Source organism: Apium graveolens, chromosome 9 (assembly GCF_009905375.1).
Source record: "Apium graveolens cultivar Ventura chromosome 9, ASM990537v1, whole genome shotgun sequence".
In the NCBI taxonomy this organism is placed as follows: Eukaryota; Viridiplantae; Streptophyta; class Magnoliopsida; order Apiales; family Apiaceae; genus Apium; species Apium graveolens.
Window position 1 is genome coordinate 191,603,850 of NC_133655.1, and position 72,089 is coordinate 191,675,938.

The 72,089-nt window shown below is 34.5% G+C and overlaps 3 protein-coding genes across 3 annotated transcripts; 2 read left to right on the forward strand and 1 right to left on the reverse strand.

Moving 5' to 3' along the window:
• Positions 1-6,732: 6,732 nt before the first annotated feature.
• On the reverse strand, positions 6,733-7,527 carry LOC141685803 (uncharacterized). The gene has a single exon (XM_074490887.1). The coding sequence runs from the start codon at positions 7,525-7,527 to the stop codon at positions 6,733-6,735; it is 795 nt and encodes a 264-aa protein (XP_074346988.1).
• Positions 7,528-22,524: 14,997 nt separating this feature from the next.
• On the forward strand, positions 22,525-31,790 carry LOC141683705 (magnesium-chelatase subunit ChlD, chloroplastic). The gene is made up of 15 exons (XM_074488458.1): positions 22,525-22,801; positions 24,086-24,264; positions 24,784-24,865; positions 24,943-25,259; positions 25,441-25,564; positions 26,438-26,530; positions 26,966-27,061; positions 28,373-28,519; positions 28,693-28,905; positions 29,149-29,304; positions 29,855-29,962; positions 30,549-30,683; positions 30,839-31,000; positions 31,314-31,434; positions 31,523-31,790. Exons 1-15 carry the CDS (start codon positions 22,550-22,552, stop codon positions 31,606-31,608), a joined length of 2,271 nt encoding a protein of 756 aa, XP_074344559.1. The 5' UTR covers positions 22,525-22,549; the 3' UTR covers positions 31,609-31,790.
• Positions 31,791-49,701: 17,911 nt separating this feature from the next.
• Positions 49,702-50,019, forward strand: LOC141685804 (uncharacterized). The gene has a single exon (XM_074490888.1). It carries the CDS (start codon positions 49,702-49,704, stop codon positions 50,017-50,019), a length of 318 nt encoding a protein of 105 aa, XP_074346989.1.
• The last annotated feature ends 22,070 nt before the right edge of the window (positions 50,020-72,089 follow it).

Below are 72,089 nucleotides of genomic sequence, written 5' to 3' on the forward strand. Positions count from 1 at the left end.
TCACATATTTGGATGTAAATGTTTTGTTCTCAAAACTCATTTTGAACAGCTTACTAAATTTAATTTAAAAGTTGATGAATGTATTTTTGTTGGATATCCACTGTCAACAAAAGCTTTCAGAGTTTATAATCCGAGAACAAGGGTGCTCATGGAATCTATTCATATATCTTTTGATGATAAGAAGATTACAGGTCTAGAAGATGTAGATAACCATGAAGAATTGAGATTCAAAAATGAAGTACCATATGCTAAACAGTTAAAGCCTGATCATTTGATAAATCCTGAAACTGCAAATCCTAATATCACTTTAAACTCTAATGAGCCACATGTCAATGGCAATACTACAAATACTGAATCACATGTTGAGGAGGAGCAACATGATTCACATCAAGAGTCAAGTACAAGTGATTCTAATCAAGAAACATCAGTAGATAATTCATCAGACTCTGATTCCTCAAATACTGATGAAACAAATACTGATAATACTGGAAGCACAGATTCAGGGGGAGCTTTAGGAAATAATGATGGTACAAGACAAAGTGAAACTAGAGACTTCATGGATCAGTAGGGGAGTATCTACTTTAAGAAGTCAACTTCCTTCTGTAAGAAAATGGACAAAGTCACACACATCTGACTTAGTTATTGGAGATCCTGATAGTGGTGTAAAGACCAGAATAGCCACTCAAAATGAATATCTCTATCATTCTTTTCTATCTCAAACTGAATCCAAAATAGTGGAAGAAGCTCTTCAAGATGTTGATTGAATCATAGCAATGTAACATGAGCTCAATGAATTTGAAAGAAACAAAGTCAGGACATCGGTACCAAGACTAAAGAATATATCAATAGTTGGTACAAAGTGGGTGTTCAGAAACAAGACTGAGAGTGAGAGAATTATTACAAGAAATATGTCAAGGCTAGTTGCAAAGGGTTATTTACAGAAAGAAGGCATTGATTATGATGAGACTTTTGCTCCAGTTGCAAGACTTGAGGCAATCATAATTTTTCTAGTCTATGCTGCTCACATGAAATTCAAGGTGTTCCAAATGGATGTGAAGAGTGCATTTCAAAATGGTGGACTTGATGAGAAAGTTTATGTTGAACAGCCTCCAAGGTTCATTGATCCAAAATATCCAAATCATGTCTACAAATTGGATAAGGCACTCTATGGATTAAAGCAAGCTCCAAGAGCTTGGTATGAAACACTTGCTCAATTCTTATTGGAAAGTGGTTTCAAAATAGGTACAATTGATAAAACTCTATTTTATAAGTACCATGGTAAGGACTTCTTGTTATTTCAGATATATGTTGATGATATCATTTTTGGCTCAACTAATGATAAACTCTATGAGAGGTTTGCCAAGCTAATGTAGTCCAGATATCAAATGAGTATGATGGGAGGATTAAGTCATTTTATGGGATTACAAGTCAAGCAAACTGAAGAAGGAATCTTCATCAATCAAGCAAACTATACCAGAATTTTACTTAAAAGATTTAGAATGCAACATAATTCAACTGCAACAACTCACATGGCCACTGTAACCAAGTTAGATTTAAATATTGGTTCATCGTTATATATAACTAACTACCAAGGTATGATTGGCTCACTCCTATATTTGACTGCTAGTAGACCTGATATCATATATGATACTTTTCTGTGTGCAAGGTTCCAAGCTGATCCAAGGGAACCACATCTGTTAGCTGTGATTTTAAATATCTCAAAGACACCATGAATCTTGGATTGTGGTATCCCAGAGATTCAGATTTTAAGTTAATTGGATATTCAGATGCTGATTTTGCAGGATGCAAAATATAGGAAAAGCACTTCAGTAAGCTGCCAATTTCTTGGTGGTATACTGGTTTCTTGGTTTAGCAAGAAACAAAAGTCAATTTCCACTTCAACTGCAGAAGTTGAGTATATTGCTGCAAGAAGATATTGTGCTCAAATACTTTGGATGAAGAATCAATTACTGGATTATGGGATAGAGTTTTCTAAAAGTCCTATATATTATGATAATCAAAGTGTTATTACAATGACAGGAAATCTGGTACAATATTTTATGACAAAACACATCAGCATTATGTACCATTTCATAAGGGAACATGTGATGGAAGGTACAGTGAAGTTGAACTTTGTGCCTATAGATCAGAAACTAGTAGATATCTTCACCAACCCACTTTGTGAAGCCACATTTACAAGATTGATTAATGAATTTAAAATGATTTCAGGACAGTTCTCAAATACTGATGATTTTTAAATTTATTCAGAATATATTTAAAATAGTTTTTTAATTAATTTACTGAGATATAGTCTAGTGGGTGATTTTATGGAAATAATTAAAAAGTGCATGTGGTAGCGTGTGTTTAGGAAAAACGATTGAGTATCTACACAACATTATCTTGTGTAACTGTGCACGTATTTACTACACCTTATTATCTGTTCCATGATTGTTTTTATGTGCACTAATAACTTGCCACGTATCCCACTAAGTTTAATCAAAATCAATTTTTGATTTTAAATTATCACTTTATCTCTAATCAAACTCTTTTTATTTTCTTACTTCTTCATCTCTCTTAATTAAACTCTGATAACCTCATCAGTTTTGAAGCTTTTTCACACAGATAATCATGTTTGCACCAGCTACTTCTACAGCTTTTACTCATAATGGTTCCAAGTTTGTCATAAACAATTATGCTGCGATTCTAGATCACACTGGTATCAATCCTTATTATCACATCTTTCAGTATTTTCTAAGTGTGAGTGAGGTAGGGTATGCTCTAAAAAAACCCTATAGTTGTTTATGGGGAAAAATGCTAGCTCTGTGGAGGAATGAGGTTTATTATGATAGTGGTGAGAGTGGTACTCCAAGTATCACTTTTAAATTTGGTGAAGGAACCAAGGTTGTGATACCATAGACAATAAGAGAAGCTCTTCATCTTCCTACTCATCCATCTTAAACCGCCTTCATTGGTGATACTGGGATGAGGAGGTTCTTTACTGAGATTGTCTATGACAGGGATCTCAAGAACATGGGGCAATTGAAGAGGCCTGGGCTCAGAAAGGAATGGGATTTCTATTTTGACTACATCACCAAAGCCTTCAATAACAAGTGTACCAATTTTGTTGCACTCCCCATCATGACACGCAAATTGGGTACTCTTTAATTTATGATTTTAATTATGATTTTGGTAGAGTTGTTTTATGTTTTATGGGAGATAGGTTAAAAGCTGATTCTAATGTAGTATATTATGCTAGATTTGGTCAGCTTATCTTTAACCATTGTTTCCACAATACCCAAATCCCTGCTAATCAAATTATTTCAGTGTTTAAGCTTACTAAAAGGGCTTTCTCTGATTTAATTTCAAAAGATAAAGAGAGTTTTGCACTTGCACCTCTCAGGTTGCCAATTTCTGTCAGGATCTTGCTAATTGTAAGGCTTCCTGAGACTTATGCACAATAGAATGTGCAAAGAGCTAAGCTACAGGCTATGACAGTTGGGAACCCCTTTGTAGCTAGCCCAAGCTCTACATTACAAAAACTTCATCAAACACAATCCACCTCAGGTTTTTCCCAAACGGCACCTGTTATAAAAAGAAAGAAGTTAGCAAAGTCTGATGCTCCTCAAGAAAAACCACAGGATATTATTCTCCAGTCTGCTAGGCCTTATGGTCAGAGAGTTGTCTTGAAGTTTGCTCGGGACACTGGTGCCAATGCTATTACTGGAAAATCTTATATTATTCTTCTAAACCTTCAGAAATTGTTAAGAGAAAGCTTGTACTAGCTGAGTCAGAATCAGATGATGAGGACAATGCTACCTTATCATCCAAGTTCAAGAAATTAAATTCTGATTCTACTCAACTTTCAGTTGCACTACCAACTGAAGAGGGCACAGCAAACACTAATGCTGTAAATACTGATTCTCAAAGCCCTATACCAAGGAAAAGGAATTTGGTCAAAATTTATCTTGTTCAACAAAAGCTGAAACTTCAACCAGAAATAGCTGAGGAGAGATATGATGCATACACTTCACCCCAAAATCCAAGGATTCATAAGGATGACATAAATACCGATGCACCTGTTACAATTTCTGATTCTCCTGTGAAGCTAAAGTTTAGAGTAAGGGAAGTTACTCATGAGCAAGTTGAGAGGATAGCTAAGAGGGTGCAAAAACAAGGAAAGTTTCATGGATCAAGCATACAAGAACCTGCTTTTCAAATGGATGCAGCAGCTACTACACCTGATCCAGTCCCACAAGAACCTACACCTCAAAGTGGTGTAGCAGACATTGCATACATTGAACCTCTTGATACCAAGTTAATCCAAGAGTGGCATGATTGAGCCACAGCTAAACTCACAAGTGAGGTCCCCAAGGTCAAAGCTTTATGGAAGACTATTGAGTCTTATACTACAAGGAAGACAGCTTGGTAGCAACTTGGCTAAGCATCGGAGACAGACTCTGATTCTGAGGAGAGGAATACACAAGAACCTGGATTTCAAAGTAATCTAGCAGCTCCTACATCTCTAGCCACACAAGAACCACTACCTCAAAGTGATAGTGCAGGCTTGACTCCTGATGGAGTTATCTTGGCATTGGTGTAATACCCCGACTTTTAAGACAATAAATTACACTTAAATGTTAAACTAAAACTCCAAATTTTATTCATACTTAAAATAAGGTTCTAATTGTCCATAAAATTCTAAAATCCAAGTTAGAAATAAAATCATCTAAACTGGAAATAAGTCAAATCCTGGGAGAAGCAGCTCTAATACAAACATAATCACTAAAACATTATTACAATGCAAGCTCAAATCAAGTCCACATTTAAGATGTCCCAAAAGCTAAGCACCTGAAAATTTGTAAGTAATGAGCCAAAGAGCCCAGCAAGAAAACAATTCTACACTAGTGGATCAAGTATCATAATTTTATAAAACCAAAATCATTGTCCAAAAATCCATATGACATAAAACTTAATTTGATTCCACAGCTCGATAAGGCCACAAATACTTGGTGACACAGTATCAAAAGTTCATAATTTCTGTCAATAATGTGCCCCTTACTAAGATATCATAGAGTGTGCGCTCCCGAAGACATCATAAGTAGCACTCCCTAGTAAAGTATCAAAGGCTAGTTTCGGAACTATACACAATTACTAACTGGTTCATAAGTCAGAGCTCACTGGGAATTCTTATTTCTAAAAACAGGGTACTTGATCCATAAATTTTAAAAAATAAAAGCAGTGCAAAATATTTAAAAGATTTCAAATAAAAATAAAAGTGTGAAGAGTTAACTTACCTTATTTGAAAAATCACCAAATACACAATCCCCAGATTTATGCTAGGAGATAAGCATAAATTAAACAAAAAAGCAATCTTTATTATAAAACTACACAGAAGTTAAAATAAAAATATGTAACAGTCATGAAATTAACTCCCACAAATTAATAACATATATATGGCTAACAGAATATTAATTATACAATTACAGTTAGGTCATATAAACAACACAAAAAAACATACGTCCATAAACCTAAGTATATAATTCTTAACTAACACAAAGAATTACATTTAACTTAACAAATTTTATATATTTAGTTGACTACAATAATTAAATAATAAAAATTACAACCACAGTCTATTTTAAATTATGCTAAAAATAAAATACTCATTCTAAAAATAACAAACCCAAATAAAAGTGTATGTATTCTTTTGTCAAAATAAATATTAGCATAAATATATTTATTTATATAAAATCAAATAAAAAAGAAACTAAATATAATTATAAACCCTTTTTATACCAATAAATGATTTAAACAAGTATATAATTTACTCATTCTTTTGCATATATTCAAACTAATAACATTAATTTATTAGAACAACAGAATAAAACATTTAAGTATTAACAATTTAACTACTTATATAACTGATTTTGTGAGGCCGTAACACATTTACTGAATTTAACATCAATCACCTGTAACATATTTACACAATTTAACATAAATTACCAAACCTGTAACATGTTATGCAATTAAATGCAAAATTATGGCAAGTAACAATACATACTATATTATATATGTAAGTATACAAAACATATAGGTTGAAAAGAAAAAAAGAGAAGAGACACCTACTCAGACCTATATATACATGCATTACTATAATATCAATCAATACGTTAACATCAAGTAACTACACGAGAGAGATTTTTAAGAAGACAACAAACATATAAGAAAATATAATAGAATAAGAGGTACCTTGTTAAGAAGAAACTGTACAAAAATATAAGTGAAGCAAGTACCTATATTTATATACATAACAAGTTAAACATGTTCCTGGAATAATGGTACGTGACCACTATTTTAACTGATGTATATCTCCACTAACAGTAGTTTTGACTGAAGTCTTTTGTTATAAAAAATACTAATTAAATAAATATATTTATAAAGTAACATCACATATTTTAAAATATATAGTCATAAAAGTAATATATATTACAAAATTTTGGACACCATTAAAAGTTTTGTTTTTTTAGCTATTCATGTTATAAGATATTTATTTTATAACTAAAACAATTTAAATCACTTCAATATATATGTGTTTTAACCAAGAAATATGGGGTTATCACATTCTACCCTCCTTAAAAAAATTTGGTCCCCAAATTTAAACAAATCTTTTAAAAAATATTATATATAACATTTATATTCAAGCTCCGCACAAGGTAGAAATAATTGTGTACCTTAATTTGTGTTCGGATCTGTAAGAAGCTTAAACAAACGTCCATAGTTTGGTCCAAGTGCAGCTAGAGTTCCAATGTTCCTATTACCCTTGTCCTTTGAAGTCTCGCGTTTTGGACACTCTGCAATCTTATGCCCAGACTCCCTATAGCTAAAGCAGGCTCCAGTGTTCCAGCGACGATCCTTATGCAAGTGATTCCTTCCACATTTAGAACAAGAAAGCTTAGCTCCTGAATCGCGACGATTAAAATTTCCTCGATTATTGAACTTCGTCGATGATCCATTCTCGTTAAATCCACTTGTTGGCTCAGCTCTCTTCTTAGACTCAAAATCTTTCCTTCCGTCCTCTACCATTAAGCCTCTCTCCACTACTAAAGCTTTGTTCAACACCATTTGGTGAGTACTTAGTTCAAGTGCCGACACATGCCTCCTTATCTCACTTTGTAGCCCCTCTTCAAACCTACGTGCCCTACTAACCTCGTCTGCAACCAAAAATAGCGGATACTTGGCTAAACGGGCAAATTCCGATTCATATTCTGAGACAGTTTGCTTTTCTCCTTGCTCCAACCTTATAAAATCACGCTCCAACTTAACCCGAATCGTTCTAGGAAAGTACTTGTCCTGAAATAACTCCTTAAAAGTTTCCCAAGTGTATGTTTGGGTAGCTCTTTCCTCGTTACCTTCAACACGCCTTTTCTCCATAAGCCACCAATCATGGACACCCCCTTGGAGTTGGTAGCTTGCCAAACTGATTTTTTGTTCGTCTATACTCCCTAACAAATCAAAAATCTTCTCCATCTCTTACAACCACCTATCCACTTATGAAGGATTTATGGATCCTTCAAAATGGGAGGACTTAACTTCTTAAATTCAGATATCAAGATCCTAGGTCCACCTTGTTGGTTCCCCACTAATGTTGCCAATATTTCAGCCAATTGAGTGTTAGGGCGAAAACACGCGCTAAAGTTTCACGCAAGTATACGCGTTCGCAAAGATATAAATCAGATTTGTACCCACAGAGACTCTTTTAGTTAAGTTAAGATTATACACCTATGCAACAATGGTATGGCTATCGCTTAATGCTATGACAATAACAAGTTGAGATATTTATAACTAAGATTAAACTAACATGCAATTAACTAAGAGATTAAAAGTGATTGAATTAACTATATAAGACAAACATGTGATTCTAACTTCATTAAATACTTCATTCAAAGTCATTGTTCTTTACCTTAGCATGCAATGGTGATAAAAACTAATCAGATAACACGAAACTAGTAAACGCCAACTTTCTTTGTATGAATACCCTACTACCAGACATCCACAAAAGAGATAGAAGCTGAATAGACACCAATTATGTTGAGTCCCTATATGTTGACAACATAACGATTTAATGCGCAAGTTATCTATCGTGATTAAATAGGGCAAGTAAGATGGTTAAAATTACCTACGAATCATGCATAACAATTATACATGAACCCAGGTTAGCACGATAAGTTCTAAACCTCTATATTCACTTTCGCTTAAATAGAGATTAACACAGTATGTTATATGTTAGCTACACACATAAGACGAATAAGCACAACTAATACTAGGATATCAAACAATCACCACACACTTAGGTATCAAAACAATTAACTAAAAAAATCCATAAGTAAATCCATTAAAACCCCACGATAACGATTAGTTCATAACCGAACTCATCGTCACCATGGGTTCCAATGAAAGCATAGTAAATAAACTAAGTCTTTATAAACTGAATAATAATAACAAAGTACGTTAACAAGAGTATTACGTTCAAACAACAAAGAAAACGAGCATCCAACGTTACAACTTAAGCAAAGAATCACAAGTAAAAACAAGATCTTCTTCTCCTTCGTTGTATTGTGTGTTAGGAGGAAACGCACACACACATTCGAGATTCAATTATACCAATATAGAGTACGCACATAAACACACAACAATATATTTGACGTGGAAAACCCACGTCCCAACTTGTATTATTAATCAAAACAATTATCAATAATACATCAATATATAACACCTCAATGGTGTACCAAACTGATACTTGAGCCAACCAATGCTCAAGCATCTCCCGCACGATACCTAAGACGACTACATATCTTATGCATATGTCAAAGCAATAACATGACTATGTATATATAGCCATCACAAACTTAGCCAACAAGACATACCTAATTTGATTACAATAATAATTGTCTGCCCATACAATTATTACCCATTCCCATTATGATAATAATTGTCAACACATACAATTATTACTCAATCCCATTATGATAATAATTGTCAACAAATATAATTATTACCCAATCCAATTATGTCTTGTATCACCAAGCTCATACCACATATTGGGTTTAACCCCAACAATCCTCCCTTTCAACCTAATACTCCAGATTAGGTTGAATGGTAACCATTAAAACATCAACGTCTGTTCGCCGATGCCTCCCATCGAACAAGAATCCATTCATCTCGTTCTTCCAACTTTTAAGAATCACTGAGGCCCGTATAGTGACCTCCAATACCTCCAAACTATCCATATCCATCCACAAAATCACGTGCATCAACCACGAGTGCCTTCTTTCAGCATTAAGTCACCCGATCCTTGCTTTCATAATCCTTTGGCCTCTTTTGAAGAACATCACGAGTATCATCCAAAAAATTTCACCTGGTCGATCAACCATCAAACCATTAAAACTATTACAATGATCCCGTCCATCTTCCACCCCGAGTCCGAACGAATTGATCCACGGTGCAAGTCAACTGCCATACCGCACGTAACTTTGTCAGCAAATCCATCAACGTACTCCACCATACCAATTGAACCTCGAATGTTCCTCCAACCCAGTTCATCATGAACCTCGAACCTCGACTCTGATACCACTTGTTAGGAGGAAACACACACACACGCACATTCGAGATTCAATTCTACCAATACAGAGTACGCACACAAACACACAACAATATATTTGACGTGGAAAACCCACGTCCCAATTTATATTATTAATCAAAACAATTATCAATAATACATCAATACATAACACCTCAATGGTGTCCCAAACTGATACTTGAGCCAACCAATGCTCAAGCATCTCCCGCACGATACCTAAGACGACTACATCTCTATTGCATATGTCAAAACAATAACATGACTATGTATATATAGCCATCACAAACTTAGCCAACGAGACATACCTTATCTGATTACAATAATAATTGTCTGCCCATACAATTATTACCCATTCCCATTATGATAATAATTGTCAACGCATACAATTATTACTCAATCCCATTATGATAATACTTGTCAACAAATACAATTATTGCCCAATTCAATTATGTCTTGTATCACCAAGCTTATACCACATATTGGGTTTAACCCCAACATTGTGCTATTAGGTCTTCTTGCTGCTCTCTCCTTGCTCTTCTATCTGAAAAATGTCTTTTAAGAGTCTTTAAATACCAACCCAATTAGCTCAGGAGTCCAAAAAATCAGTCTTCTAACATAATCAGGATTTTGAAAAATCGACCTAGCGCGGCCGCTCTGAGTTTCCGCGCGGCCGCCCTGGGTTTCTGTTATATGAGTGTGGCCGCTCCCAAGAGTAGCGTGGCCGCCCTGAGCTTCTGGAAAAACTGGATTTTTCTGCTTTCTTGACCTTCTCGTGCTGGTTTCTTGTACGCAATCGACCGAGACTCCATCCTAACACCCTTTTAGCATAGAAACAATGTAAACTCCATTCCTTCTTTCGAATATGCCCTGAAATGCTAAACACTACAAAAACACATAAAAACACAAACAACTTGAGTACAAAACACCAATCCGAGCCTTTAGGAAGCGTTCTAAGTGGATATAAAATGCCATTTATCACACCCCCAAACTTGAATCGATGTTTTTCCTCAAGCATAAACAGACTCAAAGAACAAGAAATAAAAATGCATGAATGCAACTAACATGAATGCAATGATCCTCTCAGAATAACTAAACCATCAATGAGAAACATCTTAATGAATGCAATTATTCACACAAAGTTCAATGAAATCCCACAAATCAACTCACAAGCCAGAAACGTGTGTGTGTATAATTGCTTAACAGATATACTCTTGAAACTAGATCAATAATCATAACTCACATCTCGTGAAGACAATCACAAGGTTATTAACAGAATAAACGATAAACACAAAATGACTGACAACACTTCATTTATATCAGAGTTATACAATGATCCATTCTTTTATTGCTAACACATAACAAAACACATATATGCTTATTTGATTGTGCAATGAGTGAGGTCCACAAAAGACTTATGCAATAATACCCATGTAGCGAGCGTTAGGTTAGCGGATCCCATACTATAAAAGCCTTAGGTCACTAGGCACAAAGTCCCCTAGAACTTAATAACTCGAGTATTAAAGAGCCCACTCATGATTAATTATGCATAACACATATTTTTTTTACTTTTTTATTCTTTTCTTTCTATTTTTTTTTCATTTTTTTCTTTTTTTCAACAATTTTTGAACGAGTGTGTTTCGCTCCATCTCGCTCAACCCTAGACTACTCATAAAAATATGATCCGGCTACTAGCCATTTGACGCCTAAACACAACTTGCATTGATATCTAATCTTTTTTCCAATTTTAAAAATCCATATTATTTCATCACTAAGTGAATAACATAAATTCTAGACATAAACAAGTGATTAAACCTCGACAAACAAACAAGTCATGATCATGATCTATCACTCAAGCAACCTATAAGACTTAGTGAAAATTTTCTTTTTTTTAGCATGCAAATCAATTCGTTAGGACTTAACATTCCTCTATACGACATCACTACACTCGAAACAACATCACAAATTAATCGGAAAAGCAACCTAAGGGATGATGATATAATGTCGATACAACTATATGCAACATACTAACATGATAATAAATACGCAGAACAGAAACAAAAACAAATACCTACATGACAAATATGCAAACTATATAAACTAAACTATCATGAATATGCATCTATATGGACTCACACACAAATATTCTTTAACTACCACCCCCAAACTTAAATATTTCACTGTCCTCAATGAAGGTATAGCAAGAAATCAAGGCATACCTACTCGGAAGAAGAAGAATCATCACCCTCCGCGGGTGGTGTATCAGGAGGCGGGTACAAATAATCCTCTCCAAAAACTGCTCACTGTATGTCAACCCCCGTAGCTCAAAAAGATGTACCCAATTCCTGAGTAAGATCCTGTGCAAACCTGCTATGCAACTCATACATCGCATCCATCCGCCTCGTCAAACGCCTATACTGCGTCGAGCCTAAACCAGCACTATCCTCTGCCTCCTGCGGCGGCTGCTGCTGCGAAGAACTAGTCTCACCAATCTGATGTCTCCATGCTGCTCTACGTGCCTGAGTCGAACCACCAGCATATGTCTAATCGGCTGGTTGGACACCCGACAAATGATCATAAGTGTACTCAAGTCCTTTCTCGTTAGCCTTTCCACTAAACCACTCCTGCATGCTCAAGATCGTAGAACTATCGATGGGAGCTCTCGGTAATTGAAGCTGCTCGTATGCAGGCCAATGAACACCCACCACAACACAAAGCTTGGTCACAATCGAGGCATAAGGGATAGACCCCCTAGTGCCACAATGCAAAAACCGCAAAATACCCTGATGAAAAACAGAACCGAGATCCACATAATCTCCCTAAAAAATCACCCATAACAACTTCACACGATCCACCGTCATATCATGCACATGAGAAGAAGGCATGATAATCGCACAAATAAAAGCATTTCAAGAACAAGCAAACATGTTCATACATGAAGCAGGGAAATTGAGATACTCGTTTGATCCCCTCTTGAACTTCCATTGTGTCTTCGAGATACATAGCGTAGCCACAATCAAATCCAAATCAAAGTCCTCCCCCGTCTTATTAACCCACTCCTCCTGAGTAGGTTGTCTCTCAGGTTGGTTGAGAACCCTATGAATAGCCTCCGGGTTGTAATCCACTATCAACCCACGCACCACCGAATACCCATTCTTATCAGCTTTCGCGTTCACATAGAACTCACGAACAATAATCATAGGCACAGTCGCGGGAGCCTTACAAAACGAAACCCATCCCATCTCCAAGATCATCTCGAAAAGCATATCATCCTTACCCGAAGTTAGAAAACCCCTTTCTTTCACTATCTGCTTAGTCAACAACTTTGCGTACTCTGCTTCAGCTTCCGGAGTAATAAATCGTGACCTCGTACCCCCAATACTCGAAGTATCGGTAGATACGGGGTTAGTGATGCTGCTTACTTGGGTGTGGGCTCTATTTGGTGCCATTAGAATATATTAAGTGAGATAATAGAGGTGTGCAGCGAGATTTAGGGTTTGAGAGAATAAGAGTAAGGTGGAGATGGATGTATAAAAGTGTATGTATATATAGAGAATTAGAATTAGAGTTATAATAGAAGTGGGATATGATTGTGGGTTTAGTGGGGATAATGGGTAGTTTTTAGGACTAACAATCGGGTACAAAGACTGCTGTGTGTAACTTTTTTTTTTTTTTTTTCTGATTTTCGGTTTTTATATATTTTTTTCTTTTTCCGGGCACCAGCGCGGCCGCCCCGCTTGGGAGTGCGGGCACGCTCACGCTCACTTCCTGCTATTTCAGCGTGGCCGCCCCACTTCCCAGCGCTGGCGCGCGCAACTTCTGATGTTTCAGCGCGGCCGCCCCGCTTCCCAGCGCGGGCGCGTCGTGCTCCTGGAAAAGTTGCCCTATTTTTTGATTTTTTTTGTATTTTCTTCTGATTTCTTCCTTCTTTCTTCTTTTTTCAACTACTAATGTAAAACAAACATGGGTTGTCTCCCAAGAAGCGCTTGGTTTACGTCGCTAGCTTGACGTAAAACTCCGAGATTAAGTTGACAATAAAACGGCACTAACCATCTCACGGTTTGTCGTATCTCCATAGTAATGCTTCAAACACTGTCCATTCACCTTGAATGCCTGTCCTGAATCATTCTCAAAAATCTCCACCGCTCCATGTGGAAACACAATTTTGACAATAATCGGCCCTGACCATCTCGATTTCAATTTTCCAGGAAAAAGACGGAGACGAGAGTTGAACAAAAGAACTTGTTGCCCCGGCACAAATGATTTGAGCACTAGAACCCTATCGTGCCATCTTTTGACTTTCTCCTTGTACATTTCATTGTTCTTATACGCTTGAAGTCGGAACTCATCAAGTTCATTCAATTGAAACATCTTTTTCTTACCAGCTGCAGTCAGATCAAGGTTCAATTTCTTCAAAGCCCAATATGCCTTGTGCTCTAGCTCCATAGGAAAATGAAATCCTTTACCATAAACCAATTGAAATGGTGACATGCCTAGCGGAGTCTTGAATGTTGTTCGATAAGCCCAAACAGCTTCATCCAGCTTCAAAGACCAATCCTTTCTCGATGAATATACAACTTTCTACAGAATTTGCTTGATCTCTCTGTTAGATACCTCAGCCTGATCATTAGTCTGACGATGGTAGGCCGTGGCAATACGATGATTCACATTATATCTTTGCATCATAGCAGTGAACTTGCGATTGCAGAAATGCGATCCCTCGTCACTGATTATGACTCTTGGAGTTCCGAATCTTGTGAATATCTGCTTGTGAAGGAAATTGAGCACTACCTTCGCATCATTTATCGGCAAAACTTTAACTTCCACCAATTTTAAGACATAATCTACTGCCAACAAGATATACTGATTGTTGCACAACGAGACAAATGGCCCCATAAAGTCAATTCCCCAAACATCGAAGACCTCAACGTCGAGAAGCACATTAAGAGGCATCTCATCCTTCTTTGACATATTACCAACACGTTGGTAGCAATCACACTTCAAAACGAACTGATACGCATCCTTAAATAATGTAGGCCAGAAGAATCCTGCTTGAAGGATACGAGTTGCTGTCTTTTCTCCACCATAGTGTCCTCCATAAACAGTTGAATGGCAGTCTCGCAAGATACCCTCCGTCTCGCTGTACGGAATACATCTCCTGATGATTTGGTCAGCTCCTTGCCGAAACAAAAATGGCTCACCCCACATGTACCACTTCACCTCATGAAGAAACTTCTTCCTTTGAGCATAAGTTAAGTACGGGGGCATAATGTTGCTCACAAGATAGTTCACAATGTCTGCGAACCACGATTCTTCTTCTTGTACCTCAAACAACTGCTCGTCGGGAAACGACGCATTTATCAATGTCTTGTCATGTGAAATTGTACTTGGATCTTCCAATCGAGAGAGATGATTAGCAACTTGATTCTCAGTACCTTTTCTATCCTTGATCTCTGGTTCAAACTCTTGTAGTAGAAGAACCCATCTAATCAATCTAGGATTCGAGTCCTTCTTCGAGATGAGATAGCGAATCGCAGTATGATCAGTGAAGACTGTCACCTTCGTCCCAAGCAAATAAGATCGAAACTTCTCAAAACCGTAGACAATGCCTAAGAGTTCCTTCTCAGTAGTAGTGTAATTCAGTTGAGCACCATCGAGGGTCTTACTAGCATAATAGACCACATGAAATACATTGTTCTTCCTTTTCTCAAGAACCGCTCCAACTGCATAGTCACTCGCATCGCACATCATTTCAAAAGGCTCATTCTAATCAGGTGCAATTATGACAAGTGTCGTGATCAAGCTCTTCTTTAAGCTCTCAAAAGCAGCTAGACACTCATCATCAAACTTAAAAGGGACATCTTTCTCTAATAGATTGCACAATGTTTTAGAGATTTTAGAGAAATCCTTGATGAACCGCCGATAGAAACCCGCATGACCAAGAAAACTGCGGATTCCCTTAACAGAAATTGGTAGAGGAAGGTTTTTAAGGACCCCCACCTTGGCTTTGTCCACCTCAAGACCTTTACTAGAGACCTTGTGCCTAAGAATGATGCCCTGTTGTATCATAAAGTGACATTTCTCCCAGTTGAGAACCAGATTGGTCTCAACACACCTTTTAAGAACTGCGCCAAGATTTTGCAAGCACTCGTGGAAAGAATCCCCAAACACAGAAAAATCGTCCATGAACACCTCCACATTATGACCAATCATGTCAGAGAAGATTGCCATCATGCATTTCTGAAATGTGGCAGGTGCACCACATAACCCAAAAGAAACTCTTCTGAAGGCAAAAGTACCAAACGGACAAGTGAAGGTAGTATGTTCCTGATCTTCTGGAGCGATGTAAATCTGATTATAACCCGAATAGCCATCCAGAAAACAGTAGTACTCATGCCCAGCCAACCTGTCAAGCATCTAATCAATAAAAGGAAGAGGGAAGTGATCTTTCCTCGTGGCCATGTTCAGCTTCTTGTAATCCAAGCAAACTCTCCACCCCGTGACTGTTCGAGTAGGAATGAGCTCATTTTTTTTCATTAGCAACCACTGTGATGCCTCCTTTCTTCGGCACACACTGAACTGGGTTTACCCAAGAGCTGTCAGATTTAAGATAGATGATCCCTGCATCCAGCCACTTAAGAATTTCCTTCTTCACAACCTCCTTTATGATCGGATTTAGCCTTCTTTGTTGCTCAACAGTCGGCTTGCTTCCTTCCTCTAGCAGAATTTTATGCATGCAATAAGAAGGGTTGATTCCCTTGATATCTTCTATAGTCCATCCAATTACCGACTTGAACTCTCTCAGAATTCTCAAGAGCTTTTCCTCATCACTACCTGAAAGTTCAGATGCAATAATAACAGGAAAAATAGATGCATCACCTGAAAACGCATCCCTCAAGTGTTCAGGCAAAGGTTTAAGCTCGAGTGTAGGAGCTTCCTCAAAAGATGGCTTGAGACGCCCCTCAGCATTTTTTAGTTCTGACAATCCAAGAGATTCAAAAGGCATATCCAGCCTTCGCTTCCAGGGAGAAGCATTCAAATACTGCAACTGCTCATCACCTTTATCATATTCACTATCTGAATCCCCCATCAAGGCTTTCTCTAAGGCATCAGACCTTAGCATTTGATCAAGCTCTAAAGTAACCAAAGAATCGACCAATTCCACTTTTAAGCACTCCTCTATATCAGTAGGGAATTTCATGGCATTGAAAACATTAAAAGTCACATCCTGATCCAGTACTCGGATAGTGAGCTCACCCTTCTGCACATCAATCAAGGTTCAGCCAGTAGCCAAGAAAGGTCTTCCCAAGATTATGGGAATCTTCTTATCCTCCTCGAAATCAAGAATTACAAAGTCAGTAGGAAAGATGGGTTTGTCCACCTTGACCAAGATATCCTCTACAATGCATCATGGATATGTAATAGAATGACCGGCCAAGTACAAGGACATATATGTGGGCTTTGGATCAGGTAGACCCAACTTCTTGAAGATAGACAAAGGTATCAGATTGATGCTAGCTCCCAAATCACATAAACACTTATCGAAAGACAAGTTTCCGATGGTGCAAGGAATAGTGAAACTTCCAGGATCTTTAAGCTTCAAAGACAACTTCTGTTGCAACACAACACTACATTCCTTCATAAGAGCAACGGTCTCTAAGTTATCGAGCTTTACTTTCCGAGAGAGAATACCTTTCATAAACTTCGCATAGTTAGGCATTTGTTCAAGAGCTTCAGCGAAAGGTATTTTGATATGAAGTTTCTTGAACACCTCCAGAAACTTAGCAAATTGCTTATCCAACTTTTACTTCTACAACCTCTTAGGAAAAGGAGGTGGAGGATAGACCTGTTTCTCCCCTGTATTTTCCTCAGGATGAGTGTATTCCACAGTTTTCTTCCTTGATTCCACTTCTGCTTCCTTCTGCACATCTTCTTCAGCCAAAACTTCAGATTTTGGAACTTGAGAATTTTTGGGGTTCACAACCTTCCCAGACCTCAATGTAATTGCCTTGACCTGTTCTTTTGCTTCCCTCTTGCCTGGAACTTCTTTGTCACTAGGGAGTGTACCAGGTTTTCGATTCAACAAAGCATTGGCAATCTGCCCAATTTGATTCTCCAGAGTCTTGATAGAAACCGCTTAGCTCTTGCACATGAGTCTCAACTCCTCCAATTCAGACTTTTCATTAGATTGACTTGCACTTCCATGCGGTAGTTGTTAAATTTGGAGTTGTTGTCTTGGTGCATATTGCGGTTGTTGAAAACCAGGAGGATTGAATTGCTGATTGTTGCTCCAGCTGAAGTTAGGATGATTGCGGTTGTCAGGATGATAAGTGGCTGGAATTGGTTGCTGCAACATCTGAAAGTTGCTCACAAACTGAGCTGATTCACTAGATATAGCGCATTGCTCCGTCGCATGTGAACCTGCACACAACTCACAAACACTGGTATAACAACTCGTATATTTTTATTATCTAAATGTGTAATTATTGAGTAATTAAATAAATAAACTATATAGATGGGTTCCGTCAGCAGGTTATTGCTTTGTTATTATATATATGTGATTACTAGTGTATGAGATTGAATTGTGTGGTTAATTAATGGGTTGTATGATTTTGTTTCGCTGATAAAAGTGATTTTATTGCAGTTTTATTTCCATAAATATTTGGATTGTCTCTAAAATTATTTTTATGATTTATATTTTTTAATAATTATTTTTGGGAATTTATAAAATTTAGAAATTAATATATTATTGATTATTTATCCCTGAATGATTTTATGATTATATGATTGTATTTATTAGTAAAATCAATCTTGAATTCAGAAATGTTTCAAAAATTACAAAACTCCTATTTTATTTAAGTTGAGAATATTCCAGGAATTTTTAAATTATTTTGAAAATTTTTGGGATTAATTTTACCTGCGCGTTGATTCGTTTAATGGAGAAAAGCGGGTATAAATTGCGTTTCAGAAATTATTTTAAAATTATGAAATTTATGTTTTTAAAAACTCCGAAATATTTCAGAAATTTTGGTACAAAAGTGTAATTTTTCGATGTATCGCGATGTGCAACTGATTATTTATTTTTCAAGAAAACGAACCAGAATTTTATTAAAAGCAAGACAGATACGTGTTTACATCCTATTTTTCTTAAAAGTAGCACGTGTCCTTGTGGTTGATACGTGGCATGATTAAGTTTTTGTGCTTATTTTTCTTTTTCCCCATTTTCATACGGGGGCGGCAGCATCATTTAGACTCCCTATTCTCTGCTTTCTCGGAATAATCTCTCAAACCTCTCTTTCTCTTATATCTCCTACTTGTCTCCTTCTTCTGTTCTTCTTTTTCTTTTGCTGGTGCTCTGTTTTCGGCGATTTAAATCAGATAAAAAATCAAAAAATTAAAAATAAATAGTTTATAATATTTTAAAAATCTAACAATATTATCTAAAATAGTAGAATTCAGAAAATTTCATTTGGATGTAATATCATTCATAAAAAATGTGCGAAACTCAATATATAATACTTTTAAAAATTCCGACTAACGATAGAGTGATATTTTTTATACAGATTTTCAAATGAGTGACTCATTTGAGTTTGTTTTGTAATTAGTAACTCACTTGATACATTTGGACGCACTAAGTGACCTACTTGATAATTGACCCCTAAATAAAACAAAAAAACAATCTTTATTATAAAACTACACCGAAGTAAAATAAAAATATGTAACAGTCATGAAATTAACTCCCACAAAATAATAACATATATATGGCTAATAGAATATTAATTATACAATTACAGTTAGGTCATATAAACAACACAAAAAAAATATACGTCCATACACCTAAATATATAATTCTTAACTAACAAAAAGAATTACATTTAACTTAACAAATTTTTTATATTCAGTTGACTATAATAATTAAATAATAAAAATTACAACCACAGTCTATTTTAAATTATGCTAAAAATACAATACTCATTCTAAAAATAACAAACCCAAATAAAAGTATATGTATTCTTTTGTCAAAATAAATATTAGCATCAATACATTTATTTATATAAAATCAAATCAACAAGAAACTAAATAAAATTATAAACCCTTTTTTATACCAATAAATGATTTAAACAAGTATACAATTTACTCATTCTTTTGCATATATTTAAACTAATAACATTAATTTATTAGAACAACAAAATAAAACATTTAAGTATTAACAATTTTAACTACTTATGTAACTGGTTTTGTGAGGCCGTAACACATTTACATAACATCAATCACCTGTTACACAATTTAACATAAATTACCAAACCTATAACATGTTATACAATTAAATGCAAAATTATGGCAAATAACAATACATACTATATTATATATGTAAGTATACAAAACATATAGGTTGAAAAGAAAAGAAAGAGAAGAGACACCTACTCAGACACATGCATTACTATAATATCAATCAATACCTTAACATCAACTACACAATAGAGATTTTTAAGAAGACAAGAAATATATAAGAAAATATGATAAAATAAAAGGTACCTTGTTAAGAAGAAACTGTACAAAAATATAAGTGAAACATTTATATACATAATTAGTTCAAGTGTTACTATGTATATCTCCACTAACGGTAGTTTTTGACTGAAATCTTTAGTTACAAAAAATACTAATTAAATAAATATATTTATAAAGTAACAACACATATTTTAAAATATATAGTCATAAAAATAATATATATTACAAAAGTTTGGACACCATTAAAGGTTTTGCTTTTTTTAGCCATTCATGTTATAAAATATTTATTTTATAACTAAAACAATTTAAATCACTTCAATATATATGTGTTTTAACTAAGAAAAATGGGGTTATCAATTGGACAGTAAAGGGTGCATCATACTCCAACATCAACTGAAGTTCTTTTAGCTCCACCTTTGGATGCTCTTCTGGAAGCTGATGTTCCAATCACACAAGATATAAATATTGACTTTTCTTTATTAGCATTTACTTTAAATAGTCAATATTTACTGTTTAACTAAATCCTGATGGTATGATCATGTCTAGTCCTTCACAAAAGGTATCCCTAGTCATGTGATCAAATACATCTCTTCTGATCCACCTTTTACAAAATTTTCTGAGGCTTTCATGTGAGAATGGGAGAAGGATTTAGAGAAAAATAGAATTAAAGAGCTTACCTCGCAAAAGAAGAGGTAGGTAAGTGTCATGATTTAGCAAATACTTGTGAGGAAAATCTGACTTCATGAGATGAGTGGAGAATCATTTCCAATAAAATGATACACGTGCTCATTTACCTATAGCACACGAAAACTGGTAGGGAACATCAATACATATAACAAGGCCATCAAAATGAAACAAAATAAATCCATATAATCATTTTAAATTTCACAAAATTCATACTTGTTAAGAAAAGACAATACAAAAATTTCCGGATATTACATTAACAAATATTGATGGACCATTCATTCACAACAATTCCATTAATAAAAATGCAAAAAAAAATTATATCGTTGAATTGAAAAGTACATTCAATCTACTTTAATATATGATTGTAAGTGTTTTAAAAAAAATAATATACAAGTAATGTTTAATATTTCATCAAAAATTAATCAATTTAACTGATAAAAAATTAAATATGACAACTATAAAGGACGAATGGAGTATTAAATATACCTTATTTTCTTATTTATTTACAAGTAATTATATTAATTTTACGTTTTGATTTACTTAAACATTTAGGTTTTTATAATATATTAGTCATTTATATTTTGAAATTTATACATAATAAAAATATCAATATAATAAGTGTGGAAGATTATTGTAGGGGTTACTCGAAATTTTGGATGTTACCAAAAATTACTAAGAAAAATATTTAATCATTATTTAATAAAAGGGGTTTAATATAAATGTATGTTAAATATAAAAATATTTATATTTTTAAAAGAAAATTTCCATTTTTTTAAAAAGCTATTATACTCCCTTTGTCCCGATTTTGATCATTTTGATTTTTACAAGTATAGTTCCGTTATTTATTTTGTAACTTTTTTTGTAATATTAATGATACATAGAAAGATATCGATGTAAAGTATATTATTTTTAATGAAAAAATTTATAAAGAAATCTAATTTACAGATTATAGAGTGCTTCTACTATTATTTTGAAAAAAAAATGGTGATTTTTTGTTTTCCATTATAATTTATTTTGTTATAGTTACTTCTTTTCACGGCGCGTTGCTGTTTTCTTATGACTTTTTTTTTAATATACTTTTTCTCTTTGTGAATAATTTGTATTATCTGTAAACTTAATTTGTATTAATATGTCGTAAATTGTCTGATTCCTAATTATAGAATCTTTTTTTTAGTTTCTTAAATTAAAATTCACAAAAAAAAATTGAAAAATATTTAACTAATTTGGTCAATTCACCTTAAAATACGCGTAAAAAATAAATTGGATAATTAGTTTGGGACGAGTGGAAGTATTTATTGTAATATTGGTAAAATATGATAGTTAATCTGACACTTATTAAATAACTTAGTCTTTTTATATATTTATATTTATATAAATATTATGATAAATATTTTGCATGCCCTACAAGTTGAAGGGATATACCGGTAATTACACCAAAGTGCATTCATTAATTTGGACATATGTTTAGAAATTACTATACCCTTGTTTCTTTTATTTTTTTTTCACATTTTTGATATTTTAAGGTGACTATAACGTATAATTTCGTAATTTATTTTTAAAATTTTCATTTTTTTATAAAAATTTTAATATTATATTTTTAATTAAAAGAAAAAAATTTAAAAAAATTTATGGAATGTATCGTTGACATGGGATGTGGACAATGAGAAGATAATATATGTAATCTGATAACTATTTCTAGATTCTCACTTCATCATTTTCATGGCTCTTTCAGCTTCTTCTCTACAATCTTCCATTCTTCAACAACCCATTAAATTATTATACCCAACTCTCTTCGCTCCTTGTTCTTTAAAGCCTATCAACAAACGCAGGTTACTTACAATTCGCGGGGCTGCTGCTGCCACTCTTGAATCTTCTGCAGCTGCTAATAACAATGGTGCTGTTGCTACAGTCCCTGAAAGAAATGCTTCATTCGGCAGACAATACTTTCCTTTAGCTGCTGTTGTTGGTCAGGTCTCTCTCTCTCTCTCTCTCTCTCTCTCTCTCTCTCTCTCTCTCTCTCTCTCTCTCTCTCTCTCTCTCTCTCTCTCTCTCTCTCTCTCTCTCTCTCTCTCTCTCTCTCTCTCTCTCTCTCTCTCTCTCTCTCTCTCTTCCCCCCCCTCCCTCTCTCTCTCCCCCCCTCTCTCTCCCCCTCCTCTCCCTCTCTCCCGCTCTCTCTATCTCCCTCCCTCTCTCTCTCTCTCTCTATGAATTGGGGTCATGGGTTAATCATTGTGCAATCATAATTGTTCAGCATTTTACTGCATTTTGTAAAGTTTAATTTTTAAGTTGTGATGGGTAAAATCTTGGTTTTGGAAGTTTTGTATTGTTTGAAATTTTAAACTTGATTGTCAATTTTTAGTTCATGGCTAAGATAAAGATAGATTCTGTTTGCTGTGGCATTATCCCTTTTCACTGAGAAATAGGGGTGGCGATTTCGGGTTGCTTTGGTGTGTATAAGCTTAAACGAAAGGAATTCGGATAACAAGTCATTTTGGGTCATATTTGGATCACATTGATTGTCTCCTCATTCTATAAATTTGTCTCTGTACCACTCCAAGTGCCATTTTCATGTATGGTTTATTGGCTGAGGCTACTTTTGTATAACTCAGTTCCAAGGGCTGGAGTTGGGATATAAATTGGATGTCACTGAGATATTTGGCGATATTGTTAGGAAGTACGTTTTAGAGAATATGATCATGAAATATGTTTCAAATAGGTTTTTATTCAAGAGAATTATTGGTGCAAGCTACTTAGAGGGTATAAAGGAAAATTTGGGTAAACAGTGAAAAAAAAATGATTTTAGATAACAATTGCTGACTTCATGAATGAACCAAGAGTTGAATTCTAAATGACAAGAGCTTCAGACTTGAAATGCTGGGAAAAGATGCTAAAGTCATATAGGATTAGAAAGATTGGAAAAAGTGTACGAGCTACAAGCCCATGCTTGAAATTATTAAAATGAGGCCGACTGTTGTACATGAACTCGTGTACTTATGTGTGAATGTGGGGATTAAAGACATTGAAGGTCCGTACTTGGATGCTGGTATGTATTTAGAATCATGCAGGTTATTCTTGTATTCACTTGCTAGAAATCATTACTACTCACTATACAATATATGCTTTGGTGTTGACTTTTAAAAAGTTTCTTTTTCAATCTTGCTTCATGCGTAAACAACTGGTAGCCTGGAGGTATGTTTTCACAACATTTTGTCTCAAAACTCACCTTACAGGTCTACTGCAATTAACTTTCTGCAGGATGCTATTAAAACTGCTCTTCTACTTGGGGCTATTGACCGTGACATCGGAGGAATCGCAATCTCTGGTAAGCGAGGAACAGCCAAAACAGTAATGGCCCGTGGACTGCATGCAATTCTTCCGCCCATTGAGGTCGTGATTGGCTCAATATCAAATGCTGATCCAGCCTGCCCAGAAGAGTAAGGTCACGGTTTATTCCTGTAGGTCTGTTTGTCGGTCCTTCTGAACAGTACTCACAGTATTTAAACACTTGTACTACAGCTACATTACATCAATATTACGAAATTTGAGAATTGGCTTATCCATGGTAGACAATCTCTAATGATACCCATTAATGTCCAATAATGCCTTAATTTTACTGAATGATGTGTTCCAACTTCCGAGGAATCACACATGTCACCTGGGAAAAGTAAAGTATTTTCTAAAGCATCTGTGCGCAAAATGATAAATGTTTCTCTGTGTGCAAAATGATAAATGTTTCTATGTGTTTCTTTGTAGGCTTCACTATAAATGGGATATCTCTAAATTTGTAGGCTTCACTATAAATGGGATATCTCTAAATCTCTTTAACAACGTTGTTGTCCATCATTGTGAATAAAATTACTTTAGTATAACTCAACAACAAAATATTACTTCAGTATATTATCTTTATCTCACAGAGATGATATAAATAGCCATGTTTGCATAAATCTTTGAAGGTGGGAAGATGGACTTGCTGAAAGGGCATATGACTCTGATAATAATATGAAGACAGAGATAATACGATCTCCTTTTATCCAGGTATGGGACTAAGAAGTGCTTATATTATGACATTTTTATATCATGTAAAATTTATCTGTTTGCATTAACCGCTGCAGATTCCACTAGGTGTTACGGAAGATAGACTGATTGGGTCTGTTGATGTAGAGGAATCTGTAAAATCTGGGACAACTGTTTTCCAGCCGGGCCTTCTTGCTGAAGCTCATAGAGGAGTTCTATATGTTGATGAGATTAATCTTTTGGATGAGGGTATCAGTAATTTACTCCTTAATGTGTTGACAGAAGGAGTTAACATAGTTGAAAGAGAGGGCATCAGCTTTCGCCATCCATGCAAGCCACTTTTAATCGCAACTTATAATCCAGAAGAGGGTGCTGTCCGTGAACATCTTCTTGACCGAATTGCAATAAACTTGAGGTAAGAATTTGAATAACATTTGTAGCACAAAGCTCTAGAAGTTCACTCTACGCATGATTTCTTTTTAAGGAAATCACATAGTATATAATTAACTGTATGCGATATCTGACTATAATTCTGAATGGAACTATATGGTAGAACACTCTCTCTTACTTGTTCCCTTGACACCATTTTTATGCAGCGCAGATATCCCAATGAGTTTTGAAGACCGTGTTGCAGCTGTTAGTATTGCAACAGAATTTCAGGAAAGCAGTAACGAAGTTTTCAACATGATGGCAGAAGAGACAGACTATGCAAAGACTCAGGTAATTGGGTAATAAATTGATAACAATTAATCAAAAAGCACACTTCCAATATGTAGATTTTCGATCATGTATTTGTGTAATATGTTACACACATTGATGTAATAATAATTGGAAGTTATTTGCTTGTTGCTTAGTAAAACTGAAAATAATGAAGGATTTTTTGACAGTCAATATAAATTAATGTAATAGTTCTTTATCTGAATGATATTAAATTATTTTTTCTGCTTACCAGCTTTTAACAAGGAAAATAAATCTTCTTATGAAAGATTCTTTCCCTTTCTAGGCTATTTAGAACTTAATGTGTGTCAACTACTTCATTGTGTATTTGCAGCTACCTGTAGTGTTTCCAAGCAATTCAAGAACATGAACATCCTGCGCGCCAAATGTTAATTTTTCCATTGCAAAATTACAACTTTAAAGAAAATTATAAATGGATTTTAGAAATGTTTCCATTGCAACATTACAAATTTAAAGACAATTAAAAATGGTAAATAAACAATTTTGTATTTGACAGTGTTTAAGGATGTGTGGTAGTATTTAAGCTACTCATGAGTCATGACTATTATACAATATTCCCTTGAAAGTGATGTCACAATATGTACCAACACGACTAATATATTATCTTGGAGTGAGATTTAAGTTATAACTTGTAAGAGTCTTGGTACTAATGTTTTAAGAACAGTATAAAATGTGCATAGCCATAGTTTACATACATGTATTTCGTAGTGAGTATTGCTTAATGGGGACACCTATTAAGATCTATATAGGATACCTTGTTATATATTCATATCCCTATGTAATAATTGTTTATATAAAAATTGATAGTGTAGTTTCTATGTTAATTAAACAACAAGATATTCTCAAATTCTGCAGATTATTTTGGCAAGGGAATATCTGAAGGATGTAATTATCAGCAGAGAGCAACTGAAGTATCTTGTTATGGAAGCCCTCCGAGGTGGTTGCCAGGTCCTGTATAGATATCTACCATAATTTCTGTCATATTTCACTGCTGAATCTGATGCAAAAATAATTGAGGATTTAACTTCGAACTAAGAAACCAAATTGAAATTATTTTGGGAAGGTCTTGTGTTGGATGATTCACACCAGGGTTATGTAAATATATTATCGGGCCGGTTGAGATTTTACAAACAAAAGAGGCTTTATTAACTGAACTATTGGTGAAGTTTGTCCCAATGATTTGTAGTCAATTAAAAGATGACTTTAAATGGCTCTCGTAGTGTTCAATCATGCACAGCAAGAATTAATGAAAGATAGTGGAAAAAGAAATAGGAAACCATCTGATTCAGACAATGCAAAGGATGTGACTAAAAATGTCTTATGAAGTGTTATGGTATAAGTATGATTGCATCAGAATTACGTAACATGTATTGTTTATTACAGGGTCATAGAGCTGAGCTATACGCTGCCCGTGTTGCAAAATGCTTAACTGCTCTTGAAGGGCGTGAGAAAGTCATTGTGGAAGACCTGAAGAAAGCTGTAAGAAAATGTTTCTGTATGTTGGATAATTCTGCATGAAAATTTGTTATATGATTACTCTCCGACTCCCTGGACAGATGACCATAAACCCTATATATTTCAATTTACTCTTTTGCAAGTTCAAAATCCATGTGATTAATTTGAATTCTGCACTATACTATATTTTACAAGTAGGTTTTCCATTCAGGGTTTGTTCCCTGATCCTAAAAGTTTAAAACCATTACATTTGAACCATTGCAACGTCCCTCGGCTGTAGAAAGCCCCAAATTATTTGTTAATTAGACAGAAAGCTGCAACACTTAAATTATATTTTTTTAAGAATCTTAACCAAGTAAACAAGTGTTGAGGCATATATAGCCAAAAAATAGGTTAATAGTGTGTTGAATGTAGTCCCTGACTAAGAGCCTCTCTGTGCCTGTGTGCGTGTGTGTTTCAATGTGCTTGACTACAGGACACAGATTTTGATAGAGTTCAGGAAAGTAACATAAGATGGACACTGATTGAATACTACACAAACTTAAGCAGATTAAACTTTTCCTTGTCACCCTTGGCCCCTTGTCACCCTAAGCCACACTGTAGCAGCTGTTTCTGTGGCTACTTTGTTCTTTTCTGTCTTCATTTTTTATACTTATTCTAACTGATATGTAAAACTCTTGTAATAAGCTTCTTTAAACATACCTCGACAATTGTTTAAGAAGTACTGAATTTAAGTTCTTACATAAGAATCTCTAGAAGACTAGAACTCAACATATAAGAAATTGGTAGAAGAGGTATGATAAAAGAGAATATTTCAGGTAAAGAATGTATTGAGCAATAATGAGAGTGAAACAATTCTAGAAAGAGCGAACTGGAGGTTTAGAACTTTTTCTTGTAGAAACGCGACGTGCACAAGAAAAAGTACATGGGATAGGTGTTATTAGTATATGTTGTAGGTGAATTACTGTTGAATGCTTTTTACACTTCCTGTTGTAAAAGCTAAGAATCTCTACGCAACTTCAGGATGCTTTTTGTTATTGATGTAGCTTAATATTCTTTCTGTTAAAGATTAGAAGCTGGTGTGTGTAACTGATTAGGTGACTGACTCGTTTAAATATAGCATGGCGGTACTCAGCATTGTTGGGTTTTTAAGGCTTAGAGATAAGCAAACGGAAAGGCATAGGATAAGAAACAAAATAAAAAAAAGTAACATATTAAAATAGGATTGCATGTAACATTATACTTTTACTTTGCATCTCCTTAAAAGATTTATATAGGCATGATTTCGCACTCTAAATCATACACCAGGACCATTTAATAATGTCATTGATACAGGTTGAACTGGTCATCCTTCCACGTTCAAACATCACTGAAACTCCCCCTGAAGAGCAGAACCAGCAGCCCCCGCCTCCACCACCTCCACCACAAAGTCAAGAAGATTCTTCTGAAGAACAAAATGAAGAGGAAGACAAAGACCAGGAGGTTTGTTCACATAAGACAAACTATTCATATGTTGTGCAGGGAATAGGGTTATTTCTCAAGTTCCTTCATTTGACACTCCATGCTTAATTTTTTTCGCTTCAGTTTCTACATCCCATGATCAAAAGTTTTAGACAATTATGGGCTTCCCTTTGACATTCATATTCTGATCTCAGGAGGAAAATGATGATAAGAAAGATGAGGAGAATGAACAACAGCAGGATCAAATACCTGAAGAGTTTATATTTGATGCAGAAGGGGGGCTGGTGGATGAGAAGCTTCTCTTCTTCGCACAGCAAGCCCAGAGGAAGAAAGGAAAAGCTGGGAGAGCAAAAAATGTTATATTTTCTGAGGATAGAGGACGATATATTAAGCCAATGCTTCCAAAAGTTGGTTCTCTGTTTCTTTCCTTTCATCTCATCACACTATATATTAAATAATTTTTAGAGGAAAAGGCACAATAATTCTTCATTTTTTCATGTCCTAATTCTGAAAAAAAACCTAATTAATCACGGATTTCAGCTGGTAATGGAGTACAAGTAGTTGGCTGATGAATAGAAATTTTATATTCAGATTCAGTAACCTATATGTGTTTTTTTACCTCTCTGATCAAGGATTTATGGTTTTTGTAGGGTCCTGTCAGAAGGTTAGCAGTTGATGCAACTCTAAGAGCAGCTGCCCCCTACCAAAAGTTGCGAAGAGAGATGGACACTGAAAAGATTAGGAAAGTCTTCGTCGAAAAAACTGACATGAGAGCTAAACGGATGGCACGGAAAGCTGGAGCCCTGGTAAGCATTGTTACTGTCCCGCTGTTGATTATACGTATGTTATCTATTTCTTCACCTTAACTGCCTCAGTTTGGAATTAAATCTCAACTTTAATACTTTGTTTTCTAGTGATTCATATTTTTGGTGTTTTTTTTATCATGGGGAAGATCCTAGTAACCAGTTATTTGGTGGGCACACTTTTCAGTCTTATGCTAGAAAGTAGAATTTATAGGAAGGAAACATGTGATTGATGATATAGAGAAGGAGTGGGTCCAACTTTGTCTGGACTATTTAATGCAGCTCCAATTTTTTTAATCCCTCACAAAAGTTTGACTTTCCATCCTGATATCTACCAAGAATAGGCTTTTTAAATCATTTGGGGGTTGCCGCTTTATGGTAAAAATCATATGTAAATTACATAGCCAATAGTGTTCAAATTTTATCCACAAGTAAATTAGCTTAATAAATTTGACACAATTAAACATCCACAATATAAGCCATGGGTGTGCTTGCTCTTGACACTATATTCCTATTTTAAGATTTTTATGTGTTATTCTATCTTATACAACAGGTAATATTTGTCGTTGATGCAAGTGGGAGCATGGCACTAAATCGAATGCAGAATGCTAAGGGTGCAGCCCTTAAACTGCTAGCTGAGAGTTATACAAGCAGAGATCAGGTTGATCTTAAAATATATGCTTTAAAACTCTTCTGAATTTTTGCGTGGATAATTTTGGTGTTACATTCACTCTTTGGATAATTTGGCTGTATATTACAACCATAATCCGATCTATATGCTAAAAGGGATTTTTTTAAAAAAAAAAAAAATCTTTCTGTATACTGATATAAGCATCTTGTTGTTGTAGATCATAGAATCAAGGTCTACACTGTTTCATCAAGTTAAAATTTGGAATCAATATGTACTTTAATATATGCAGCATGCTTTTGTAAATTCAGAAATCAAGATGTATATTGTTGCTCAAGTTATCTTTTTTTTTCCTTAAATTTATAGTAAATGTCTCCAGCTGCAAGTAAATAGGAAATGCCTTTACACAGCAAAAAAACGAGAAAAAGAAGAGAAAATGCCTTTCATGTCAAAGATAAGAGTCGTTACAAGTTTACAACTGAGAGACCATGGATATAGATTTTGTATAACATGCTAATGGTGCATTGTCATTTCCTGAAATTAATAAAGTGCAGCTACCTCGATTATAATATTTGTTTCTACTATTATTGTACTCACTGCTCATGATAACATGCACCAGGTTGCCATCATTCCATTCCGTGGAGATTCTGCAGAAGTTCTCTTACCTCCTTCCAGATCAATTTCAATGGCAAGGAAACGTCTTGAGAGACTTCCATGTGGCGGAGGTTCTCCCCTAGCTCATGGTCTTACTACGGTATGCAAATTCAGTTATGTATAAGAAGTGTCACACTGTCGAGATCTTACCATCACTATTGTTGAAAATAATGACTTTAAATTATTCTTTTAATCTCTTTTTAACTACTTCTGCATTTTGCACTTTGTTGCTCTTCTGCAACTGGTTCTGTTTAGGCGGTTCGGGTAGGGCTGAATGCAGAAAAGAGTGGTGATGTTGGGCGGATAATGATCGTTGCAATAACTGATGGAAGAGCTAATATATCACTAAAAAGATCCACTGATCCTGAAGCTGCTGCTGCTTCTGATGCACCTAAACCATCTGCTTCGGAATTAAAGGTAAAAGTTGTAGATCTTGCAACCGACATCCTAAACACAACACAGTATTATACAGGAGGGTCTAATTAATATGAGGTGGAAATTAATGTCATATTTTAGGGGAAAAAATTAAATCACACAGTCTTCATTGTTGCGATTAGATAAAAACAAAAACCGATAATAGGAAGATATCATGTAACTATAAGACTGTAATGAGGGCATGTGAAATATCTAATATAATTGTACGAGATAATATCTGTTAATTACTTTATCTGTATGCCTGTTTTAAAACTCATGATATTCGTTCTGACTCTTTCCTTGCATTCATATGAAGGATGAGATCCTTGAGGTGGCGGGTAAAATATACAAAGCTGGAATGTCACTTCTGGTGATAGACACAGAAAATAAGTTTGTGTCAACTGGATTTGCGAAAGAGATTGCTAGAGTTGCACAAGGTTTGTTGGCAAAAAATCCCATTACAAGCTTAGTAAGTTTATGTCTCTATTTGTGACATCTTTGCTTAACAAACAATTTGTGCCGCAGGAAAATATTACTACTTGCCAAATGCTTCGGATGCTGTTATATCCGCTACTACGAAGAATGCTTTATCGGATTTAAAGAACTCGTAGTTTTGTATACTCGGCCAAGGCCATGGTGCCCAATTTTTTCGTTTTCTTTTGCTAGAGTTAGTTGCAATAGTTGTGTGATAGAGAGGGTACTAAATGTATATACCAAATTTATTTTCAAGTAATTTTGTGAATGTTTTACTTGACCACTGGGTAATTGTCTAACCGAGTAACCGGTATCCATACATGCTGTATGTAGTATGCCTTTTTTTTAAGAAAAAACCTTATCCAGTCTCAGCAAGTCAGCTGCATTCTGCAGGTGCAGCAGCAACTAAACATAGGTATCAAACAAACCAAATCTCATTATTAAAGTAAAAGTATGGCCGTACGGGTGATCCAACACATATAGTTAAACGTCCTTAAAGTAATATGGTTGATTAATGTGTTCATTATGTATCTTTAAAGTTATAGGGTTTTGTTTGATTGGAATGAATGAAATGGATGAAATTAAAGAAAATGAATGGGAGTTGGAAGGAAGATTTGAAAACAAATAGATATGCCAAATTATTATGATAAAAATTGTGAAGAAAATGAGGGTAGTAAAATGGAGAATTCCATTTTAAATTGGAGGGTGTTTGACTATAATTTTGATGGTTAGGAATGGAATGGTTTAAAAAATGAAAATTTTGAAAATTTAATCATTTTACATGTAAAATATTGATTCATTCTATTTCATGCACCCAAAAATACATTACGGTAATAAAGTTCAATTCGGTAAGGGAATTAGTTCATTAGGTTATTTTATTACAGTTTCCGGTCCCTATATATTAATCAATCAATCAGCTGTAACCCAATATAAACCGCATAAAAGAGTGTATGAGAGTGTATAATGTACGCAACCTTACCCTCATTCAAAATAATGAAGAGACTGTTTTCATAAAAGACCATCGGTTTGTGTGTGCACATATGTGTATTGTAGATAAAAAATAATATATAATTATATGTTCAAATACTTAAAAACTCGACATAGAATATTTGGTCATATAATTTGTAAAGCAGGCGAGACAATACCTTGACCCATGATTTTTTTCGCACGTGACTTATCTATATCGTGGAAATCTTCGTTCATTGGATGAGTTAAGCCATTTTTGTTTGACCATTTCGCTGTTAAAGCATGTAAACACACATGTCATCATTCATAGCACCAAGACGACAATCGAAGTTTCTAATCCCTATATAATTATTGTAATTCCCACCTTATTACTTAGTTTTAATTAAACATCTTTCTTGAGAATAATAATGATTAATTATTTTTGAGAATCATATAACTTATTACTTTTATACAATATCAACTAATGTTCTCTCTTATTATCTTTTTCATAATTTTGTCCCAAATAAATTAGCACCAAAGCCAAAATTCTAGAAATAAACATATTATTCATTCGTGTTTCTCTTGAATTTTTTTCAAAAACAATTACCAATGCCACACATCCATCATACCACCGTTGCAACCCTAATTAGTAAGTATCATAGCCGTAATTACATACCCGACCCTACCTGATTACAAACTTTATTTTAAAATCAGACAACCTCTAGTTTACATCGTTGAACATTCAAGAAAGTGTAAATTAGCCCCTGACATTATAAAATATGATCATTCCGAGTTTTCATTAGTTCTTCGGTTTCAACTATTTTTCCACGTTTCAAACACATATGCTTACATCAAGAGCCACATTGATATTTTGAAAGATAATATGTATTTTCTTGAGTGTGAATACGATGAGTTATATTACAAAATCTATGTTTGTCAACGTGGTCGTTGGTTATTTCAATATAACCTTACGATGAAGAAGTTAAATAATCAAATTGATAAACTTAAAAGATTGAAAAAGAGGTACGAAATTGAATTGAGAAAAGAAAGTTACAAGCGTACTAGTGAAGAATGAGAGAGGTTTTATGAAACTACAATATCGTAACTTCAACATCCCATGCATTTGAAAAATGATAAGATGGTTAAAGGGGAATGCAAGTTGAGAAGATGTTACGGAAGTTTCAATTGATAAGATTAAACAAGTTATGAAAGATTCAATTAAGGAGGTTAAAAAAGTGACAAAAGATTTAGTTCTAGAGGTTAAACAAATTGAGTATATATAGCTTGTAAGTAAGGAGCAACAGAAAGAAACCAAGATGCAACCTGACTGCTTTCAAATTGTTGAGGATCTTAAAGTAGTTGATGATGTTATTGAGGTTGAGCCCACACTACACCAGAAACTGAATCAGACAACACCACTTACACAATGTTTGATCAAAAAACTGTTGTCCCAAATCATCAGACAACGGTGAATGATTCGTTGACTGAAAAGTATTGTGCGACTTCCCTTCACACAATGGTGATTCAACTTTTTCCAAAGTGTTGTCTACATGGTACCAGTGTGCTCCAATGAGACAATGGTTATAGTTCAGCTTATTGTGTGACTTCTCTTAGACAAGTGTTTTTTAGGTCAAAATAAACCATTGTGCTAACTTTGAATTTAGACAACTAATTATCATGACTGTTGTGCAAGTTAGACAACGGTGGCTCAGAACACATGTACTCATGTATTTTAGACAATGGTGCTAAAAAATCATTGTTAGAAGCAAAACATGTAGACAATTGTTTATCACCTCTGTTAAGTAAATGAGTGTCACACAATAGTGTATTACCTGTTGTCTAAATCACCTCAATTAGAATATAGGTGACAACAGTTTTCTTGTAAAACCATTGTCTGATTACCTGAGAGTTTTTTTAAAAAAAACCTGAAGCATATACAATAATCCTTAGGAAAAAATCAAACTAATCCTTAAAGAACATTTTCAAAGCAAATCTTGCAACAAATTATCGTTGAATTTATGTCTCAATTTAAACTAATTACATTTCTTTTTGAATTATTTTTACTATAAATTTTATTTATATAAAACTAAAAAAGTCACATTTTCTTTATCGTTGGATTATGAATAGACTATTCTGAGCCGTTGATTTACAAAAAATTAAAATTTTCGTTTCCCCCTCTATTTTATTTGGATTCCCGCCTGACTTTTTAAAAAAAATTTGAAATTTTTTTGAAGGTGATTTAGGTTTGGAAGAATGATTTTCTAAAATATAAGATAACAGTTTTAAAATTAAATCATTGTACGAAAGTGTACAAACAAGCCTCTTTTTAGGAAACCATTGTGTCATGACATCAACCTTTTTGACAAAATATAAGATAATGGTTTGGGCGAAAATCCATTGTAAGAACCTGCACAAACAAGCCTTTTTCGTTAAAACCGTTGTCTATTGACATCAAATTTCTTGACAATCCCAAAGACTTGAATGGGACTTGAATCGTTACCGTACGCTTTCAAAATGTGCTACAAGAGAAGTGATTGGCATGTAAAAACTCACATTATCAAACACATGTTTAAATATCACTAAGGTTATACGAAATAAATAACTTATATTTTTTCGTTATAATATGTTGTATCGTAATCATATACGTACGTAGATCCCGTCATTACTTTCGAAATATAGTCGATAATTATACATATGAAAGATTCGGGACTTGTTAAGTTTACAATATTACATAGAGACACCGTATGAGTAAAGAAAAGTGAAACGAGCCATTTAATGTCGATTCAGTTGAATATTTCATTTTTTATTAATTTAATTCGATATATGGGTTTAAAATTTGGAAGAATGATTTTTTAAAATATAAGACAACAGTTTTAAAATTAAACCATTGTACGAAAGTGTACAAACAAGCCTTTTTTAGGAAAACATTGTGTCATGACATCAACCTTTTTGACAAAATATAAGACAACGGTTTGGGCAAAAATCCATTGTAAGAACCTGTACAAACAAGTCTTTTTCGTTCAAACCATTGTCTATTGACATCAAATTTCTTGACAATCCCAAACACTTGAATGAGACTTGAATCGTTACCGTACGCTTTCAAAATGTGCTACAAGAGAAGTGATTGGCATGTAAAAACTCACATTATCAAACAAATGTTTAAATATCACTAAGGTTATATGAAATAAATAACTTATATTTTTTCGTTATAATATGTTGTATCGTAATCATATACGTACGTAGATCCCGTCATTACTTTCGAAATATAGTCGATAACTATACATATGAAAGATTCGGGACTTGTTAAGTTTACAATATTTCATAAAGGCACTATATGAGTAAAGAAAAGTGAAACGAGCCATTTAATGTCGATCCAGTTGAATATTTCATTTTTTCTTAATTTAATTCGATATAAGGGTTTAAAATTTAGAAGAATGATTTTCTAAAATATAAGACAACAGTTTTAAAATGAAACCATTGTACGAAAGTGTACAAACAAGCCTTTTTTAAGAAACCATTGTGTCATGGCATCAACCTTTTTGACAAAATATAAGACAACGGTTTGGGAGAAAATCCATTGTAAGAACCTGTACAAACAAGCCTTTTTCGTTCAAACCATTATCTATTGACATCAAATTTCTTGACAATCCCAGAGACTTGAATGGGACTTGAATCGTTACCGTACGCTTTCAAAATATGCTACAAGAGAAGTGTTTGGCATGTAAAAACTCACATTATCAAACACAAGTTTAAATATCACTAAGGTTATATGAAATAAATAACTTATATTTTTTCGTTATAATATGTTGTATCGTAATCATATACGTACGTAGATCTCGTCATTACTATCGAAATATAGTCGATAACTATACATATGAATGATTCGGGACTTGTTAAGTTTACAATATTACATAGAGACACCGTATGAGTAAAGAAAAGTGAAACCAACCATTTAATGTCGATCCAGTTGAAAATTTCATTTATTCTTAATTTAATTCGATATAGGGGTTTAAAATTTGGAAGAATGATTTTCTAAAATATAAGACAACAGTTTTAAAATTAAACCATTGTACGAAAGTGTACAAACAAGCCTTTTTTAGGAAACCATTGTGTCATGACATCAACCTTTTTGACAAAATATAAGACAACGGTTTGGGAAAAATTCCATTGTAAGAACATGTACAAACAAGTCTTTTTCGTTCAAACCATTATCTATTGACATCAAATTTCTTGACAATCCCAAAGACTTGAATGAGACTTGAATCTTTACCGTACGCTTTCAAAATGTGCTACAAGAGAAGTGATTGGCATGTCAAAACTCACATTATCAAACACATGTTTAAATATCACTAAGGTTATACGAAATAAATAAATTATATTTTTTTGTTATAATATGTTGTATCGTAATCATATACGTACGTAGATCCCGTCATTACTTTCGAAATATAGTCGATAACTATACATATGAAAGATTCGGGACTTGTTAAGTTTACAATATTACATAGAGACACCGTATGAGTAAAGAAAAGTGAAACGAGCTATTTAATGTCGATCCAGTTGAATATTTCATTTTTTATTAATTTAATTCGATATAGGGGTTTAAAATTTAGAAGAATGATTTTCTAAAATATATGACAACAGTTTTAAAATTAAACCATTGTATGAAAGTGTACAAACAAGCCTTTTTTAAGAAACCATTGTGTCATGACATTAACCTTTTTGACAAAATATAAGACAACGGTTTGGGCGAAAATCCATTGTAAGAACCTGTACAAACAAGCCTTTTTCGTTCAAACCATTGTCTATTGACATTAAATTTCTTGAAAATCCCCGAGACTTGAATGGGACTTGAATCGTTACCGTACGCTTTCAAAATGTGCTACAAGAGAAGTGATTGGCATGTAAAAACTCACATTATCAAACACATGTTTAAATATCACTAAGGTTATACAAAATAAATAACTTATATTTTTTCGTTATAATATGGTGTATCATAATCATATACGTACGTAGATCCCGTCATTTCTTTCGAAATATAGTCGATAACTATACATATGAATGATTCGGGACTTGCTAAGTTTACAATGTTACATAGAGACATCGTATGAGTAAAGAAAAGTGAAACCAGCCATTTAATGTTGATCCAGTTGAATATTTCATTTTTTCTTAATTTAATTCGATATTGGGGTTTAAAATTTGGAAGAATGATTTTCTAAAATATAAGACAACAGTTTTAAAATTAAACCATTGTACAAAAGTGTACAAACAAGCCCTTTTTAGGAAACCATTGTGTCATGGCATCAACCTTTTTGACAAAATATAAGACAACGGTTTGGGAAAAAATCATTGTAAGAACCTGTACAAACAAGTCTTTTTCATTCAAACCATTGTCTATTGACATCAAATTTCTTGATAATCCCAAAGACTTGAATGGGACTTGAATCGTTACCGTACGCTTTCAAAATGTGCTACAAGAGAAGTGATTAGCATGTAAAAACTCACATTATCAAACACATGTTTAAATATCACTAAGGTTATACGAAATAAATAACTTATATTTTTTTGTTATAATATGTTGTATCGTAATCATATACGTACGTAGATCCCGTCATTACTTTCGAAATATAGTCGATAACTATACATATGAAAGATTCGGGACTTGTTAAGTTTACAATATTTCATAGAGGCACTGTATGAGTAAAGAAAAGTGAAACGAGCCATTTAATGTCGATCCAGTTGAATATTTCATTTTTTCTTAATTTAATTCGATATAGGAGTTTAAAATTTAGAAGAATGATTTTCTAAAATATAAGACAACAGTTTTAAAATGAAACCATTGTACGAAAGTGTACAAACAAGCCTTTTTTAAGAAACCATTGTGTCATGGCATCAACCTTTTTGACAAAATATAAGACAACGGTTTGGGCGAAAATCCATTGTAAGAACCTGTACAAACAAGCCTTTTTCGTTCAAACCATTATCTATTGACATCAAATTTCTTGACAATCCCGGAGACTTGAATGGGACTTGAATCGTTACCGTACGCTTTCAAAATGTGCTAAAAGAGAAGTGATTGGCTTGTAAAAACTCACATTATCAAACACATGTTTAAATATCACTAAGGTTATACAAAATAAATAACTTATATTTTTTCGTTATAATATGTTATATCGTAATCATATACGTACGTAGATCCCGTCATTACTTTCGAAATATAGTCGATAACTATACATATGAATGATTCGGGACTTGTTAAGTTTACAATATTACATAGAGACACCGTATGAGTAAAGAAAAGTGAAACGAGCCATTTAATGTCGATCCAGTTGAATATTTCATTTTTTCTTAATTTAATTCGATATGGGTTTAAAATTTAGAAGAATGATTTTCTAAAATATAAGACAGCAGTTTTAAAATTAAACCATTGTACGAAAGTGTACAAACAAGCCTTTTTTAAGAAACCATTGTGTCATGACATCAACCTTTTTGATAAAATATAAGACAACGGTTTGGGCGAAAATCTATTGTAAGAATCTATACAAACAAGCCTTTTTCGCTCAAATCATTGTCTATTGCCATCAAATTTCTTGACAATCCCAGAGACTTGAATCGTTACCGTACGCTTTCAAAATGTGCTACAAGAGAAGTGATTGGTATGTAAAAACTCACATTATCAAACACATGTTTAAATATCACTAAGGTTATACGAAATAAATAACTTATATTTTTTCGTTATACTATGTTGTATCGTAATCTTATGCGTACGTAGATCCCGTCATTACTTTCAAAATATAGTCTATAACTATACATATGAATGATTCGGCACTTGTTAAGTTTACAATATTACATAGAGACACCGTATGAGTAAAGAAAAGTGAAACCAACCATTTAATGTCGATCCATTTGAATATTTCATTTTTTCTTAATTTAATTCGATATAGGGGTTTAAAATTTGGAAGAATGATTTTCTAACATATAAGACAAGAGTTTTAAAATTAAACCATTGTACGAAAGTGTACAAACAAGCCTTTTTTAGGAAACCATTGTGTCATGACATCAACCTTTTTTACAAAATATAAGACAACGGTTTGAGAAAAAATCCATTGTAAGAACCTGTACAAACAAGTCTTTTTCGTTCAAACCCTTGTCTATTGACATCAAATTTCTTGACAATCCCAAAGACTTGAATGAGACTTGAATCCTTACCGTACGCTTTCAAAATGTGCTAAAAGAGAAGTGATTGGCATGTAAAAACTCACATTATCAAACACATGTTTAAATATCACTAAGGTTTATACGAAATAAATAACTTATATTTTTTCGTTATAATATGTTGTATCGTAATCATATAAAAGTACCACTCCCAACAACAAGACTCGTTCCCGATTTACAAGATTAATTTTTAAAATAATTTTTGACGATCCAACCGTACTGATGTTAAGATATATCAATTTTAGTCATATGAAAAAATTGTTAAAAAATTTGAAATTCATCTTGCATGTCAAGATTTGAAAAATCTAGTAAAAGTACCACTCCCGACAACGAGACTCGTTCCCAATTTACAAGATTAATTTTTAAAATGATTTCTCCAGCAATCGAACCGTACGGATGTTAAGATATATCTATTTTAACCATATTAAAAAATTATCAAAAAATTTCAAATTCATCTCGCATGTCAAGATTAGAAAAATCTAGTAAAAGCAAATAACAAGGAGATTTGTTCCCGATTTACAAGACTGATTTTTAAAATGATTTTTTCGACGATCAAACCATACAGATGTTAAGATATATCTAATTTAACCATAAAAAAAATTTATCAAAAAATTTCAAATTGATCTTGCATGTCAGGATTAGAAAAATCTTGTAAAAGTACCCTTTCTCCAATGAGACTCGTTCCTGATTTAAAAGATAAATTTTAAAAATGATTTTTCCGACGATCAAACCGTACGGATATTAAGATATCTGTATTTTAACCATATGAAAAAATTATCAAAAAAATTTCGAATTCATCTTACATGTCAGGATTAGAAAAATCTAGTAAAAGTACTTTTTCTAAAATGAGACTCGTTCCCGATTTAAAAGATTAATTTTTAAACTGATTTTTCCGACGATCAAAACGTACGGATGTTAAGATATATCTATTTTAAACATATGAAATAATTATCAAAAAAATTCATGTATAATTTCTATTTTACACCTCCGGACAACGAGACTCGTTCCCGATTTACAAGATAATTGTATGATATTAAAAAACATTCATGTATAAAATAATTGTTATTTTTAAAAAGAAAATTTTAATTAATTCTGTAGTACCAATATGTAATATAATAAATATAGTTATATTATAATATTTATAAATTAAAGAATTTATTACCCGATTTTCACATTTTCAGCAAATATTTCCATTCCCTCTCGTGAAATTTTTGTTTCCCCTTCTTCTAAATTTCAATTCCCCCCTTATCCCCCTGATTTTTCCCCCTTTATCTCCCCCAATTTCACTTTCTTATCTTATCTCTTACCTCCTTCTTACACATTGTTTGTCTGCCGCTCTTCCATGTCTTCCTTCTTAAATCAATATTTCCTTGGAAAAATCATTTGTTCCCCCCTTTACAAAATTCATTCTCTTTGCCGTTTATTTCTATTGTATAGCTCTCTCTCCAATTAGAGTCCAATTGGAGTTGCAGAAAGAAATCTAAGGGAGGCTGCTCTGGAAAATGATTTAGTAAATATATGGGTTCTAGTGACTCAATTGAAGAAAGAGGGAGTGGTTGTCAAAAATGATGTGAGCAACTCAAGTCTAGATGTTGGCGAAATCATCAATCCAGTCTTTAAAGAGATACAAATATATGTATCAACCCAAGTACTGAATCAGATTCTGTAACCAAGGAAGAACCCCTTGTTGCTAGATTGTAGGTAAATTTTTTATTAGCAAATATATGTGCATCTGTTATTTTTGGATTAACTTATTTCGTCGTTTCTATCTTTTTCTGAAAGCTTAAAAGATTAACGGTGTTAAACAGTTTGTCACAAAGGCTGTCCACACCCCCTGCAGATGGAGGTATTCGAGGATATTAAGTTTTGTGGTTGATTACTCTAATGAGCTGTTAAGTGAATACTACAGGCCTATATTGACTCAGGTTCTGGAGATTCACTGGAGTTGGAATAATAATCAAACCCTCAAGGATGATGTGGAGATGTCACTCCTTGTTAGAGTTGTCCCAGTTTATAGTAACTTCATTCTAAGTTGCGTTTGTAATTTGGAGGTGGAGGTGACTGAGAAAGACGGAATTATTAGTCCAACCCTTGTTACGGGTGCTGTTGCTCTCTGTTCTGTTGTGTATCATCACCACGTGAGGCAGAGTTAAGGTTGTTTAGGACAGGGTAAGGGTGTTTAATGCGTTTTAGTTTTTGAGTTGCTATACTTTATGATTCACAAGATCAATATTAATATCACTAGATTTGTAAATTTCATAGAATATGTTGCCTTCTGTTTTGTTTCTATAGCCTTTGTACTTTGTATGTTAGGAATAAGGCATGGGGAGTGAGGTAACTACACATGGAGATGTTTACAGCTTTGAAATTCTCTTAGAGTTGTTTACTGGCAGAAGGCCGACTGGTGAAATATTTAGAGATGGTGCAAATTTCACGATTTTGTCAAAATGGTGCTGGGAGATAAAATCATGCTGGTTGTGGACCAATCTGCCCGGTATAGAGAGGAAGATGTCACTACAGAAAAGAATGATATCGGCAGTAAATGGACACATGAGCACACAAAGGAGGTAAACTCAATTTTTCGAACTGGGATTGCATGTTCGGAGAATTCCCCAACATTAAGAATGAGCATGAAAGAAGCTTTGATACTTCTGAAATCAATACAGGAAGAGATTGTTAGTTCTCAGTCAATTGATCCATACATAAATTTATTGAGGAAGTGTTATAATAGGTGGAGGTGATAAGGTACTATGAAGGTATTCAAGGCAGGAGTTCATGTGAAATCATAGAAGAATGATTATGTTAATGGTATGCTTTATATTAATTTACACAAAGCATAGTATTATTTTCCTTTGTCCGAAAATAGGGGAAAGGCGTAGTAAGATTCAAGCTGGCTAATTTAAGTAGTGAAGTTTCAATGAAAGATTGTAAACTCTGTTCCATATTAAGTTGAGTTTTTAAAATACATTTCATGCTTTCTATTGTTACAAGAAAAATCCCTTGGAATAGCAGCGTATTTTTTACTTCAACTTATATATTTAAAAGTTTCAGGTTCTTTCTGCAACTGTCTATTGCCAGAAAGTATTCAGGTTACAACAGTGCCAGTGAGACATCTACCTGATCATCCAGTATATTCCGGTTAGTTTTTCTCATTTTATATAATTTTGGTATTAAGGTTCATAATTAGCTCTACTATTAGAATATATGGTTTCCTTGTCATTGATTATTTTATTATTATTTCATCAATCATGGATCTTAAGAGCTCACATATGAAATAGGAAAATTAAGCCAACCGTAATATGAAATTGTTTTCAGCAAAACTTGTGATAAAAGGGAACTTATCTAAAGAGGCTTCTTCATAAATAAGAACAAAAAATGGCTCGTGTATGAAACACCGAATTTATGCTTGATTTCTTAACCTATCAATATTAATTATCATTGCACTTTACTCATTTTATATTATATAATGCCAAGAAATAAACTCCTGTATATTTTTATCTTGCCAACTTAGCTTTAACATGGAGGTCGGCATATTTTTTATGAATACAAGTCTTCAATATTGGTGATCCTGTCTCAACTCCACTGTTGTTAAGGAACACACCAGAATGACGACAAGATCATCCAGCAATTAGCAGGAGACTGTCCACTGTTGTTAAGGAACACACCAGAATGACGACAAGATCATCCAGCAATTAGCAGCCAGCAAGACAACAATATCATACAATTTTAGCAATTTCATTTCCAGCCCGCCGTGCACTCTTCAGTTAACAATTAACCTCTTGACAGTGCATTTTCTGAAATTTCTTTATGTCAAGTAAATTATTTTCCTTCTCGTTCAGTACATAATTGTCTTTAAGAACTGATGTAGTAGATTCTTTTAAATTTTTTTCCTGACCATATAGATACGTCTATGTCAAAATGCAGAGTTCATGTGGGGAGATAGTCCTTAAGAATCATACCAAGGTGGAGTCTTTTGCGGTGGTGAAGTTTGTAATCGATGGATTGGAATATAATACTTGTATAGAATTTGAGTTGTTATAATCATTGAATAACTGTTGTTTGACATTAAATTGATATATACATGAACCGTTGTATGTCTCTCAAAATTATTTTTGCAAATAAACTGTTGTCTGTGACAATATGGGATAATTGATTTTGAATATAACTATTATGGAATAATTATCTAGACAATACTTCAATAAACAAACCATTGTGTGAGGAGAATTATAACAAACGATTGAAAAAAATAAAAAACTGTTGTTTGACAAGCCTGCTAGAAAACCATTGTGTATATCATACTAGAATAAGGTTTTTATTATAAAACTGTCGTTGTTAAGTTTTCAGACAATGGTCATGTTAAGCCGGCCGTTGTCTCTTTTGTATTATAACATGTGTTATAAAACTGTTGTGAAGTCTTCTTCTAACAAGTGTTAAAACAACCATTGTCTGATATTCTATCACACGAGTGTTGGATAGACAACGGAAAATATGCATGTCACACAACTGTGCAAAACTGTTGTATGATTCCTTATTTCTTGTAGTGACCATTACTAGATTAGCTTCTAACAAAAGCTGTTGTGAGCATAGCTAAAACACAATACCCAAAAACAAAAAACCGTTGCCTAAAGTATCTCATACATTTGTTTTCTTAATAAAAACCATTGTGTAACTAGATGAAATAAATACATAAACTGTTGTAGGAGTCAATTCACATAACACTATTTTTAACTATTGTGCCTCTAAATTGTTACAACGGCTAGAAAACTGTTGTTTGTAGAATATTAGAAAGGGTCATATGCGTTGTGTGAATAAAATGAGACAAAAGCTTTATATTCAGTTGTATGATGTATTTGTTACAATGGTGCGTAACCATTGTATGAGTGCCAAACACACCGCCCCCGGATAGACAACGAAAAATTCATCTTTTAGACAACGATGTAAAAGCATTATCTGATTCAATATTTCTTGTAGTGCCATCGACTTCATCATTCCAGAGTACTTGCATAAAATGCCTTCCGTTGCTTGTCAATTTTTAAAATTCTTTACACCGCAACCGTTTTTCCACATCAACATGAAGTTCATTTTTGTTGCATCTCATCCATGTGTGATTATTAATGGTCGAGTTTTCTCTAACAAGGGAAAAAACGATGATGAACGAGAAAAAATAATTATAAATATGTTATTAAATAATTTTTACCAGCATAATAGCTCGTGCGGGGCATGGGACATTTCTAGCAATGTATCAGAATGCGTATATTATTTTTGAAATTTTAATTTTTTGCGTTTAAAAAATTCAATCTCTAAAAAATTAATTAAAGTGTACAAAAAATAGCACAGGAAGTAATTTATACTCAATGATTACTTAGATGTTTAAGTGATGATTTATTATGTTAAATTTATTCCTTTTATTCATTTCTGTTAGGTCCCAATTTGTTTGTAGAAGGGGGGGTTGAATGCAAACAATACCGTTTCGTTGAATAAAATGCGGAATAAAATTGTGAAACAAAATTCAAGTTAAATAAAACTTTTATTAAACTTGAAAGGTGTTACAACTACGGTATCGATTACAAGGGATTAATCTCAAATCAATTATTACAAATTTAGAATAAATTCGACATGAACTTTTTCTATTTTTGTAATTAAAAGATCAAATGCTAAAAGCGATTTGAGATTAAGTTCTAGGGATTTTAATCCGCTAGATTGATATACAAGAACAAGATAAGTAATTCTAGTGGTTTGGATTTAACATTAACAAACTAGAATATTTGATCTTGAATAAGCAGATGAATGATGAAATATTTTCTTTTGTTTTCTGCTGTGTTTTCTTGTTCTGTATGTGCTGCTCTGTTTTTGCTGAGTAGTCTGTTGATATTGTCTTCTGCTTTCTTTTAATCAATCACAGCCGAAGTTGTTGAACTGGTGTGACAATCTATTTGAGCTTGAAAGACTTTCGGTGAGACAATCTATTAGAGCTAGGAAGACAATTAAAATGAACTAGCAAGACTTTCGGTATGACTATTGATTGTCATACCGATTGTCATAGTAGTACAATTGAAATTGTTTTTCTGAATACATAATTGATTTTAATCTAATTGAAAATTCTATCAATACAATCAACTGAATTAGCAAGACATTCGGTATGACTATCAATTGTCATACCGATTGTCATACTAGTACAATCAGTTGTCTTTTTAGAATTATCACAGATTTTAATCAATTAACATTCTGAAAATCCTCATTATTAATTCTGAATTAATTAATCAATTTAATTCAATTAATCAATAAATTAATCCTTGCAGATTTAATTTATTCTCTTAATTAAATTATATGACTTAATTAATTAATAGTGAATTAATACTATCCCTGAGCAGCATCCATTCTTCTGACAATCTTCTGAAAGTCTCTGAGACTTATGAATCAATTCCGTCACTTCAATGCTGACACTCGATGTACTGTCTGGTTCATGAGTGACTAACTTTCGTGACGTTTCTTCATGTCTTGACTTTGTTGTTCTGATTGAATCCTTGTAATAAATGATACCTTGACGAGATCTCTGTCACTTGATTAAATCCACGATCTTGATTTATATCACTGAGGCATGATCAAATTCTTGAACTTCTTCCAGTGAATCTTCAAGTCTGCAGATGAACAATGTTTCTTTATTCTTTGACAGATGTTACTTTGTGAGATCTCTCTGATGCTTGATCCACTATTTACTTATTATATTCTTATTTGAGTTGAGTTAAATACTCGAATAAACGAGTAGGCTATGACATATGCCTTTCAATTTCCAGGCTTTGACAATTTTGGTGAAAATAAATATTTTTATTGTACGTGATATATGAATTAAATATGTTGTTCTTTATAATTTGCATAGTTCCAATATATATGAGCGTAAGGTGATGAAAACTTATTGTATATGAAATAGATGTCTCGTCAAATCTCAAATTTCTTATGTTGAAGTGTAAGTATAATGTTATTAAATAATTTACGACAATGTTTAGTTAACTAATATAGGCATACCTACTATTTATGCACGAGATATGTACTTTAAATTATCTCATTGTGTGTGGTAGTGTTCGTGTCATACAACATATTATTTTCTAGGATAGAGACTACTATAACGCTCTTTTAATCATTTTCTGTCTTGTTAATAAATTATTTCAATAATTTGTATATACATAATTAGTAATCATATATACTGGCTTTCCATGGAAAACTTTTCTAAATTCGATAAATTGGTTCATAACTATTAGCACTTAAAATATTTAATAATCGTATATATTTTAGAGACTGATTTTGAATGAAATATAAATTAGAATTTAAAATTCGCTCTTTAAGAAATTACCTATTAAAAAACATATACACATAGTTTAAATTTTGATACTCGTGCAAATTTTTTATTGTAGGGAACCCGCAACCGCTATCCTTCAGGTGCGCATTAGGTAAACTCCACAGACGCATGCAATATCCTACAAATCACGTGAATCAAGATAAACCGCATTTAAGCGACAGGCTCTAACTCAGTGGCATAATCATAAATTCTCCTCCCGTGAGATTCGAACTTGTGACCATGATGATAGTTATCTCTTCTTTAACAAACTGAGCCAACACATTTAACTTTACCCGATCATGCGATAATCCAGACCAAATACTGAGTAATTCTAAAAAACCGGGTTAAATAATAAATCAAGTTGGAAATTGAGATACATTATTTATTGACTTTGCTTTATAAAGGTCTCTAACACATTAATCGATGTAGATGCAGGATGATACAAACACCTTATTTCATTGGTATAACGATTTCATCGATTCAATAAACAAACTTTCTAACTCCACTAATTGAAAAAAGCATTTCATCTCGATCGATCTCTAATATTTTTTTGAAAAACGGACAATTTTGTGTTTTTTTTAAATCGAGTAGATTCATATGCTAAGTTAAAAATAAGCTTAAATATGGTGGTTTGAATCAAAAATCGAATAAATTTATGAATCATGGGTACACTTACGTTACTTCATTTATCTCATAATTGTATACTTATTTGATTTTGATCAAATGAATAGAATTAAACATTCTATTTTCTAAAAATTATATTAAATATACTTTCTAACAAAATAATCTTTATTGAATAAACACATATTATAAACTTTATTTGTTCATATTTTGTGTGAACATGATCATTTGACATTGTTAATTAATTCTTATATAAGATATTGTAGACTTAATAAGACAATTACTTAAAGATATATATTACATTATTTACTAAAAAATGTTATGACTTAATTTATTTATATTTTCATATAATGACTATCTTAATATGTTACATATTGATCAAAACTATTATCTTAATTGTAATTTTATAATTTAGAAATATATAACTATATATATAATGAAAAATAAAAAATGTCATTTCATGAATTGTAATAAGAAAGTCAAATTTTACTCTTTAATGACACACACATATTGAGTGGTTGATTAAAAGTATAAGATACAAATTGACGTAGTAGTATTGAAGAGTGACAATTAATGTGAGACTCATGTTTGATTCTCATGAACATCATTTTTTTATAAATATAGTAAACGAATGGAAAAATATGTTATTTCACAAGAAAAATTATTCCACTATAATATAGTCACGTTGGGCTATTATATATATAAGAGATAAGAGATTTTTTTAGTGTCAAGTTAAATAATGTACTTATGTATATATTTTATATGTGGAGTTAGGAGTTTATCAAATGGTAGTTTATTTATAATAGAACCCAGTTGGTTATTTTATCTAATTCCTATATAAATATTATAATCCTTACATTATTACTTAATTTTGATTATACATCTTTATTGAGAATGATACTAATTAATTATTTATAGGATTTGTATAATTCATTAATTTTATATTGTATCAATTATTGTTATCTCCTATATCTTTTTCTTAATTTTATCCCGCATTAATTGACATCATAGCCAAAATCTTACAAATCAACGTACTATTCATTCGTTTTTTGTTGATTATTGTCAAAATCAATCCGTGATCAACGCCAAACACTAATATTAGAGGTTTTATTTCGTCAAATATTTAATTTGATTCAAAAAATATTTTTTTGCCAAACAACTAACTTTCAAACACTGCTTTTTCTTATTAATTTTATTTTATTTTTATATTAATTATTACACATTAAATATGCATTTAAAATACTTTTAATACACATTTAAATATGATTTTATATTAAATTTTAATAAAAGGTCTATTTATTTAGCTATATATATATATTTGCTATTTAATATCCTTACTCATAATGATACGATCAACAACATGAGAGGATGCACTAGCGAGGAAATAAACAACACTATTAGCAGACCGTCCAATAAACAAAACTGAAATATTGGGTAAGCTTTGCATAAGCCCTTTACAATCATTTATCACACTCCCAAAAAAAGAGGGCAACTCCACTGGACTTATGATACAGACTACAAAATAGTAAGACTATCTGTTTCCACCACTGCCATGTGCTAACCTTTTCCATTTGTCCAACTCAGGGCTTCCTTAACCCTAATTGCCACCGCCATTTATGGAGCTATCTCTCTGACATAACACATCGTGATCGCCTCCAATACCGCTCTTCAAGAATCTCTAGCTACAAAAACAAAGCTATATCTTCCTATTTTTGAAAATATAGTTGTGTTGATTTTAACCTTTATCACCCCAGCACCTGGTTTTTCCATTTATCCGCACCATCTGACTCCCTTTAAAATGCTGTTATAGGGATTCTGTTGGAGATTACTTTCTACCTAGTCTTTGTTAATCAAGTTGAAGCATAATAATTGGTAAAAGTAGTGCTTCCACTACTAGAATAAGCTAGTTTTTAGGAGTTGAAATATCTTAGTTTGTTAGGATTTATTTCCTAGTTTTTCTCAGCAGTTTTTCAGGTTCGTATTTGTTAGCATATATAGTACTTTGATCTGAATAAAATCATTGAGTTCCAAATTATAATATATGGTATCTGAGCATTAAAGAATCCTGGAGCGAGTGAGATACATAACTTAGTGTTTGAGAGGAAAAACACAAAAGGAGATGGCATCAGACTCGAGAAACTTTAGAACACCATGTGTTCCGAAATTCGACAGTGACTACGATCACTGGAGCTTGATTATGGAGAATCTTTTGCGTTCAAAGGATTATTGGAGTGTTATTGAGTCTGGTGTAGAAGAAGCTAAGGAGAACAAAGCAACATGTAAGGACTCGCAGAACGAAGCAACGAAGAAGGCACAGCAGAAGGCATTCGATGAAGAAATACTGAAAGATCTGAAAGCAAAGAATTATCTATTCCAGTCCATAGATAAGAGCATTTTGAAAACCATCACACACAAGGAGACTGCCAAACAATTATGAGAGTCGATGAAAGTCGGGTATCACAGAAGTGCTAGAGTAAAGCGTGCACAACTGCTACGGCTTCGCAGGACATTCAAAATTCTGGAGATGAAATCAGGAGAAGGTGTGTCAGATTACTTCGCAAGAGTTATGCGAAATTGTGGAGAAGATATGAATGATGTCAAAATAGTTGAGTAAATACTGCAAAGTCTTACGGACAACTTTAACTTTGTGGTATGCTCTATTGAAGAGTCAAAGGACATTGATAAGCTTACTGTTGATGAATTGCAAACATCTATTTTGGTACATGAACAAAAAGTAATTTCTAAGAGGAATGAAGAGCAAGTCTTTCAGGTAGAAAGTGAGCTAAGAAATATGATGACAAGAGGTAGAAGAACATATCAGAGAGGAAGAAATGGGTTTAAAGGGCGTGGCAGAGGCATATCATTCGTTAATAGATCAGCCATAAACTGCTTTCGATGTGGGAAACAAGGACATTATCAATTCGAGTGCTCAGGCCTGGAAAAAGGAGTCAACTATGTTGAGTTTGACAAGGAGGAAGATCTACTGCTGATGGCACAAACAAAAGTTGGTCAATTTGAAGGGAAAGGCATTTGGTTTCTCGGTTCTGGATGTTCAAACCATATGACAGGAGACAAAACTTGGTTTGTTGAGTTGGACGAAAACTAAAAGCACTCTGTTAAATTGGGTAACAGCTCGAGGTTGATGGTTGAAGGCAAAGAGAGTGTCAGGTTTGAAGTACAAGGGATTACACAATTGGCTGCTGATGTCTACTATGTTCCGAACCTCACCAATAATTTACTAAGTATTGGCCAGCTTCACGAGAAATGATTGGTGATCTTGATTAAAGAAGGAACTTGTAGAATCTACCATCATCAAAGATGCATGATTGTAAACGCACCAATGACTCCGAACCTCACCAATAATTTACTAAGTATTGGCCAGCTTCACGAGAAATGATTGGTGATCTTGATTAAAGAAGGAACTTGTAGAATCTACCATCATCAAAGATGCATGATTGTAAACACACCAATGACTACAAATCGCATGTTCATGATTTATGTAAATAGGATGCCACGACCTGGTAATTGTCTGAAGATGGAGGAAGAAGACTTGGAGTATCTCTGGCATATGAGATATGGGCATTTAAATAATAAGTCCTTCTAAATTATGTAATAAAAGAAAATGGTAGATGGGATTCTAAATCTGAAGGAAGGAGCCAAGGTCTGCACTGTATGCAATGTGGGTAAGAAATAAAGGAAAAAGTTTCCAAGAAAGAGCGGGTGGAGGGCATCTGAGAAATTGAAGTTAATCCATGCAGATCTATGTGGCCCTATCGCTACAACATCTCACAGCGGTAAGAGATATATGCTGGTATTTGTAGATGATTTTTCTCGAAAATCTTGGATTTATTTTTTATCGAACAAGGCAGAAACTTTTAATACTTTTAAAATATTTAAAAGCTCTATTGAAAAAGAAGCAAAGACCTTCATTTGTGTACTAAGAACTGATAGGGGAGGATAATTTACATCTAATGAGTTCAATAAGTTCTGCAAGGATCACGGTATAAGATGACAACTCACAGCAGCATACTCTCCTCAACAAAATGGAGTGGCGGAAAGAAGAAATCGGACAATTATGAACATGGTCCACTGTTTGTTATCTGAGAAGGAGATGCTACGATCACTATGGCCAGAGGCAGCTAATTGGACGGCGCATGTGTTGAACCGAAGCTTTAAAAAGGCAGTGAAAGATATGGTTCCCGAAGAAAGGTGGACAGAAGAAAAACCAAATGTTGATTACTTTAGAGTTTTGGTTCTATTGCATATGTGCACATCCCTGAATAAAAGAGAATTAAACTTGATGATCGAAGTCATAAGTGTGTTCTTCTCGGACTTAGTGAAGAATCTAAAGCTTATCCGTTGTATAATCCTGTAACAAAGGAAATAACTATTAGTAGGGATGTCATTTTTGAAGAAAATGAACAATGGGACTGGAATTTGAGCCCAACGGAGATAAAGCAGGACATTCTGGCTTGGGGAGATGACAAAGGTGTGATGGAAGATAGTGAAGAAGAATATTCTGTTATAGACGAAACTGACAGGGAAATTCAATATGTTGAAGATGATACTCGAGAGTTCAATCCATAAAGTGAGGAGTTGACATCAAAACATGAGGAACAACCAAGAGTACGTAGGCAGCCTTGTTGAATGCGTGATTATGAAACTGGTGAAGGTTTATCCGAAAAGAACAAGAAGAAAATTTTGCTTTCTATGTCTCCCATGATAATCCCAAAAACTTTGAAGAAGTTGTAAAAGAAAAGAAATGGCAGGAGGCAATGGAGCAAGATATTCAATGTATTAAGAGAAACAAGACTTGGGAACTTGTGTCATTACCGAATGGAGCAAAGAAAATTGGCGTTAAATGGATTTATAAAACTAAATTAAATGAAGAAGGCAAGGTGGATAAATGTAAAGGTAGACTTGTCGCCAAAGGGTACTTACAAACGGCGGGATTGGACTATAAAGACGTGTATGCACCGGTAGCTCGTTGGGATATTATCAAAATTTTCTTAGAAGCAGCAGCTCAGCGCTTATGGAACGTTCACCAGTTAGACGTCAAGAACGCTTTTCTGTATAGGGAGTTAATGGAGGAGGTATATGTCGAGCAACCTGAAGGTTTTATCAAAAAGGGAGAAGAAAATAAGGTTTATCGACTGTGGAAGGCTCTCTACGGCTTAAAACAAGCTCCAAGAGCTTGGTTTAGCAGAATTGAAAGTTACTTTCAGAGGGAAGGATTTCAGAAAAGCAATTATAATCACACTGTATTTTTGAAGAAGCATGGAGAAAAAATACTTATGGTAAGTCTTTATGTTGATGACTTAATATATACAGGTAATGATGAGAATATGTGCAAGGATTTTAAGTTGTCAATGCAGAAAGAGTTTGAGATGACAGACCTGGGAAAAATGAAGTTTTTCAGGGATTTCAAGTCAATCAGAGTATAAACGGAATCCATTTGTGCTAAAAGAAGTATGCTAAGGAAGTCTTAGAAAGATTCGATATGTGGAACTGCAATGTCATCAAAAATCCAATAGTCCCTGGTACTGCTCTGTCTAAGGCAGGGAGCAGAGATGTTGATGCAACACTATACAAACAGTTGGTCGGATGCCTAATGTATTTACCTGTAAGTAGGCCATATTTAATGTTTGTTGTTTGTCTGATCTCTCGCTATATGGCTGAGCCTAAAGAAGAACATATGATGATTGCATAAAGAGTTTAAGGTATTTAAAAGGAACACTCGATTACGGAGTCTTTTATAAGAGAAGCATTGGATCTAATCTACTGGGATACACAAAAAATGATTATGCGCGAGATGTCGATGATAGAAAAAGCACATTAGGATATGTATTTTTACTAAGAGGAGGAGCAATCTGTTGGAGTTTAAGAAAGTAGGAGATAGTTACTCTTTTGTCTACGGAGGCTGAATATGTTGTTGCGAATTCATGTGTGTGTCATTGTCTTTGGCTGAGAGTAATTTTAAATGAATTAGGGGTTATAAGTTATAGATGTATTGACATTTTATGTGATAACAGTTCAACAATCAAGTTATCTACGAATCCATTTATGCATCAAAGGACAAAACACATCGATGTTAGATATCATTATCTTCGCAATTTGTCAAGTGAAGGTACTGTGAAGTTGGTCTTCTATGTAAATAATGATCAAGTAGCAAAGATTGGAGAGGTCTAGATAAATATTGGTTGACAAGGATATATAAGTCATGTTATACTGTTGAATAACAAGCCTTCAGTTTTCTATATTTCGAGTTATAGAAAATTCGTGTGCTTGGGAGTCCCTGATAATTAAATAAACCAAGATTTTACCATACATACATCATGACTAAACCTATCAAGTTGGATCAGTTTGTGAAACTTAGAAGTTTGCTTGGTGTTCAGCGACTCCATACATAAACTGATGTTGTCAACATGTTTCAGTTTAAGAGGAGGATTTGTTGGAGATTACTGTCTACCTAGTCTTTGTTAGTCAAGTTGAAGCATAATAATAGATTAAAGTAGTGCTTCCACTACTAGAATAAGCTAGTTTTTTAGGAGTTGAAATGTTCTAGTTTTTAAGGATTTGTTTCCTAGTTTTTCTCAGCAGTTTTTCAGGTTTGTATTTGTTAGGCTATATAGTCAGTACTTTGATCTGAATAAAATCATTGAGTTCCAGATTACAATAGATTCTACTTCTATATATCTTGAGCTAGAGTCTATTATTTTAACGACGTATGAGCCATAGTAGTCACATCCATAATCTGAGACCCTTTCTTATTCCAGACTAGTTCATTGCGAACCCTTCACAGCGCCAGCACAACATAACTATGGTATTTCTGCTATCTCCTTCAAATATCCTCCAATTTTCATCTAACCACCCTGCAAAAGACCATGATATCGTAGTATTTAACTGAATACCTGTACTTTCCCAACAAGCACGAGCAAAAGAACACTTAACTAAACAATGTGATATTGTCTCCCTATGTAATTGAATATGAAGGACACAACGGATCAATACTTACATGTCTAGAATGCAACTGGGATTTAGTAGTAATATAGTTAGACGTGGCTCGTCATACGAAATCCTTTACCTTGGTAGGAACTTGTAATTTCTAGAGCTTTTTCCAAATATCTATGCCCCATGTATGATTTTTCCCCTCTTTATCATCTTGTAGGTGTCTATAAGCACTTTGACCGAAAATGACCTGACTTTTCGAAATACCAATACCACACATCACATATTCGACTTGAATTAAGGGAATATCTAAAATTATATTAGCATCCCATTCATTAAACAAATCTTGCGCCAAGTCCCTATCCAAGCCATATTTCCTGTCTCCAATAACACAAACACCTTCTGATTAACAAGAGTCAGATGATTCGATGTTACTGTTGGATTTTCCTTACAAGGCAGCCAAGGATCCCCCATAATACTTATCTGCGATCCGTTCCCGACTCGTATTCTTACTCATTGATGAACCACCTTATGCGCTTCAAAAATACTACGCCAAATGTAGCTCGGATTGCTACCCAACTCAGTAATCAGAAAGTTACCAGATGCATAATATCGAGCTTTGAAGACCTAACCTACTAACGACTCTGGCTTGTACAATAAACGCCATCCTTGCTTAGCCAGTAAACACATAATAAAATCTCATAGATTTTTAAATCTCATCCCCCCTTTTGACTTATAAATAGGCACTTTATTCCAGCTTTTCCAGTGAATTCCTTTATTGCTACCAGAATTTGACTTCCGCCAATACTTACACATCATTTGTTCCATTTCTTAACACATATTTACCGGTAACAAGAAGATATTCATCGCATAATTTGGCAACAGTCTTAAGTAAAATCTCCGTTCCTGCCCTTGATATTAATTGACCCTCCCATCTTTGAATTTTTTGCCACATGTTTTCATTTAGATACCCCAGAACAACCGATTTATTTCTACCAAGGATATTAGAAAGTCCCAAATAGGTACTCTACTCCCCTGCTTCACACACCCCCAAAATACTACACACCATCTCCCTGGTCTGACAAGACAATATATTTGTTCAAGTTCACTTGTTGTCCCGATGTAACCTGAAAACAGTGTAATAATTCTGCAACATTCCTTGCTTCGTTATCAGTTTCCTTGCAATATTGGTAGCTGTCATTAGCGAAGAGCATGTGCGAAATCATTGGAGCCCCTCTTGTAATTTTACACCCCTTGATTCTTCCACGACGCTCAAAATTCCTAATAAGAGTTGAGAAACCTCCGACATAAAGAATAAAAAGATAACGGGACAAGGGATCCCCTTGCCTTAACCCCCTGCTAACTATAATCGGTCCCACCTCATGACCTTCTAATATAATTTTGTAAGAGGCTGATTTGACACAACTCATAATCAGCCCTATAAACCTTTGATCGAAACCCATCTTGGTCATGATTGCTTACAGGAAATCCCACTCAATCCTATCATTAGCCTTACTCATATCTAGTTTAATCGCCATAAATCCCTCATTTCACACATTCTTCCTATTCAAGTAGTGCATAATTTTAAAAAAAACCATTATATTATCCGTGATAAGACGCCCATATATAAAAATGCTTTGGGTATCCAATATAACATTAGAGAGTACCTTTTTTATCCGATTGGCTAATATTTTTGACACCACCTTATAAATTGCATTACATAAGGCTATGGGCCTTAAGTCACTCATAATCTCTGGCTTTGATTTATTTGGAATTAAGAAAATATGTGTTAGCGAGATGCTCTGGAAGTTGTTAGAAAATTAGGATTTTAGAGCTTAATTTAATTATGTTCTTGGTGTTAATCCTAAAATCTAATGATTGGAAATTGTTCAATGATATTTGAACTTAAATTTTCATGTATGGTTTTAAGAATTTTCTTAATGAAATTCATATGAAATGAGAGATGAAAGTAGCTTGGAAAAGCTTGGAAAATTTGAGAATGTTTGTCCCACATTGAAATAAATAAAGGGGGTTGTGTGCTTTATATGGTATTACCCACATGAGTAGTATACAACTACTAAGGTGTGTGATGGTCCATTGTGTTGTTGTGTGCTTCACGCGCACCCCGCCCCGCCACGCACCGGACCGGGTCGAAGGGCGATTTGGGCGAATGTCTCGGCGTCTCGCGTACGCGAGGCGACCTGGGCGAGGAAGGGCGATTTGGGCGAATGTCTCGGCGTCTCGCGTACGCGAGGCGACCTGGGCGAGGATTTTATTTATTTGAGAATTATTTTAATTCGAATTTATTTATCGGTGATTGGATTATTGGGCTGGGTTCTGAAATAGGCTAAGTAGTCTAAATATATTGAACCTGCAAATAATCTGATCTGTAACAAGTTCTGATATAAGAATCAGAACTTAAGAACTGATGAATAAAATCAGAACTTAATAAGTTATGATATCAGAATCAGAACTTAAGTACTGATGAGTCGAATCAGAACTTAAGTACTGATGAGTCGAATCAGAACTTAACTTAAGTTCTGATAATAATGTGGGTGTTAATGTGAAAAGCTGTTACAAATAATTTAAATTCAAAAGCTGTTCAGTTTTGATTTTTTTTTCATTTATGAATTCAAAATCTGATCAGTTTTGATTTTTTCATTAATGGAGCAGTTTAATTCAGACATTAAGTGTGTGGACAGTTTCATTTTTCCTCTCCTATAAATAGAGGCTAAACTGAATGAATACAACACACTACATTCTCATCTCTTCTCTTCAACCTCTCTGCATTTCTCTCCCATAAGTCCTGAAGTGCTGATATTTTCTGGCGACTGAGGTGCTGGTCGAAGTGGAGGTTTTGTTGCTGCTGTTAACATAAACTCCGAGCTGTTTTATCCTGGTGGAGATATTGCGCACATCCCAAAAGCAGCAGGTAGGGGGCAATAATCTCTTCAAGAGCAGCCAGGACTTCGAGCAAGGCCTGGTGACTCAGCTGTGATTATTTTCTTGGTATTTTGTATCTGTAAACCTTTATTTCAGTCACTGTTGAAAGCTATGGTTTCGGGTACATCTTTCTTTCTCTCTTCGTTATTTCAGTTACTGATTTTGTTTACCTGCATGTTTTGTTTTGTTAACTGTGGTCTTGGCCTAAACTTGTTAAATTCTTTATACACTTGCCTCTATGTTGCTATACTTGTTAGTGAGTTTCTCAACATTCTTGAAGAGATTATTGGTTATTTAGAATTTAGCATAATGGTTAACGAAAGTGAGGTTATCGTTGGTGGTGGTAGCAGTTCGGGTGTAACTGCTGGGGCCATTGATTGGACCACCTATAGTTTCCCACAGGCTGTTGAACTAACCGGTTTACCGGAGAAATTCAACGGTGGCATTGGCTTTTCTCGCTGGCAGAAAAGGATGAAGCTGTGGTTGACTATAAAGGGTCTGTGGCCGGTTGTGGAATATGAGAAACCAGTAGTGGATCAAGAGAAGGCTGACACAGTTAAGGCTTTTGCGAAGTGGGCTGAGAAGGATGGAGTGGCTAGAGCGGCCATTCTTGCGGCACTAACAAACACTTTGTTTGATGTCTATTCTTCTGATGCCTACTCTGCAAAACTCTTATGGGAGAAGCTGGACCAGACACATAATACTGACTCACAAGGTCTAGAAAAGTATTCTGTGGCAAGGTTCCTCGAGTTCAAGCTGGTGGACAATAAGTCCATGACTGAGCAGGTGCATGAGTTCGAGATGATAGTGCATGCTTTGAAGGAGTCTGGAATGAATCTCCCGGAGAAGTTCAAGGTGATGAGTGTGATTGAAAAACTCCCGAAGTCTTGGGAAGAGTTCTCTCTCTCCCTGAAAAGACAGAAAGGAGAGATCACCTGGACCAACCTTATGCTGGACATCTCGGTACAAGAACAACACAAGTCCAAACAGGGACATGTGATGCCAACTGAACACGGTACCTCGAAGGTAAACATAGCAACTGTAGGACAAAAGAGGAAGGCTTTTGCTAAGAAAGCTAATAGTAATAAACCTAAGAGTGACAAGGACAAGGCCAAGAAACCCAAGGCAAACAAACCATGCTAGTCTTGTGGGCAGGTTGGGCACTGGAGTAAGGACTGCCCTACGAAGAAAGCGAAGAAAACCGAGGTAGCACAAGCAAATGTTGTGCTTGGAACCGCAAGTGGGCCTGTAGTGAACATGGTTGTTGGTGAGGCTACGGCTTCTGAAACCAACGTTGACCGGTATGTATCCTACAACCCTGTGATATTTTCTACCTATCTGTCAAATGAATGGTTGATAGATACTGGAGCTAATGTACATATTTGTGCTGATATTAGTTTATTTGTATCTTATCAACAGAGTCATAGCCTGACTGTGAAGATGGGGAATGCTAGTGTTGCTCAAGTACATGGAGTTGGAAACGTGGATCTGAAGTTCCCTTCAGGACGTATTCTATCTCTGACGAGAGTGCATCATGTTCCCAACATGCGTAGAAATATAATAAGTGGAAGCTGTTTAGTTTCTAGTGGTTTTGAAATTTCGTTTAAGTGTAATAAAGTAGTTCTTATTCACACTGGTACATTCTTTGGCAAGGGTTACTTGTCAAATGGTTTATTTGTTATTAATGCGGATCCCGTTTTGGGAAGTTTGAATAATAATGTTATTCCTACTGTTAATTGTATTGAATCCTCAAATATATGGCATGCTAGACTAGGTCATTTAAACTTTGGTGCTCTTAAGAACATGATGAACTTAGAGTTGATTCCAAAATATACCATAGAAAAGAATTCTAAATGTCAAGTATGTGTGTCTGCTAAACAGATAAGGAAACCTTTTCATAACGTTGTTAGGGATTCAGACTTGTTAGATTTAGTACACACTGATATTTGTGAATTTGGTGGTGTGTTGACCAAGGACCAGTTTAGATACTTCATTACTTTTATAGATGATAGTAGTAGATATTGTTATGTTTATTTACTTAGACATAAGGATGAAGCACTTAGTAAATTCATTATATATAAAACTGAAGTAGAAAAACAAACTAGTAAGTTACTTAAAAGATTGAGATCTGATAGAGGCGGTGAGTATACGAGTAATGCTTTTAATGAATTTTGTGCAAACAATGGTATAGTTCATGAAGTTACTCCACCATACACACCTGAGTCTAATGGGGTTGCTGAGCGAAAGAACAGAACATTTAAAGATATGATTAATAGTATGCTTATTAACTCTGGGTTGCCTAAATACATGTGGGGAGAGGCTCTAAATACGGCTTGCCATATTTTGAATAGAGTCCCTCTGAAACACATGGATAAAACACCATTGGAGTTATGGAAAGGCAGGATGACTAGTCTTAAGTATCTTCGTGTGTGGGGGTGCCTTGCTAAGGTGCTTGTTCCTGAACACAAGAGAAAGAAACTAGGTCCAAAGACTGTTGACTGTATCTTTCTGGGCTATCTTGAAACCACTACAGCTATGAGATTTTTAGTGTTAAAATCTGACATAGATGGTATAGTGGCAAACACGATAGTTGAATTTCGAGATGCGACATTCTTTGAGGATGTCTACCCTATGAAGACTGGAATACCTGAAACGACTTCTGAGGAAGATCCTACTCACACATCAAGTTCTATTCCTGATCATGTGGAAAAGATGACAAATGTGGGGGCGGAACCTAGTAGTAGCTCTATTCCTAAGGAATTAGAGGAACCAAGGAGAAGTAAGCGTGCAAAAATAGTCAAGGATTTTGGAGGTGATTTCATCACTTACAATATCGAGGACGAACCTTTAACTTTCCGGCAAGCTATGGATTCTTCTGAGTCAAGGCACTGGAAGGGCGCTATCAAGAGTGAAATTGACTCTATTGTTTCCAATGGAACATGGGAGTTGGTTGATCTCCCTCCTGGGTGTTCTACTATTGGGTGCAAATGGGTCTTTAAAAGGAAGTTGAACCCTGACGGCTCAATAGATAAGTACAAAGCTAGACTGGTAGCTAAGGGTTTTAAGCAAAAGGAAGGAATTGATTATTTTGATACATACTCTCCAGTTGCAAGAATGGTAACAATCCGAATGCTTATAGCATTGGCTTCAGTCCATGGTCTTATCATCCATCAGATGGATGTAAAGACGGCTTTTCTTCATGGTGAACTTGAGGAAGAGATTTATATGGATCAGCCTGATGGATTTGTTGCATCAGGCAATGAAAGGAAAGTATGTAAGTTGATCAAGTCCATCTATGGCTTGAAACAAGCTCCCAGAGATTGGCATAAAAAGTTTGATGAAACTATATTGCCTTTCAGTTATAAGATTAATGAAAGTGATAAGTGTGTCTACACTAAAGTTAAAGGTAATGAGTGTGTTATTTTGTGCCTATATGTGGATGACATTTTACTGTTTGGAACCAATATTGAGATTATTAACGAGACTAAAGAATTCTTGAAAAGGCATTTTGAAATGAAGGATATGGGTGATGCAAGTGTGATTCTTGGAATCAAATTGATTCAGTCCACTGAAGGAATAACCTTGACTCAATCTCATTATATAGAGAAATCTATACTTGAGAAATATGGTTATTCACAGTGTAGAATCGCTAGTACACCTTATGATTCGAAAGTTGCCCTTGTCAAGAATACTTCAGGAGTGCCTGTATCTCAGTTAAGGTATTCTCAGATTATTGGGAGCTTGCAGTATCTTGCTAACTGTACTAGACCAGATATTTCATATTCTGTGTCTAAATTGGCGAGATATACAAGCTGTCCAAACAGAACTCATTGGGATGCTCTTGATAGAGTACTTAGATATCTAAAAGGCACAATGTACCTTAGTTTACACTACAGGAGATTTCCTGGTGTGCTTGAAGGGTACAGTGATGCAAGTTGGATAGCTAAGAAGTCTGGTTCCAATGGAGTGACTGGATACGTGTTCACCTTGGCTGGTGGAGCAATATCCTGGAAGTCAAGCAGACAGACTATTGTTACTCGGTCTACTTTTGAGGCTGAGTTGTGTGCACTTGATGCCACAGGGACGGAGGCTGAATGGTTACATGGACTTATGTCTGCAATACCTGTAGTAAGCAGACCGCTTCCTGCTATTGCTATTCACTGTGATAGTCGAACAACTATCGACAAGATTAGCAGTAAAAAGCATAATGCTAAAACTAAGAGACACATCCAAGTTAGACTCAAGTCTATAAGGGGTTTAGTGACTGATAGGATCATAGCTATAGAGTTCATAGGAACTCAGAATAATATAGCTGATCCTCTTACTAAAGGACTGGAACCTGCAGTGGTCCTTAAGTCAAGGTTGGGGATGGGATTGTCAACCCATCATAATTCATCAACAGTGGGAACCCAATACACATGAGAGGAGATCCCTTGAAGTGTATTCAATGGGTAATAACAAGCTGTAAGGATGAGTTGGTAGTACCTTTGCTACATAGATGATACTACAGTATCTGAATCTATCCCCTGTAAACCTAGAAGGTACTGACACTGCCAGAAAAGCAAGAGTGTTGAAACTCTGAATGGGATCAAGTCATTTGACGAGATAAAGGCAGTATATCTCTGGAGATGCCCAGCTAAGCGAATGTAATTGTGTGGTCGCAATTAGAGGATAGGGTTAATCCTTGAAGCATTCGACGAACAGGATCGAGACATGACCATTAATGTCTCAAAGCCGTAGATTGGCACCATAACCTTTGACTTGTCGTCGTCTATGGAATATGGTTATACTAAACGGATTAAGATTCAAGGTGAAACATTCCATCTGAGTCCAATAGCCATTGAAGTAGAGGAATTAGGAGGGTTCAAACCCGGAAGGGTACCGACTCTGAAAAACAAGTCATGATGGGAAATTGATCACATTTCTGTATGGATTTGTGGGGGATTGTTAGAAAATTAGGATTTTAGAGCTTAATTTAATTATGTTCTTGGTGTTAATCCTAAAATCTAATGATTGGAAATTGTTCAATGATATTTGAACTTAAATTTTCATGTATGGTTTTAAGAATTTTCTTAATGAAATCCATATGAAATGAGAGATGAAAGTAGCTTGGAAAAGCTTGGAAAATTTGAGAATGTTTGTCCCACATTGAAATAAATAAAGGGGGTTATGTGCTTTATATGGTATTACCCACATGAGTAGTATACAACTACTAAGGTGTGTGATGGTCCATTGTGTTGTTGTGTGCTTCACGCGCACACACACACACACACGCGCGCCCCGCCCCGCCACGCACCGGACCGGACCGGACCGGGTCGGGTCGAAGGGCGATTTGGGCGAATGTCTCGGCGTCTCGCGTACGCGAGGCGACCTGGGCGAGGATTTTATTTATTTGAGAATTATTTTAATTCGAATTTATTTATCGGTGATTGGATTATTGGGCTGGGTTCTGAAATAGGCTAAGTAGTCTAAATATATTGAACCTGCAAATAATCTGATCTGTAACAAGTTCTGATATAAGAATCAGAACTTAAGAACTGATGAATAAAATCAGAACTTAATAAGTTATGATATCAGAATCAGAACTTAAGTACTGATGAGTCGAATCAGAACTTAAGTACTGATGAGTCGAATCAGAACTTAACTTAAGTTCTGATAATAATGTGGGTGTTAATGTGAAAAGCTGTTACAAATAATTTAAATTCAAAAGCTGTTCAGTTTTGATTTTTTTTTCATTTATGAATTCAAAATCTGATCAGTTTTGATTTTTTCATTAATGGAGCAGTTTAATTCAGACATTAAGTGTGTGGACAGTTTCATTTTTCCTCTCCTATAAATAGAGGCTAAACTGAATGAATACAACACACTACATTCTCATCTCTTCTCTTCAACCTCTCTGCATTTCTCTCCCATAAGTCCTGAAGTGCTGATATTTTCTGGCGACTGAGGTGCTGGTCGAAGTGGAGGTTTTGTTGCTGCTGTTAACATAAACTCCGAGCTGTTTTATCCTGGTGGAGATATTGCGCACATCCCAAAAGCAGCAGGTAGGGGGCAATAATCTCTTCAAGAGCAGCCAGGACTTCGAGCAAGGCCTGGTGACTCAGCTGTGATTATTTTCTTGGTATTTTGTATCTGTAAACCTTTATTTCAGTCACTGTTGAAAGCTATGGTTTCGGGTACATCTTTCTTTCTCTCTTCGTTATTTCAGTTACTGATTTTGTTTACCTGCATGTTTTGTTTTGTTAACTGTGGTCTTGGCCTAAACTTGTTAAATTCTTTATACACTTGCCTCTATGTTGCTATACTTGTTAGTGAGTTTCTCAACAGAAGTTCCCCCAAACAAAAAATTATTGCACCAACCTCACCACGTTGTTACCTACAATCTCCCAATATCTCTGGTAAAAACCCGGGTTAAACCCATCTGGCCCTGGAGACTTGTCGGGGTGCATCAGAAATAATGCTCTCTAGACCTCAATAGCCTCAACCGGTGCTAACAGATTCAAGCTCTGGTTATCCAAAATGCCATTTGGAATATTATCAATAATGTTGACCCATTGTATTTGCGATACTGCAAAAAAGTCCCTGTAATAATGCTCAATAACCTCCCCAATTCAGATTCCCAGTCAACCCAATTTCCACCTTCATCCTTTAGTCTTAAGATCTGATTATTTTTCCTCCTGCTAATTGCACATGCATGAAAATACTTTGTATTTTGATCCCTGCTTGTAGCCATATTTGTCGAGATCTTTGTTTGTTATTCCCAAACAATCTAATAAAGAATTACAGAAGGGGGGTTGAATGTAATTCTGGCTCCTTTTTCAATTTTAAGAACAGTTCTGCTATGAATATATAACTGTGTTTGATTTAGCAATGGTGCAGAATGAAAGTAATAAAGAAATTAAATCACAAAGTATTTAAATACAAGTACTTAAAAACTTTCTGGTATATTGAACTTATCCACCAGAGATATATATTAAGAAGAGAACTCTGTGTTATAATGTTGTACACAGCTGCTTACAAGTTGAACTCACAAGAGCAGAGAAATTCTTTACAGATTTGTTTTATCTATTTCTCTGGTAATTTCTTTCTTACTTGGATAATTTTCTACTTGCTACACTTGGTTTATATATCACCAAGTTACATTATAAAAAAGACAAAAATATAAGACAAAATGTTTCTAGTCTAATATCATGCTTCTTCATTTCTCAATCCAACATCTTTGAATATCTTCAGTTTAGCATGGAAATGGAAATGCTTCTTTATTCTCTAAAACCTGTAAATAGGCTGCCACATTCCATTTGCATATAATCAACGCATGTGACTGTCAAGTCACTATTAACTGCTCTTTTGAATTTGATCATCCGTTGAAACTTTGGTTGATCATCCGTTGAAACTATGGTTGATCATCCGTTGAAACTCCTGCTGATCATCCGTTGAAACTATGGTTGATCATCCGTTGAGACTTTAGCTGATCATCTGTTGAAGCTTAGTGAAACATCCGTTGAGACTGTCTTCATGGCAGTTAACTCTACTTCATTTATAAAAGATTACAAGTCATCTAATATCTACAATTAACCAACATATCTTGCATATCAATTTAGTAGTCAACATGACTTAAACATTCTACAACATCTAGTTCACTAAGGCATTATAATATGCAGGAAGGTGCTGCTATTCTTATTATTACATAAGCTACTCTTTCAACGGATATTGAAAGTGATCATCCGTTGAAAGCTATAAATACACTAAATAATATCTACTAAGTATTTTGTTTAACTTATCATCAAGTTCACAATATATTCTTAACAATCTCCCCTAATTTATGCCTACTGGAATTGTAGCCATAAATTAAGAAAAACTTGATGATAACAAAACACCCTTTGAATACAGACTGAATTATAGTAGACAAAATTTAAAAGTGCTTTAATTTATTAAACAAACATAAAGAGGAGGGTTTGTAGAGTATCTCACAGGCCATTTCATGGTGCTCCTTTAGACCGAGCAAATTTAGCTTATTTTCTTGAATTTCTAAACTTCTTTCCCAACTTCACATTGTTTTCTTCAATCTGGTATTGAAGTTGCTTGTAGAACTCAAGTTCATCTCTAATTGTATGATCCAGCTTCTTTTGCATCTCCATGAGAGTTTCATTGCTTAAAATCTTTATCTGATCTTCCAATCTGAAGAATCTTCTGATGCATTTTTCATCTTTCAACTCCATTATCCAGTATGGCCTCAAATGTACCCTATCTCCGGTAAAAAGAATTGTCAATACTCCTGGGAGTGCATTTGGTCCTCTCCAGCTATTCCTTATCTCCTCAATCTTGTTCAGTACCATTTTCTTGGCAACTATATTGAATCCAAAGTTCTTCTTGATTGAGGAGAAGATAGTCACCAAAGTAGAGTATCCTTCATTGAGAATTCTGTGAAGGGGCCAAGTCATCTCTCTTCCACCCTTGGCCCGAAGACTAATCTTTCTGGAAGATATCTGTAAGCATCAATGGCTCTAAATTCATCTATTTCTATCAGATAAAGATTGATGTCTGAGAATTCTTTTATGTCACAAATAAAGAGTTGATCTCCCTTGTTGACGGTTGGTTTGGGTTTGGTTGATGCTTTTGATTGAAGTTTGATAGGCTTGTCCTTCTTTATTGCTCTTTTTTAGTCTTTCTTGGTTTAGCTTTGATTGGACTGTTTAGATCAGGAAGTGGCAGGCTATCTTAATCTATAGGTTTATCCTTGGGAATTATAGGTTCACCATGGAAATTCTTGTCAGGGTAAACCTTGAATTCAGCTTGTTCCACTGTGGGTTTGGCTGGTTAACTTGAAGTAGTAGAATTGGTTGGCATGTATTCTTCATTATCTTCATCAAAATCCAACTTCCTCTTGGGTTTGAGCTTGTATCTAAATTTCTTAGTCTGCTTTGGCTTTTCTTGTTTTCCTTTAATCAGATTCTCAGTTGTCACAGTAGGAAAAGCAGCTTTTGTGGTTGCAGGTTTCTTGGCTAGGTTCTTGGCATCTAAAGCAGCTTTCTTTTGTTGATGATTGAGCCTCACCTTTTCTTCTTTCTTAGCATCTGCAAACTGTGGATGTCCAGCCACTACACAGATCATCTTCCCATTCCAGTAGATTTTAGCTATTCTATTCTTTAAAACTGAATCTCTGGGATCTTTGAAGAAATCAATAGACCTTCCAAGCAGCTTCTTCTCATCTGGCTTAGGGGTTTCATACATTATATCCAATGGATTTTTGTCTGAGTTCTTTGGATAGTTTCTCTTTGGCTGAAAAATCACATTGGCCTTTGGAGATTTGATTGTTGAGGGTTGACCCATTCCCATGTTCCCTAAACTCATATCATTTGTTGAAATTGGTCTCATTTGAGAAAAATGAGAGAAAACTTTGTCTTGTTTCTCAATTGGACCAAACTTCTTCTTGATATTTTCATCAAGCTTCTTCCATTTTTCTTTCAACTCCAACTCAGCTGCTGCTATCTTGATCAGATCAATGCTGTCAAGAGATGGTGGCTTAGTGAAAGCAATTATTGGAACAATCACCTTGCTGACTTGTATGTTGTGCACTTTCTCCCCCTCACTAGCTGACTCCCCCTGGCTAACTAGAATGATAGAGTCTTTCTCCCCCTTTTTTAGCATCAAGTTGTGTAGAGGTTGAGGTTTGTGCAACCACCAGTTTCTGAAGTAGCAGTGTCTATTGAGCTTGATGGAGGTGAATTTGAGTAAGAGAGGTTTCATGAGTCCTTAGCCTGTTATCCAAAGAGTCCACCTTGGTACTGAGATCAGAGTTCTTCCGGAGTTGCCTGTTTACATCCAACATTGTTGAGGCAGGAAGCACAGACCCTAATCTCTCAGTATTGTCCTTTTTGACCTGTCCAATCTCTGACTTGATCTCTGACACATCTTGATTTTGCTTGAGAGATTGGATGTTGTGTAGTTGAAGAGATTTAAGGTGGGATTGAAGAAGAGTCTTGGTGTTGGCATCTGTAGTGGCTTGAATAGCTTTCTGAGTTTGATGAATTAAGTTGAAGAGAGTAGATTTGAAATGGTGCTCATCACATTATTTGCTAAACATCCAATATGGAGTGTTTGTACTTGAGCTAGGGCCTGCTTCTCCCCCTATGTGCATGAAATATCCTTCACCATCATTTTTATCCCCAAATATATCCTCAGAACCACCAGTTGGATAATCAAATTCATCACTAGCTGTGGAGGGCATGACAGTGATTGCATCCTTGGCCCTTTGCATAGAAGCAATTATGGGCACCAAGTTTAGAATTCTTTCAGCAGCCTCATTGTCCTATTCAACCAAGACTTGATAAGCTGGAACAGGGTGAGTAAATGCATCAGCTTCATAAGATACAGAGTCTAAGACAGCTTGATAATCTTGCTGAAATAGCTATTTCATTTCAGCCTCATTGACATCCCTTAACTCACTAATAATGGGCTCTTCCCATTCTTCAGTACCTACTTTTTTCTCATGATCTCTCTTTTATTGCATCAAGGGATCTCCTTAGCTTCCCACCCTCACACCCTCACCTTCACCTACTAAGGTGGGACTCCACTCACTCACTTTTGCCAAGCTGGAAGAAATAGCTTGCATATTTGCACTCTTTTCCTCTCCTTTTGCCTGAGAGCAACTCAGCCTCTCACTCTGTTCACTCCCTTCCCTCAATCCTAAGAGTGATTGTGCAACTAATAGGTCATCTACACTTGTAACAATAGTTGAAATTTGAGGTGGTGTAGTGATATTCAACGGATGAGAGACATCCGTTGAGGTAGTAGTTGAGAGTTTCAACGGATGACTGCTGTGAAGCACATCCGTCGAGATACAATCACTAGTCGACGGATGAACAATATCCGTCGAGATAGTAGAAATGACAGAGTTTGGAGTAGAGACTACTGTAGAATCTGTGGTGATTGATTTGAGATTTTGCACAGATTTCTTAGTAGAATCAGAAAGAAATGGCAAGTGAGCCAACAAATCATCTAAGAGATGATGCTCACTTACTGTAGATTTTGGCTTCTCCATGAGAGTTAGAGATGGAGAATCAGGTATTGATGTGTGAATCATATCCACATCCAAAGAATTTATGGGTGAGTTTGGTGTGTGAGGTGCTTCTATAATTAAAGATTTTGGCTGTGACTCCACATTTACAAGAGTCACATCAACCTGACTTTGAGAAGGTGTTGTAACTGAGTCTTTGACTACAGTTTGCACAGTGTGTGCACCCTGTGTATCCTCAAGTATTTTATATTTCTTCTTTCTAGCATAAGTTTGGGGTGAGCTTGTGTCCCTAACCCTCTTGGCCTATGCTCTTGGTTGAGAGCTTGTTTCAATAGTAACGTCCTTTTGGGAGGATATTGAGTCCTTATTAAGCACTACAATGGGAAACTGTAGTAGGGGCTAGGTTGGGTTACACACACCTCTCCCTCCTTATTCTTAGGGCTTCTTTTATGTTCACCCTGTCCCTCACCAGACTTACTTCCTTCACACTCCCCTCTTGGTTCTTAGTGGATGTTACAACTAGCCTCTTTTGAGAGAAACTAGAGGGGGCTTTCTTTGACTTGGATTATGAAATTCTTGGTTTTGTGGCTTGGGTAGGTACCTGTTTGGTCACTGTCACAGGTGCCATGGCCACAGTTGATTACAAAGAAATAGGTGGTTGAGAAGTAGTAGGGACAGAAATATTTACCTCACTTACCTGAGGTTGTTCCATGATTGGCATGTAAACAAGGGAAACATGGTGATTTGCCCTATTCAAGTCAGCGATAACTCTTCTCTCTTGGACCCAACAATCTAACTTGTTTGTTGGGTTCAAGATTGTAACACCCCCTTCTTAAAATAGAAGGGAGATATTACTTAAAATTCAAAAACCTGCAAACAGAGCACTAATATATTTCTAACAATAATTTAACAGTCTAAAATGATATTAAATCTCCAAAATGTCTAAACCAATAATATAAATGCTGAAATCTCTAATAAGAAATTAAGTCTAAATAATGATAGAAGTCTGAAATCCTAAAAACGAAATAAAGGGTAGCTCTCCATCACACAGTCCCAGATCCCCCTAAGCACCTGCCAGAAAAAGAATACGGCATGAGCCAAACGCCCAGTACGGATTTGGAATACAATTTATAAAACAAGAGATCAGAAATAAATAATCAGCAATTTATAATAAAACAACAATTTTAAAAAAAATAAGTAAGGCTGAAGCAACGAGGGGTTAGGATATTTCATACCGAGATCAGAACAGATACAAATACACACATCATAGGGTACCTAATGCGTGCAACATAATGGATAACGTGTACGGCATATACAACATCACCATAAATCAAATCATAAATCAAACTCTGGGTGCACCCACGTATCCTGAAACAAATATCAAATGCGCAAAAGCTCCTCCCAAGAGCTAAAAGAAGGATACGCCGTGACCAATCACACTGTCACGGAAGTGTCATGTCACTGGTGCCGCAATGACATGGCTGTAGTACCCCTACAGCTGGTTAACTCGGTATACCCTAAATCACACTAAGGATTTAAAATAAAAAAATATTCTCACAAAATTTAAAATCACTTGAGACAAATAATTCAGATTTCCAAAACAGAGGGTGTCATAAGCAATTTTGAAAATCGCATAAACGGGTATTTATAATTTTTCCAAATCAATTTTTAAAATAATTTTCAGAAGTCAAAATATCCAAACAATTTTAATGGAGCGAATAAAATATGAAATTCAACAAAGCGGAGATATTAAATTTCTAAGAAGAGGAGCACTGAATAAAAAAAAAGACAGAATCCGTACCTTAAATATCGCAAACTTAATACTAACTAAGTATGCGAACGATCCGCTAATTTCCCGGTCCCCAACCTATTGCAAAATATATAATTACTGTTAAAATAAATTCTTTCTGCAAGTTTGTTTGTAATTATACAATATTTTTAATTACATTTAACATTGAATTAAAGGACCATCTTTCATATAATTGCGATTATTAAAATGATACTCTCGGCTCTGGCAACTTGAACAGATGTAGCATACCTTTAACACTAAGGAACTCGTATAACACTTCAAAATAACATATTATAATACAAATAAAATACAGAGGGTGCTAGGTTCATTCCAATATAACAATAAATTGGCTTGTCATTAAGACACCAACCTACAAACCTTATATTACTGTGACCACACAAATGCACGCAAGCCAATAAAATAAATTAATAAACATAGCAAACTAACCAACACCCCAAAATGTATAAAGTCTGCATATGAAATTTGAACTCGCCTGTAGTCTGTACTATCGTGACCAACTAACAACTTGCATGCATGTTTGTTTTAATTAGCTATTACAAGTCAAAAAAATCAAAACAAGTAACAAATAAATTAATAAAATAAAGATTAGTTTGGCTAAACATGTATATACTCACTTGGACATATTCATACTTTAATACGTATATAACAACTCAATTAATTTAAAAAAAACTTAAAAGACATATGTAATTTAAATATATCACACATTAATTATAAAACATGTCACAACTTAAATAATTCCGTTAATATTATAAAATCAGACAAGTCACGCGTAAGAACAAAACTAGACAAAACAATAATAATCTTAAACAAATATATAATTAAATTATCACTACAAACATGGGTTGCATAAAAAAAATATTTATAATAATGCGCACATGTCGTTATGTTCATATTATAATAATTTTAAATTTTAACAAGAATCCATGTGATACTCATACAAGACCATCAATATTAGTAAAAAAAAATTGTAAGTATATGGTTGACGCATATGTAGCCTATGTCAGGATAGCCTTCAATAACACATGTTTAACATATATATAAAAAAAATTGATATAGATTATGGTGGTACATGGCAGATGAGAGACCACATATATCCATCTAATTATAATAAGGCCATGAACAATTACCTAGATCCTGTGGACACAAAAGTATTGCACGGAAAGATCCTCAACTCTGTTTCTCACTTCTCACTTCCGCTCCTCTTTCTCTCCTTTTCTTTCTCGCCCTAGTCTAGGTTTTTAATAATAATGTATGTGTTTGTTTTAATAGGGGTGCTGGATATTTATATACAAAATTTATACAACTCCTTTTTCTAATCTAATTGCTATCAATTACAAATTACAATTCTTTTTTTTTTATTTCTTAGTCTAACTAAAATTAAATTCTTCACTTATTATTATCATTATTATTATTATTATTATTATTATTATTATTATTATTATTATTATTATTATTATTATTATTATTATTATTCACATATATATTACATATATACCCCGTTAAAAAGGATTCCGTCCCCAGAATCAAACGAAACTAAATACGTACCTGAATCGAATAAATGCGGATATTTCTCACGAATAGACTCTTCTAATTCCCAAGTAGCCTCTCTCTCCGAATGATTTTTCCACAAAACTTTCACAAACGGAATGGTGTTCTTCCTCAAAACTCGCTCCTCTCGAGCTAAGATAGCCTCATCTTCTTCCTCACAAGAAAGATCCTCTCTAATCTTATGTAATGGATACTGAACTACGTGTAACAGATGATATTTATAGCCCCACAAAACAGATAC

What these genes read in the sequence shown, in the direction of transcription:
- LOC141685803 (XM_074490887.1), bottom strand. Translation starts at nt 7,527, where the DNA reads ATGGAGAAGATTTTTGATTTGTTAGGGAGTATAGACGAACAAAAAATC.
- LOC141683705 (XM_074488458.1), top strand. Translation starts at nt 22,550, where the DNA reads ATGGCTCTTTCAGCTTCTTCTCTACAATCTTCCATTCTTCAACAACCC. An exon ending in TAGCTGCTGTTGTTGGTCAG is followed by an intron (nt 22,802 to 24,085) that starts GTCTCTCTCTCT and finishes AACTTTCTGCAG; the next exon opens with GATGCTATTAAAACTGCTCT. An exon ending in TAGCTCATGGTCTTACTACG is followed by an intron (nt 30,684 to 30,838) that starts GTATGCAAATTC and finishes GGTTCTGTTTAG; the next exon opens with GCGGTTCGGGTAGGGCTGAA.
- LOC141685804 (XM_074490888.1), top strand. Translation starts at nt 49,702, where the DNA reads ATGGCATCAGACTCGAGAAACTTTAGAACACCATGTGTTCCGAAATTC.